Below are 72,089 nucleotides of genomic sequence, written 5' to 3' on the forward strand. Positions count from 1 at the left end.
TGTCTGGAACCCAGAAGGGCACGGTTAAAGCCACTGCCAGAGAATTAGTGTTATAAGCAGTAGTTCCCACATTTTGGCATGCTCTAACCATGTCTGCTATGTCACCATGTCTGCTATAGATAGTAAAGATGAACAGATTTCCCAGTGGAAGTACATAGGTCCCTTCCACACAAATTGACAAATTGACTGCTATGTTTTATAGAAATATAAAAGCAGAGGAATATTTGAAAGACTCAGTGAGAAATACTGCAGTATCATGGTAGAGACTGTGAAAGCCAACAGATGCATTAATGTTACTAAACTATGGATTGCCTTTGGCACTGGAGAGCATAACTGAAAATGTAACAAAGTGAACAAATGAACAAAACGTAACAAAGTGAACAAATGAACAAAGTTTTCTCTGCATCGTCCCGCTGCAGCTTGGCCATGCTTACCTGCTGCCCTGCACACTGATTTGGCTTGCAAATCCTCACAGTTTGTGCTTTTTTTCATTAGCCAGTGTTGCTTTTAGCCATGAGTCCACTTTCCCTGCAGCCTTCCAGGGAGCTGGAAGATGTGGAAAGCTGACAGATGCAGGTGCAAAGAAGTGGTCAGGCCACTGAGCTGGCTGCTGCCCAAATGAGAAAGGTGTCCAAGACAAAAACTCAAGTGTGTAGTAACAAAAGGGCTGCTTGATCATGGTGGTTGAAGGGTGGGAATGAGAGCTGCCAGCAGCCAGTTATCCTATGCAGGCAAAGGAGCCTCCACTGTTCCCCAAGTGCCCATCACAGTGGGGTCTGCTGGTCCCTCAGGTCCACTTCTCACCCTCCCCACTGTGTTCACAATCAGGTCAGTGTCACTGAGGGCTCCCACAAGCAGGAGTGAAAATGTAGACAACAACTGTGTTTTTGGAATTGGCAATGGGAGTCACTGAAGCACAAGTCACAGGGGAGGAAAGCAAGCCAGAAGAAACACAGAAGAGAAAAGAGGCCTGGAGAATGATTTCATAATGATGAAGAAGAGAGAAAGTCAACTAACTAACAAATAAAAAGGGAGATGAGAAGAATGCCTGTGCAAAATACCAGAAATCCCAAAGTGATTTCATGGTTACTTATTTGTGTCCTTGCCTTTCCTGAACAGAAAGGGAAGAAGGACTTTGTGGAAATAATCTTGGATAAGGTAGATATTACAGAAAGTGGGAAAAACGGATCATCCACTCCAGCCTGTAAAGCAGCTCAATCAATAATAATTCATAATAATTTGGAATTATTTTGAAATCATGTGAAAAAAATAGTGGAAAAAACTGTATGTGTTGACAGTCTCCAAGGGCAACCTGAGTCATTGCTTAACTCTTGTTACTTTGTGCCCACAAGGCTATCTTCTATCCCACTGGCACATTAACATAAGCAATAAAATAAATCACTGTAAGCCAGAACCTTCCCTGCTGACTGTGAGCAATTACCAGTATTTATATGCTCGGTGAAATCAAGGAGGTAGCTTATTGGAGTAGCATGGAGGTCCACATCACCATTTAAACACAGATTCTTAGAGTGGATAAGTCACAAATAAGCCAAAAGGGATAACTAAGTTTTTTCAGACTTTACTAGTTTCTAACTGTTGGACAAAAATACATAAACCTTTTCCTGTCCTGGTGTTCAAGGTGACAATGAGGAAACCAATCCCGGAAAACAAAGAATCACTGGTTCCTGGCACAGCCAAGTGTCTCAGGTGACCAAGATGGGCTGGGCAGCAACGGCTGGTGCAGCCCCACAACAGCCTTACAGGCAAACTGCAGGCAGAGTATTCCTCCTTCTCTTAAGCAGCTACAGAGCAAATACACGGGCATGTGTGTGCCTCTCTCCAGAAAAGGGCTCTCTCACTTTGTAAAAAGCTTTTATACTGATGAGTTTTGGTGCTACAAAGATAAAATGTATTTTACCAAGGGAAATAGTGAGGCTGATGCATATATTTGAGGAATCCTAGGATTGGCGCTCTGTACCAAAACATACCAGTGATGCTGCAGGCTTTTCTACTAACAGTCAATTGCAATATTTTGAACTACAAGGATTTCATAAAAATTGCAAAATCATAAACAAGGTTCTGGCCTTGAGTTAGACACTTCCTGAAAATATTTTTTTTTTTAATGGTAGGAATGATGCAATTTTCCAGGAACCAGATAGGAAGGAAAATAGAGTAAGTATTTTTTCTAGCCCAAAGATTGATGGTGATATTCACATTTGAAGGGAGGAATGTGCCTTGACGCATAAGAAATTATCTTTGTTCTTAGGGATTTAAAAACAGCCTTTGTGGAACAAAATAGATAGCCTGAACTACACCTGTGTTTTGAGGAAGGATAACTTTGCCTATTGAAAAGAATAACAAGGTGAAGAAGTATGTTAATGGAATGTGAGGCCATTTTAATTTTTCTTTATAGCTGGCTGCATCAAAGGCAGATGACAGGGGTGAATTATTTTAAAGATCATAGCAACACAGAAATTGCAAGAAAATTTATATTTTGAATCATTAGTTTGGATCATGTTGCTGTTGCCAAATAGTTCGCTTATCTGGAAGACACAAAAATGGATCAATTCTTTGCTTTGAAGAGATTTATATTTTTAACAATGGTGATGTCATGTGATATTGGTACCAGCTGTCACACATTTACCTTCACTTCTTTTAAACCAACCACAAAGTTAATAAGGATTAATTGAGGCACAAACAGAAGGAGAGCTGCAAATCCCTTCCAAAATCCAGTGAAGGTCTTTACTTATCATCTAACCAAATTTTCTACACAGAAGAATGCCTGGAAATTATTGAAACCATCTTCAAACCTGACAGCATCGTTATTACCTTCCTAAGGTTGCTTTTATTGTGGGAACATAAGCAGCTGTGCTCCACGTCCAATGATGCTGCTGGAGGAGAGGAGCAGCACTTGCTCCAGCCTTGCCTGAACCAAAAGGCAAAGCTGGTCTTCCCTGCAAGGTGCCTGGGGCTCTGGGGACAGTAGCTGGAAAGGTCTCACTAACTAATGCTTATTTTAAAGTAGGTTTGGATTCAAGCCTAAAACAAGCTTCTTTTTTTTTTTTTTTTTTTTTTTTCCTCAAGGCCTCCTATACAGAATTAATTTAGAAACTAAAAAAAGAAATTGTAACTCAAACTTTGCACTGAAACAAGCAAGTAACTTTCTCAGACATGTGCTGAGAAAGGTGACAGGGAGAATCGCTGCAGCATGAGAAGAGTTACCCCAGCTCCCGGGCTTGCTGTAGATACCTAATCCTATTACAAACTCTGCTGAATCCTTACCAAAACTGTTCTCATTATATTTTCCTGGCTGACATACCTGCGTGTGTTTTATCAGACATGGCACCATAATAAGAGAGGGTATGGCGTCAGCAGGGCCAGGAAAGCCAAGCATGGTAAAAACAAACTGTGCAACTGGGATGCATTTTCCAGGCATCTGGCCTTTGAACACACCAGGTTTTTCAGCTTAATGGGCTCTTACAAATATTCCCAGACATTCCTTCAGCTGAACCAGTCAAGGAATTTCTCACAGATGTCCTTTCACAGTAAATGTTTCAAGAAACTTCTCAGCTAATGGACCCGAAGGTGTTTCAGGGAAGCCATGGCCACTTTTGGAAGGAGACTCCTCGGCAGGAGAATTAGGCAGATGATGATAGCCGATTCAAGGTGGCTGCTGTGTGAATGCTTTGTTTGCAGGCAGGTGCCACCTTGCCTGTGCTCACGGAGCTGTGGTGGAGCAGAGGGCAGTGGCGATGCTGCGGACGCCGGAGCTTCCCCTGGCCCCTCACGTGGGCCGGCAAAGCCACGGTTATCCGCTGGGCGAAGTCATATGACAGCACACAGAACAATATTGCTGTGTTTCCTTCCCACTGACTACTTAGGGACCGCTACTTCGGAGAAAATTAGGAAAATTCCTGCCTGCTGCTAAGTAGCAAAGTTACAAAAAAGCAACTTTTTTTTTTAAATTCACTTCTCATTCTCCTCTTGTTCCAATTCTTTTTCCCATTCTGATATAATACAAGACCTTTTAACATTATTTTCTGTCTCTTAAGTTTCCTGCATAGGAAGCACCATCCTGATGTATTGTATCAATCCTTAAAGAGGATCAAATGAAAAAAGGTAAAAATACTCAAATTTGGAGGTTATTAGGATACTCTTGAGGATGATTTTCTTGTTTTCCATTTCCTGTCAGAATTTGATTTTGCGAATGAAGCTGACATATGCAAACTCTGATCACATCTTGCTATTAGTTTTATATTTAGATTTATGAGCTTAATTCAGATTTAGCTTGGGATTATCAGAATTTCAGCTGCTCATTTCTTTAACACAGAAAACAGTTCTGCAAGGAAAGCACATCTGAGGATAACAGCATGATAGATCAATAAGAGCATTATATGTAATACCATACTTCGATCAAAGATAAATCACTTCCCACTTGTCTGAAAGGTGCATATCTATCTCCTGGAACAGCAAAACAGAAAAGAGACAGGTCTATATATCCAAAACCAAATACAGGGGGGACAGAAATAAACTGAAGACTGTTCAATTTAGATGTCAAAGAAGTAACATTGACATTTTTCTGTACATTGTAAACAGTACTGTGGAAAAACTGCAGTGTAGCAGAGGAACACATATTCTCAGAAAAGTCCATTTTAAAATCATAGGAATCACAGTTTAATTTTGCAACTTCCCTCCATAAACTTTTTCACAGGAATATATTGTCTCTTTTCTATGATATAGAATGAAAGTTGAGAATATGCTGCTATATATATCAAAATAAGTTGTATTCAATACATATTTGTATCAAAAGATGTAGCATCATTGTAGCCAAAAGGCATAAGAAATAAACAAGACAGGTTTGGTAACTAGGGATTACATCTTTTATTAGATGAATTGGTGAAATTTTAAAAAATTAGAAATAAAAAAAAAGCTGGTACGAACACAAGCTCTTATATAGATCTGAAATAGAAGCAGCAAACTGATGTTTGCTATGAAACTAAGTTTCACTGCACATCACTACTGCTTCTTTCCCATTCTCACATCTGGCAGGTGATACATTACCCCTCCCCACACTTCAAGGGATATACTTATCAATTATCTCCATTTTGCTGAGCGAGTACCAGCTACCTTTTCTGCTGCGTGGCCAAACTTAGATACACCCAATTTGGCTTAGAGCAGCTTCCCTCTACTTCTGCCAAGTTTTGAAGTTTGCTTGTATGTCTTACCCAGAGATGGCCATGTGTGCTCAAAAGTTTGCCTTACTCAGAGTGCAAACCTCTTCTTGCCAGAGTGTGTTAGTGCACCCCATCTCCATGAATCCCCATCTCCTGGTTTTGTTGCTATCTCTCATGATGTGCTAAACAGAATTATCCAGATGAGTAGAAAAACAAGAGCAAGTGTTACTGCAGCAGCATGACAACGACATAAACACTTCAAGCACTAGCGTCACTGGCATAGGAGAAAATAAACACTTTCACAGCAAGAAATAAATTCTTAGAGAAAATTATAGACTCATGAATGAAATATGAGTGAATTCTGCATGACACAGTATTTTTAGACCGGATAAATGCAGGGGGATGGCAGTCACTTTTGTTAGTATATTAATATTTTCCAAGAACACTTCAACACTAGATGTTATTTATATGTATAGACATATAAATAGTTATATATACAAATAAATAACTAACTATACACACACACACACACATATATATATATATATATATATATATACACAAATCATTTAAAAAAATTAATTTAATTCTCCAAATATGCAGTGTGGACTCCAAAACTCTAAGAGCGCACGCAATAAGTATCCATACTCAAACAGCCCCAGATAAACCACCTAGATTTTGCATATTATCACAAAAATGAGGGAAGGTACAGGGTGTGCTTTCTGTCCCTGTGTCCATAGGGCATACTGGGATGAGGTCTGGATCAGCATATGGGGCAATGCAGGTGACCTGGAAGTGTGGTCTTTTAATTAGCAAAGAGATATGGACTGAAGGTATTGAAAAAGGGAAAGTTTTGTCTGTCCCTAATTAATGACATTGGTGCTCCATCTTTCTCATTATGTAATATGACATAATGTTATTTATGGTGCAAGTTAGCCTAAATTAAGGGAGACATGGTAAGGAAAAGGGCAGGGAGAAAAACATAAATTTCAATCCAAAAATTTTCCAACCATGAGATTAAAATGATGAGGAAAAAAATCCCTCCATTTTTAGAAGTCCCAACGCAGCACTGTTGTGTGCAAAAGGCCTGAAGAAGGCAGCCCTTGGTTGTGTTACACTCGTTTTCACATTACACAGGTCATCAACTCTGTTGTTGCAACATTTTCAGGCAATTGATTACCTGGTTAGGAAGCACAACTTAATGAGTCATGAGCAGAAAGGTTTGTTGTGAGTGGCACATGTTTGTTTAATCCACATGAGAAATTACATGTTTGTTTAATCCATGTGAGAAATTACATTAAAAGCATCAATAGCCATTTCAAACTAGATGAACGTCAGAGAAGAGCAAATAATTTTATATTTTTAATACTACACATTAGCATCAAACCCTTCTTCTGACAGAAAACCAAAAGGCAAACAATGAGCCAGTGAGTGCTTGTGCCCATGGAGGCTGTGTGTGTTGCCAGCAACAGCTAGCCGTGAAATTGAAAGCAAATATTTGCTCTGCTTAAAAAATGCTCAGACTGTAATAACTGCGTAATTTTGTAAGCTTTGAGAGTTTCTTGATCATTTATGGACACTGCCTCTCTGCCTGCAGAATATTTACTGAGCACAGGGTGAGGTTCTCAGCAATTGACAATCAGTCACTCCCCTGGTTAAACCCAAAACATTTTCAAACAGAATTATGCATGTGAGTCAAGTTCTGATATACCATATTTTTTTGTTTCCTGGTTCCCTGTAATACAATCTGCTGGTTTTGTTTGTGGCAGTGGGCATGCCCCAAAGTCCAACCCCTCTTTCATTTAAGGTCCTGATTTGGGTCTCTTAAAAAATCGCAGTCAAAATCTTGACATTTCCTATGCCAGGCATGCTCCAAGCACTAGGTGGCTTGGGGGGGCAGTTGTGGGACTGGATTTGTCATGTCTCAACCAAGAAGAGAGGAGAAGATTTTGTGGCTGGGCTTGGCTACTTTTTTCTGTCACAAATCTGCCAACTGGCATCCGGATTTTCCCAATTCTCAACTTTGCACTAAGCCACAGATTTTAATGCAAAAAACAAAAAGTGCAAAACCCAAGGATAATTGCAGAACAGTGCCATTTGGAATGCAGGAATGCAGAAATAAACACAGTTTTATAACCCAGAGAGCTGTGTAGCTTCTGTAGGGCTGTGGTCGCTGCTGCAGGGAGCTTCAGTGAGCTACCATGCTCCCTCCAGGTCAGCATACAGAGCATCCTTTCTGAGTTTTACCCAAGGTTGCCATCACCAGCCTGTTCCCCCATGTGATGAGGCAGCCCTCACCAGGTCTGACAGCACTGTCCCCCTGCTCTGATCCCAAGCACCCCAGTGCTGCTCTGGCCATGGCCCCTGAGGCTGCCTGGGGCCCAGGGAGGGTCCTGCTCTGGGGAAGGGAAACATTAGTGCAGTGCAGACTCTCAAGCACTCAGTCTGGGAAGGGGACAGAAGAGGTGGGATTAAAAATCTCTTGTTCAAACTCTTCCAGTGGGAAGTCAGGTCCCAGACAAGTTGTTGTAGACAGCTCTCATGAGTTAAAAGTGCTAGCTCAAGCTTCAGGGAAGCAAAGCTGCCTGTGCACCACCTGCCCATTTCTGGCTTTGCAATGGCCCTTCTGTGAACAGATCTGAGCTCAAGGCTCGGGACGATGTTGTTACTAACCAGGATGTGTGCCCCAGCCTGGCTGGAAGGAAATGAGATGGCTCTGCAGCCACAGCCTAGCAGGGAGGCATGCTCCTGCATGGACTGCTCCTTGTCCCTGGACCCTTGTAACTTCCGAGAAATTATTTACACCATTACATCCTGGACTTCCCATTATGGGCCAAATTTCAGAAAGTGCTTCAGCACAGCATTTGCTTTATGCATCTCCCTGCCTTCATTATCTTGAGGAAGCTTCTGGCCAGCCCTAACACTAACTGAGATTGCCTAAGAGGCCACTTCTCACAGCCCCCCTGCACATGCATAGAGGGGTGATGGACTCTGCAAAACTGGCACCACGACTCTTTCTGGAAACAGCAGTTTTGGACTACAATCTTCTAGAAAAGCATCCACAACCTGAACCAGGTAGCATTTGTGATGAACATTAATATTTCAGAACACATTTGCAAAATGCAGTTATGCCTTCCTTTCACATCTGCATTAAGCCATGATGGTAATACTAAAAACACATTGGGCTTTGTACATTAGCCCATTACAATATTTCCAATGTGACTTCAGTACCCGAATGCACAAAATTTGCAGGATCAGGCTATGGCTTTCTGCAAAGGCAAGGCTTCAGGAAGACAGCATTTTCAAATGGCCATTTTGGACTAGGTATACTTAGCAAAATACTGTCAAGCTCCTTCATGAAATACAAGTTCTAAACCCATACTCAGGATTTAAAAAATATATATATTTATTATAAGAGCTTTAGTAGCATCAGATAATATGCATTATGCATTAGATATCTTTAAATTTTAGCTATAAAATAATAATGTAAATTTATATATACTACCTATCGTAATAGATCTTTTTTCTTCTGGTTACTCAGAGCTTTATATACCAAATCTACTGGCAAAGCATTTGTTACACTCTGATCTTCTAAGAACTTTTTCTACTATCAGTTTCCTCAGGATACATTTTTTTTAAACCAACATTTAGACTCTTACACGAGTCTTTGAAATTTTATTGCACTTTACCTCTGACACAGTCTTGTTAAAATGTTACTGTCACCTGTTTTCTTCATCTTCTGACTAAGAAACATGAAACAGATGGTGAAACAGGAGGGCCCTGTAGATGAGTGAAAGCAGTGGGAATCAAATCTACTGAATCCCTTTTCCAGTGTGAAGAGCCTCTGCCAAAGCTTGAGTTCTGTACGTTCCATTGATAATGATCATCTTGTTTCTGTAAGAGGGTGTACATTTAGCTGTAAGCATTGCTAAGTGAACAGCATCTTCTGCTAGCACACATTTGTTGGAAGAGGCTGCAGGACATGGCAGGTAGTCTTCACTAAGATGCTGAACTTCTGGTCACACCAACTGTCCCACATAGGACACTGAGGGACGTAAGCCCAGACAGGAGAGGGATTTAAGCCTACAGTGTTGAAATACATTTTAGGTGGGCAAATATACAGCTGCTGAAAGACAATAAAACAGATGCTGGTAAGGAGCAGGTTTGTTGTCCATCTCCAAAGATATCAGGAGCTGGTATGAAGGCAGCCCTTCTGAGAGGTAAATATCAGTAATTAAGGCAGACATGTGAAGTCTTCTGTCTTGTAACACTGTGCTTCTATCATTAATATGACTATATAGAATTGTATGAAGAGTGGGGAACTTTTCTGGGAAATAAAAGTTGCAGGTGCTGTATCTAGCTAGCGACTGTGAGCAGTCTCATTTTGTACCCAAAACCTATAGCAACAGGACCTGCACGGAAGATCCTTTCATCCAAAAGAAATGCAACGAAAGGTCTCTTACATCCTCTCGAGGACATTAAAGAAAAGGGTATCTAGTCTTGAACTAGCTAGTCTTGCTGTAACATTTGATAGGAATCCTAAATGAATAATATATTCTCCTTTTTCCCCCAAGTTTTCAGTTTGCAATGGGACTAATAATACTTGCCTCTTGTAGCAAAATACTAAGTGATTCTGAGATTAAAAACATTGTGTAAGTTCAAAGTACTTAATGTAATCAATAATTCTACAATATGATAGACTCCTCACTTCAATCAAGTGCACTTAAAAAAAAAATTATGTGCTCTAAAGATAATTTCCCAAACACTATCCTCAAAATCAGAGGATTCAGATATAGAGTACTTAACTAGATTGCAGGAGCGCATGCCATTTCTAGTCCTGTAATTAGGCAACAGAGCAGATCTAATCACTTCATTACTGTAATGACAGCTGCTACATGAAGCCCAAAACCAGAGAGAGAAATAGGTTACCACACAGGTACCTCAGAATGTGTTTAAGCATGACTGCTAATAGAGCTGCATACTTTGACATTTTTGTCTGCTATTTGCCTTTTCTCCTCATTTGCAGCTCGAGCTCAATAGCCTGTCTGTGAGGCACAACTGGTGTTGACCAGCTCCCTGCCGCATGGGAGGCTCAGGGGAAGCAGCCACACCAGCAAGGCTTGAAACTTCCCTGTCTTGGGCAGATCAGGAAGTCTTGCTATATTTATAACTATATGCTATATGAAATTCCAGTGTGTTTAATTTTATTAGTTTAATGCTTTTTTTATGGAACTTTACTCCTCTATAAATATGTCATTAAAGACATGCACACTTCATAACCACTGAACACATATGCACATAGCATGGCCTTGGCCTATAGCGCTGTCACAATCTGGGACTTGCATGGAATATGCAATACCCAAAGCCTTGTAAATGATGGAATAAATTCTGCTTTCACTAATTTAACTTACGTTTAATGAATATTGAATTTGTTTGTATTTTACAGAATTGCAAAAGCTAATGTCAATACCAGAAGAAGTATGGGATGGGTCCTGGGTACCACATGAGGCATCTGTCTGGTCTTACAGATGTGTTAACGACATCAGATTTTAAATAAACTGACTACTTCTGTCAGATTCTAGCCATACTTCCTGAAATGCCCTCAGGCATGTCAATAGCTTTATTTTGGTTTGTTCTTTTAAAAAATATTGGCCATCAAGGTGTTAATGGACTTCATTTTAACCTAGTCCTCTACTCTCTGGGCCTGAATTTCTTCTGTGTAAAGCTAAGCTTTATTTGTTGTTTGTTTACTGTGGTGATTTAAAGAATTCATCATTTCCCCACCATCCTGAAAAATCTTACGTCATCTTATTACATGGGAATTCTAAAAAAAAATTCTTTCCTTTTTTCCAAATTCTCCCATTTCATGATGTTTCATGACACCATGAGGTCAGCAGATCACATTATTGCAGGGTTACACTAAGATCACTATGTACAACCTGGATACTTCCAAGTCAGCACCTAATTTCACACTTAGTCAGGTAAACAAGCACTCTGCTTTCTAAAGAAACTGATTTCCCTCAATGCCCATGGGTTTAAGCAGCAGTGAGATATGCTCATCAACTTCAAAAGCTTTTAATTAATGTTATGGATTTAGCTATATAATATTTGGCACCTAAATTCTCAACTAAGTTTTAATTTTTTTTTTCTTTCATTTTTATACATATATCTATATCTATATCTATCTATCTATCTATCTATCTATCTATCTATCTACCTTTTAATCTATCTTCTTTAAAAGAAGAGAATTCAATTACTGGGCTCTGCACTAGCAGGCCAGTCCTAGATTAAACAAATTATATTTAGTATAATTTAATACAATACATAACTAAGTATTTTTAGTATAATTTAATTCACACCAGTTATCAATTATCTCATGTTTCTAGACACATCCCATTCTCAATAGCTATGCTGTATATGCTGAGACTAGGAGTTGTAATTGGCCAGGACAATTTCTGACAACATGAGATCACAGGTATTATCTCTCCAAATGCTAAGCAAGCCCCTGAAGTTACTCTATACAAAAGGAATGTCAAGACCCATTCTTTTCTGAGGAAAAGAAGAGAGGATCTCATCTTTATGCTGTAACACAACTCAGCATCCTCCTCACCACAAAATCTGAATTTACCCATTTCAAAAAGATCAAAGATTTATGGTCTACTCAGACCATATAAATTGGTCTATAGTGCTATAAACTGACGTCAAGAAGCAACACCTTAAAGGTGAATAAATAATAGAGCATTTTGTTACACCTACTTTTAAAATGTGTTTAAATGAAATTTCTGCTATCACTGCAGTCATCTATCATATTGTAAATCTCTTTTATTTTAACCACTGCTATTTCCTTAGCCTCATGCAAGAAGTTTGAAAACTTTGTATTGCAGTTAAACACTTGTTTTGACCAAAAAAAAAAGTTAGAGCAGATGATCAGGAGTTAAGGTGAAAAAGCACAACTACCTGGTTCGTCGTGTGAATTCCTGAATCTGAAGAGGAAGAGCAGAGGACAACTCCTATTAAACCAGGATTACTCATCATCAGTCGTATACCATACTTTGGCCAGGAAACTAACGAACGATAACATCTCATGGTCACAGCATTACAGACATGCATGCAAGATTTCGCAGCCCTGGAAAACTGATTGTCTTGACATGCTGAGTTGGAGGCGGCTCAACACATGTTTAGACACAGTTGATGCTATCAGTGTTCATGAAATCTGTGACAAGTGTGGGCAGCTCTTTTCAGAGTATCACGCAAGACCGGTCATGTACAGATCGTACATTATGCATCACAGTCAATGACATTCTGCCTTGCCCAGCTGCTAGGCAAAATATCCTCCTGTGCTAATGTCATAGACTCAGTGTCAGGACCCTGCTAGCACCAGAAGGCTTTTAACATGGTGATTGATATCCCCTATATTTTTGTTTGCTAGCAAATCCTGGCACAGCAGCACTAGAGAATCCATAGATATTTGTTGAAACATTTAGTTTATTTCCAAGAATAAATTTGTACTGTGAAGTAAATAGCTTGCTGTTCCACCTTGAAAGACTTCACCCACTCAACAAGCCCCATGGTGTGTTTGGGCTTGAATCACACCCAGCCCAAGTAGGTACCAGTATTTTGTTTGTCCTTGCAGCACGTGTCCAAGATTTTTCAAGCACACAGTCTCTGTGAAACTTTGGTGAGAAAATGATCTTCCTGTCTAATTACTTCCTTTAAGAGGACCGGTACTGCCCCCTCCTGTGAGCAGCCCCATGGCTGACACTCTCTTATCAAACCTAAGCTTGTTGGTTCTCTACAGAAAATGGGCACAAATTCCTCTTTCCAAAAAAAAACAAAAAGAGTGAACAAAAAAAAAGCCATGAAATTCTATGCTCATTTTAGTTCAACTTGATTCAGATGTAGTACTCAGGTGCAAAAATAGCCATTGCTTACACCCTTTTCTTCATCACTATTCTTGAACAGCAGTCAGAGACTTTAAAGAGGTTCAAGGTCACTTTCTGGCAGCAAGCACCTTCTCTGAAAAACACAAGATTTTCTCCTTCAGCTGGCTTTACACTTCTGATCTGTTCTCTTTTATTCTCCTCTCTTTCACATAAGCACTAACACATGAGTTCAAGCATGCCAATGACGGATGTACTAAAATAGAGGTGAAGAGAGCTCTGTAAGCACCTCCAGCTCCACCTGTCAGGCTCATCACAAGAGCCATGAATTCCTCTGCCCCAGGCACAGCCACTTCCAACTCCAGCAACTCCATTCCCCTGGGCTGTAGCCATATATTTGCCTGAGGGTAAAATAGTTGAACGGATAATCATACAAAATTAATAACACTCTGTCATCAGCTTTGTTTCAGGTGCAAGAATTGTGTCTGGAATGTCTGGTAGACTTTGCTGCAATTTGGAAGCAAAAGACAACAAAGAAGCCAAACAAGCTCCACTTTCAATGAAATGCACGCCAAATCAAACAGCATTCTGAAACTGCATGAAGAAAATTGCCAAATGTTCACACGTGCAACAATTTACCCAAAGAAGTATTTGGTGTCTTTTGATTTAAGTTCACTTTTATTATGTAGATATATTTTTTGTTGCATACCAGCAGTTTCCATTAGTAAGTATAAGTTAGTCAATAAGCATAAATTTTTGAAGGACATACAGAAGGGAATTTTCCAGACTCTGGAAGAACATTGCACTTCAGAGGGTAGTTCTGAAAAATGAACATGGCTGTTGATTCATTTTAGGCAGGCAAAATATAATCTAAAGGATATTTGGAAGTTGCAAGCCTGAACAAAAGCAGGATGAGAATGGTGATACCACAAACAGAGAAAGGCTCAGGGTTATTTCAGAGGAAAGAAAAGAGGATCCATTTTGACTAGATAAAAATGCATTGAAAGACATCCAAGAAAAGATTTGAGATGGATGCCCATCTCATACCAGTTTAATATGGGCAACAGAAAGAAAAATATTACAGTAAATTCCTGAATCTTTGTGGTATGTCTCTAAACCAGAAATAGGAACAAGATAATGGGTGAAAAGAATAAAGAAAAAGACACAGGAGAAGTGATTAGGGTCAATAAGGAGTGACTGTCATGAAAACCTGTTGGAAAAAAGCTTACAAGAAACCAGAAAACGAGAACTAGAAGATGCTTGCTGCAAGCATCAAAGTTTCACAGCATATCAAGGCAAACAGAACCAACAGTGATAAAAAATCAGAGAGATATTGAGAGAGAGACTGGAGAAATTTGAAATATGAATAATACAAAGTAAAATAGTTCCCATTCCTGAAAAGTACTATTATTTTTTTGGAGCTGGTTAAAATATATTAAAAAGACTTTAAAAAAAAATTCTATGAAAAATAATTACCTCCATTCCAAGAAAGCACATGAAAAGGTAAGAATCAAATAGCCTGCCTTTATAACTACGAAAGGAAAGGAGGTAACAGAACACATCAAATCAACGATCATTCACCTGATAGCCTGATATATGTTTTGTTTTAAAGAAACAAAGTAGTTTCCTCTTATTCCCTACAGTAACACTACCTGGCCTCATCCACTATATAATACACATTTTTATTCAATAAGCTGGGGGAGAGATTGATTTTCAGTTTACCATATGTAAGTCTAATTGAGTCAGAATGAATTGCAAATATCTGCTTCTCTGCTTTCAGGCATGGTACCTTGCACTGAGGGCTGGGTGGAGAGTGAAGCCTCTGGCTTGGAATACAGTCCCATATTGATTTTCTGAGGTTGGGATTGAAGGTACTTGAGATGGTATTTTATATTTGGACTTAGGTGTTTATTATTTCTCCTTAGTGAAATAGTTTTACAATTATGAGTTTGGTAGCTTTTTATTAGTAAGGTATAAAATGGGTAATTAACTTTTGTTAGAAGGTCTTTTAAAACTAAACTATTCAATTAAGAAAGGACACTTAGATTATTTTCTTTCTTTACTTAATAACTGATCTTTTGAAGTTTGTGATGTGGATTTTTTTGTTTAATTATAAAACATCACTTAAAATTATGAAGAAGAAGGAAGAAGAAGGTAAGGAAGCACAACTTGTATTTACCTTAAAACTTCTATTTTGCTTCATATTTATTTCTATATTCTAAAACCCTAAACTCTAAGTTTTCTACTTTGTGATATTACACAGTTCTAACTAACTACATACTCAGTAATCTCAGTATTATCAATCAACGTTTAAAGTCTTCTCTACAGTCTCAGGTCAAATGCAGTGCTCTCTTGTGGGTCTGTGCCTTTCAGCACAGAAAGTCTAAAATTCTCAGCATCTAGGATTCCAACAGTCCCACATCTTTTGTCAATCTTAAATTTCTCTGGAACTGCATATGATTCTGATGTGAGAGGTTTAATCACATGAGTAAGGTTAAAAGATCAGCCCTTGCCTTAATGCCCTTGTTCAGCTAGCCCTTCCTCAGGCTTCACTCTCAATACTGGGATGATATGGCTCTTGTCCTAGCAGGGTGCATTAGGTGTTAATTAAATTACTGTTTGTACAGCACTTCACATTCAGAGAACTCTGGGGTCCTCAGCACAGGAGACACATGAGGCTTTGGAGCAGTAGGGTGATGAACATAGGTATGGAGCACCTCTCCTATGAGAAAAGACTGAAAGAGTTGGTGTTTTTCAGCCTGGGGAAAAGAAGGCTCCAAGGAGACCTTATTGTGGCCTTTCAGTACCTAAAGGGGGCCTATAAGAAAGAAAGTGACAAACTTTTTAGCAGGGCCTGTTGCAATAGGACAAGGGTCTAAACTGAAGGAAGGTCAATTTAGATTAGATATAAGGAAAATGAGGATGGTGAAACACTGGAAGAGGTTGCCCAGAGGGGTGGTGGATCCCTGAAAACATTCAAAATCAAGCTGGATGGGGCTCTGAGCAACTTGATGTAGCTGAGGATGTCCCTCTTCATTGCTGGGGGTTGGACTAGATGACTTTTAAAGGTCCTTCTAACCCAAACTGTTCTATGATTCTGTGAACTGCCCTACTGGAAAAAAAAAAAAAAAGAAAAAAAAAAAAAAAGTGGTGAAAGCACCAAAACAGGAATCCAATTTCTATATGCAAAGTCAGTAATTTGTAAACCACAGTTCTTCATGTGTGTCATCTACCTTTTTGGCCTGACATTTAGGAGACCCAGTAGTGGAAATTCCAGAGCAAGCACCTCAAGAAGCTTCTCAAAGAGCTGCCATGAAAGCTTCCCAGAAGCCATTACCCTCCATGGGTAGCCAGGCAAACTGCACCCAAACCCACAGGCTCCATCATCCTTTCATTCTTTGCCTTGTGATATCCCATGCAAGTCATGTGTTCTGTAGAGTGGGGGGGAGCCAAGGACAGCTGCAATACCATCTTGCTTCAGGTTAGTTCTTGAAAAGTTTTTTCCAAGCCAAAAAGCTCATGCAATGCTTTCTAGATATTAGGATGGAAATAACAAGCTACAGCAAATCATCTGTGCATTGAATTCCCTATTCATTTTGAGGAAAGTGTCTTGCCCCAGCAGGAAATACTCTGACCTCTCGCACAAATGGCAGCATTTTCAGCATATACCTTTTGCATGTCAAAACAGGAAATCGGCTAACACAATAGTGCCAGATCTTCCATAGCCATTTCAAGCCACAAAAATCCAGCCTGCCTGCCAGAAGGGGTTCTCCTGTGGCCAACCGTAGCGCGAAAGAAAATATTGTCTGTTGTAAAAAAAGAGTAAAAAATGACTTGGTTTTTTCTAAAAAGGAAAGGTGCTGAACGTCCATGCGGCCGGAGAGCTGGGCGTGTCGGGGGGCCCGTGGGTCCCCTGCCCGACACGTGTGAGCAGCCGGCCCACGGAGTCTCCGCGCCCCGCAGCACCTGATGGCGCGGCCCCGGCGCCGGCCCCGCGCGGCGCGCGCCCGGCGCGCTCCCGCCAGCCCGCCCACCTCCACAGGCACACACCCGCGGCGGGAGGAGGAAGGGCGTCTTTCTTGCCGTTTTCGTTTCGCCAGTTTCATGCACCCCCCTTCTCGCCCCTTTTTCTTCTCCTTCTTCTTCTTTTAATTACATTTTATTTTATTTTTATCCCTGTAATTATTTGTCGGCGTTCTCCAGTCGGATCCCGACGGAAAAGGTGGATCGCTTCTCAGAGGGTTCCCGCGGCTCCTGGGGAAGGTAGGCAGCAGCAGCTAATGCAATCGGAGGGATGGGGCCGCGGCTCCCCGCGCACCCTTTGTCTCCGCGCCGCGGCCGCGCAGCGCGGGCCGGAGCCCGGAGCCCGCCGCCGCCGCCCGCGCTTTGTCCCCGCCGTGTGCGCAGCCCTCCCCCCATCCCCCGCAAAACGTGTCCGCTCGCCCCCGATGCTGCTCGGTGCAAACCCTAGATATGCAAGCAGCGAGCCGGGCGGGGCTGGGGGAGCCCGGCGGGGTGGAGGGGACGTGCGGACGGGGCGGCCATGTGGCATCTCCCCACGGCTGGGGCGCGCTGCCGCGCCGGAGGCGATGCTGCCCTCGCGGACTGCTGAGGCGGGCATGGAAAAAACCCGCAAACAGACAAACAAAACCCGCAGAAATAAAGCAAAAACCTGGCAGTCTGCGGCTACGGGCTTCCGCTGGCAGCGAAAAAAAATATAGTAATAATAAATGACATTGCCCCTTACGACGGCCGGGTGCCGGGTGCCGCAGCCCCCGCAGGGTGCGCGGCCGCGGTATAACCGTGCCGGGGGAACGTTCCTGCCTTCCCCTTAAAGCCAGCACTGCCATGGGGTCAGTGCAAGTTTTACGGTATTCGGAAAATGCAGGCTGGGCCCACGGCGCGCACGCGTGTCCGTGGTGCCCGTAAATACATAGTAACAGCTGAGGTGGTCGCTTTTGGTGAGCGAAGGCGAGAACAAAAAGAGGCCCGAGTGAATGCCCGGGGGTGCATTGGCTCACGTGTGTGTACGTCCAGCTCGCTCTTGTGGTAGGGGGCTTGTTCCATTGTTTTGCGGAGTTCATAATGCAACCTGTAGCTAGGATGTGTCTGTTTCCTTGTGAGGGAGGAGACGATGAGATGTGTAAAGCCGTGCTTTGTTTATGTGACATTGGAAGGACTGAAATAAACCCTAGATCTGGCAGCTGGTTTTATAGAAGGAGAAGCTATAGCTTCCTTCTGCCACCAGCTGAACTCACCGCATGTCCGTAGGCTATTCAGAGTCCAGACTGCTGTGGGGCATTTCTACCAACCTCTAGTCCAAATTATAAATAGGAACCCGTGCTGTGCTTCATTCACCTTCAGGTTTGTTTGGCTTTTACTTGTGCTTGAAAGGCAAAATAACATAGAACAGACTTCGTTCTAGAAGTAAATTGTAAGAAAAATATACATTTTAGTTGATAAAATATATTACAGGATTAAAAAACAAAACAAAGCAAAAATCCCCTACATTCTGAGACAACCTTCATAGATCTGAAGTAAAAACAGCTGCAGGGGGAGAAAGAAACAGCATCCTCCATCTAAATTTTACTTCATTTCCTACCAAAACACCAGCTCTGTTTAAAAAGCCTCTAAAAGGAAATCCATCTGTTGCTGAAGGATATAGGTATCAATAACTGCCCTTTCCAGGGCAGGAGCCCCTGCCGAAATGGTACTGAAATCCGCTTTGCAAAACCTGCGTGAAATCTCTGAGCTGCCATATTGCTGGTAAGCAGAGGCCTTCTGCTGAGGCTCGGTGGAAATTCACTGACTAAAATGGGATCTGCTTCACTGTCGTACTGAATGACTCCTGTTTGACTTTGCCTTTTCGGAAGGTCGGTTTTTTTTCTTTAAAGAGGCACCATAGAGAGAGCACTTCACTGAAGCACACTGCAGCATCCTCTGTCTTGTCACTTGAGACTATTTATGGTGTAGTTGGATCAACTGGGTTCTCCAGGCTGGGTGAGGATGGGAGACGATTGTTGGCAGTGAGCACCGAGCTGCACATACCCGTGTGAAGAGGATTATCCCCTGAGTTTGACGCTTTCCGCAGACTGCTGTAAAACATGGAGGATCATTTGTCCTTCGTGCCCAAATCCTGCTTTTTACAAGGTTTTTAAAGGATGGAAGGGGAGGCAGTGCTCTCTCTTCCTGCTTGGAGGCTGCTCATCCTGGGTCTCTGTCCTACATTTTGTCTGTGTTTGTTGTTTTGGGAGCTTGTTCTTAGCAGTGTAGGAGTGGTGACCAAGCAGAAAGGGGACTCTCTCCTGTGCTCTTCTCTCTCTTTTTTAGCATCTTGCTAATTTCTGTTGGAATCTGCTTAGCAAGTAACATGATAATAACCATCACTCACAAGTTTGTATTGTGAAGACAAGTGGATGTTGTGGAAATATTTTAATATTTTAAGCCTGAATTCAGTTTTCTTTCTGATGGATACTTACTGCTGTGGCCTTAATCCAATCCAAGAAGTTTGAGCAGCTGCTCTTGGGAAAAATGGCAGCTTTTACATGTTTTGCAGTTAACTCTTAAAATATTTGCCCAAGCTTATCAGGTAAATATTGCTTTGAGTCTATTACAGTCAAGAAAACTGAGGCAGAGAAATTACTTGTAAACTGGGGCAGATGAAAAGTGAGTTACACACGAACTTATACGAAGGATTCTTCCTTCTATAGTACAAAAGTTTATTTAAATGGGAATTTCAGAGCTGCTGTTTAACCCTTAGAAATACATCTGGATAGTGTGTTTTGTTACAGAGACCCATAAAGCCCCACTCATACAGCATTTCCACTTTCTGTGGAAGACAAGAGTGCATTTATTTGTGACAGTGTGTTGTGGGATCTCTTCCGAAAACCAAGACTGTTAAGAAGATTTCACAAAGCAATATAATTAGGAAAAAATGTGACTATATTCCTCTGCCAAATGCCTTTCCTAATTTGACTGGGAAGGGCTCAAAACAAAAATGTACTTAAAACCATTTTCCTTCTTGGCTCATCTTTAAGTGTTTTGCCTAAAGTAATGAATCACTTGGTGAATCAGACTGGGATTTTATGGTTTCTTATTTGCCTGCCTTTGATCAGCTGAGTAGCCTGTCGAAACTTAATTTGGGACTGTCTTCCCTTTCTTCATGGCAGCATGGAAAGGCAGTGTGGAGAGTGATGGGGCAGAGCGGGAGAATTTTCCTGTTGCAGCACAAGGTCGTGCACTACCAAGAGAAAGGCTGACGATCCACATTTGTTCTCATCACTTCTGTTTTATAGCACCCTTTTCTGAGCTTCCTTCCCAAGACTTCTGCCACATGTTTTCCCACCCCCCAACTTATCTTTTAACTGTTTCTATCCTGCATGCCCTGGGGGCTGTGAGAGAGAGGAGCCTGGGGAAGAGAGGTGGTGGCTTGCAGACACCAAGCAAATGGCTGCAGCAGCACCAAGGCCTTGGCCACCACACTGCCCTCATCCTGTCGCCGTTGCTGATGGGCAGGACAGGTGTGTGCCAGCACCTCTCTGTGGTGCCTGGGCCCAGCTGGGACACCACTGGGGTCAGGGAGAAACCGCTTCCTTCCACTGCTCCTGTGGCTGCAGCCTGCGGCAGAGGGGCAGAGCTGAGGAGCTGGAAGCAATGACATTTCAAGCACTGCAGATGTTTGCTCAGTGGATGTGAGTCAGTCTAATTTCCAAGCTCTTTGTTATCTCAGTGGCTCTTTTCTAATCTCTCCATTTTGTCCTTTCTCTAGATGAGGAGTAAGTCTGGAGCTTTATGTCCCTCATGTCAGGTGTCACCAGTGCAGAACAAAAAGGAAATAGTTGCTTCCCTGCCTCCCAGTGTGATACTGTTACGTATAAAGCCTATTCTTGCTTTCTGTCATTTAAGTGAATAGTCTGTACACAGAGTTTCAGTCTCCGTGTTTCATTATTTATATCCATGGTGTCTTACCGGTCATATTGCTCTTCTTTGAAAGAACTTTCAAAAGTATGAGCAAAGAAAGATGTATCACATCTCAGGCTTTGCAGGAGTAAAAACAGCTTGTGTGAAACTCAAGTGCAGGGTTCTGATGACTCGTAACCAACCAAGTTTTTCTTGGCAAAACTCTCTTTGAGAAGAAAGTTGAGCCACATTTTGTCTTTTGAGCAAATTATCTTGAATTCCATAGTTAAAAGTGCTTAGTGTGTCTTGCATATTTACCAGCCCCAAGACCGTTTGACTGCGGGAAGTGCACAGTGAATGAAGTGTCCAGTGAAAGGGCATATTGCAAAAACCGTACCCAGACATGGAGTAGATGTTGTCCAGATTGACCACTTACCCAAATGCCTTTTGCATACTGGGTCAGCTTTTGAGCAGCCATGTGCCTTAAGATGACACTTTCAGAACTGTGTCATTTACAGGATATAAAAAAAAATATGACACATGAATTAAGCTGTTGTGATTACTACCAGGAGTGATGATGTTCTTTTTAGAAACACAGCTTCTGGTGAAGTGTTTTCTGAGATTATACCTCTTCCATGTACAGCCTAGAAAGGATTCATGCATGAACCAGAAGAAATAGATTGTCTGTATTATCATATTTTTTTTTTCAAACATAAAGTTTTTGATCCCATTACTGCTCTTGTGGAATTTTAGCAGTCCAGGAAACTGGAGTTGCAGGGATTTTTTTTTTTTTTTTAATGTTTCACAAGTCAACAGAAAAAATTACTACAATTCTTGGAATATGTTTTAATGGCTTGTGAAGGTCTCGGTGTCCTTGAAAATAATAAACTCATTTTATCTTCTTGTGTCATCTCATAGTCCTCCTGAAGCTGTGACCAGTTGTAATCTTTCTCCCATATTCTGCAAGGAGCACACAACAAATAAATTATCTGTAATGGCTTTTACAAGACATATCATGGGATGGTTAAAGAGAAAGCTAAGCTGCTAGGCCAGAGCAATGCTTTTTCTACTAAATAGAGGAGCTGGATCAGCTACCAAACACAGATCCTTGAGGTTCATTTTGAAGAGTCATTAGCTTTTTGCTGGTTTTCTCTTGGGGTGATGCCTTCTTCAAGAAGGAGTGCTTGCCCATCTGAGTAGAAAATTTTGAAGCAAGAGCAAAATTCTGATTTGTCCTTTATGATTTACTAAGTGTTTGTCTGGAAAGAGAGGTTTGTTGGTGGGTCTCTGGAAGTTTTCCTTTGAGGGGTTTAAGGCTGAGTAGTAAGACAGAGTGGTAAGCACAGTGACTGAGGTGATTGGAATTTCTGTATTCACTATTCATGTGATTATTTACTGTCTTTCAATGTGAATTAGGAATAAAGCTTAGCCTAAGAACTCTTGCCAACATAGCATTTTTATTTGCATTTCTTTTAAGACATTTCTTGAATGAAAAGGCCATAAAAGTACAAATGTTACCCTGCTGCTTCCAGTACAGCTCAGTATCAACATATGGTGAATTTTTATTAGTTGAAGCAATTTTGGGTTTTTTTTCTCACAGCACTAATGGCACGTACACCTGAGGTGGCACCTTGCTCAGCTATCCCAGCGTTGAATCTCCTTTTGGGAGCAAAGCTATTGCAATTGCAGGGAACAGCTCAGCGTGACTGCAGACCCCTCCCATGGGTCAGACAGGTTGTCCAGCAGCAGCACCAGGCTCTGCTGTAAAGGCCAAGTGACAGGCCTGGAGTGGATACTTGATTTGTAAGGAATTAAGCTAGTTGACATAAATGCTAACCTTTTGGGATTTTAGATTTTTTTTAGACTCTGTGATTTGTCACCTGGGTGAACTTGAAGCTTAGAGTAGGTGATTTGGGGATGAAATTCATGTGAGCACCTATACTCCATTGACTGTGGAGAGTGCCCAGAGTAATTAGCAGTGACAAAGTGTTTTCTCTGTATATCTCTAAGATAAAGTTATCATTGCAAAAAATTTGTGATTTGCATAGTGTTTTATTCCAGGTATCACACTTGAATCACCCTTTGTCTCTGAATCTTCAAGCACTTCACAAACTGAGTATTAGTGTCACTATTATCATCTTAATTTTACAGGTGGAGATGCAGAGGACATGTTGGTTTTACTTTGCCAAAGATTTGTGATGAATTCATGCCATGACAATGAAAACTTCAGTTCCCAGCCCCACCACTCTCCTCACCCACTTCATGTTTTGACACTGAGATCAGGTTTTCTCATACTTCGAAGTGCTATGCATTATGTCACTCAAGATTTTTTTGTTTGTTTCAGGATTTTGTTTTGGTGGTTTTTTAGTAATTCACTTATCCTAGCAAGAAACTGACCCATATTCAGAGATGTGCCTGCTGTCATGATGCTTCAGGAGCAACTCATCTGTCTGAAACATGAAATCTGCTGAAATGGTTGTTGGTGCTTCAGCTTACTCTAAGATTTTGCTCTGTCCTATAGAATCATAGAAGGGTTTGGGTTGGAAGAGACCTTCAAGATCATCTTGTTCCAGCCCCTCTGCCATGGGCAAGGACACCTTCCACTACACCAGGTTGTACAAAGCCCTATCCAACCTGACCTTGAACAGCTCCAGAGATGGGGCATTCACAACTTCTCTGGGCAACCTGTTCCAGTGCCTCACCACCCTCACAGTGAAGAATTTCTTCCTAATATCTAACTTAAACCTGCCCTCTTTCAGTTTAAAGCCATTCCCCCTTGTCCTATCACTACATGCCCTTGTGAAGAGTCTTCATTCAATTAGTTTTCTGCAGAAGCAGGGGTTTGATTGAAACAGACAAAGCTTGTCACTTTTGTGCTGCAAAGATTCCTTGGGAATGAAGCAGGGAGCTGTGTTCCTGCCAGTCTGGTGCTGTAGTGTTTCAGTGACAGAGGGGCAGAGGGCGAAGCTGGAGCCACACGTCAGTGAGCTGTGCAGCCAGCTCTCAAGTGTGCTGCTTACCTCACACTGCTGCTAATTTCAGCACCTGCTTTTGAAACGCTTAATGGGGAATTTATTAAGCACAGGCAATGTCAAGGCAGTTCTGAAAATCCTCCTGGACATCAGGATGCAAAACGGTGCCCAAAGGAAAAGCTTCGCTGCTTGAATCTCAGCTGAACCTTTACACAGGTTTTAAAGTGCCAGGGAACACAGATCCTGGTACAGAGGTTGCTGGGTCTCTTAAGAAATTGTTTATTTTAGGAACTCATGGTCACAAGAAACTTCAGAATTTGGTGGGCTTGGTCCTTGCCACCTCAGCAGTCACTGTCTCCTGTGGCTTTATCCTTTTATAAAAAGATTGTGCTTCTCTTCCAAAATAGGTAGACTATTTTATCCCTGCAGCCTCTGGGAAGACTGTTCCAGAATGCTAAAACCACCCTCTGCTTGCCAGTCTGCATTTATTTATCAGCAGCCTAAATCAATTTTTTTTTTTTTTAATATTTTATTGTGCCAACATTTTAATCCCTGAGCAGTTTTCTACTGGTATCTGTAGTGGAAATCTCTTTTGCAGAAGAGTTGAGAAGTACCCAGCTCACACCCCCCAAACTCTACCCTTGCACCAGGCAGTGTTTGCCACTATAATCACAGGCTTAGCTGCTTCTTTCGTTGAAGAGAAGGGATCCTGCCTTTAGCCTCGAGGGTAGCCTTTAGACTTGGCACCTGCACTTTGGACAGGGTGGGCTCTTGAGGAATTGAAAATGGTGTTTCTGAGAAAGTATTTACAGGGAAAAAACTGCTCATTTGCAAAGCTATCTTCTGTGTGGTGGGGATGTGGTATAAAACAGAAGTACTGGCTTCTGTAAACTTAATTTGAAACAGGCAGATGTCATAACTGAACAAGTGAACTACATCCTCCTGTCTCGCCCTGCAAGAGCCTGGGGATACTCATGCTTCTTTGGTTGCATGCAGTTTGATGGCTTTGAGGTAGCACTGAGAATTTAAAAATATCCCCAAATTAATCTGGTATCTTAAGGTTCACCACGTACCCCAGGCTGAATAGTTGTTTGGCAATACTGCAGGAAATTCATTCACAAAATGGGAATTGATAGAGTTGTGGTACAAGAGCTTGTTTGTGAGTAACATACTGTTGCCTCACTACCACACTGGAGTTGTAGCTCAGCTGAGAGTGGTTAGACTCTGGAAAATATTGGTCTTTCAGTTGATTTGCATTGCTGATGAGGAAGTATGTCACTGTAGCAGACTTCTCTGATCTGCCTTTGGTGTTCTTCTTTGTGCTTTTATGGAACACATCTATCAGAGGAGAGATTACCTGGTCTCTAGATAATAACTGCTTGACACAAGGTATACATTGCTCTTTCTTTCTGTGATACATGAGCTTAGGGATTTCGTTTTTTTCTGTTTCTCTCCTTGTTTGTAACAAATTTAACCATCTAAAAACTTAAACAAAGCATCTACTGCACCTGTGCTTTCCCAAAAATCCTTAACAGGTTGGAATACATGTATTAGTAGAACAGAGTACTGGGATAACTCTATCCCTTTTTCTATCCCACTTAGCATCAGCATGGATATGCATTTTATATTTTTAAGTAAGAATAGAGAGCGTACAGGAGACAAACACCAGATATTTAATTGGGACTTGGACAAGCAAATAATTTTCATTCCTTAATTTGAGGTTAATCTTTTTTCCTGAAACAAACAAGCTGGGTTTGCTCACAAGTTTAAAAAAAAATTACTGTTTTCAGCAACTGATTGCAGGACAGGGTAAATTTATAAGGTTAGTGAGGTTGATCTCATTAAGACATACAAGGTTACTACTGTTCTGCAGTGTATTTAGATAATAACCTGTGGTCCATCTAACAGTACAAAATTCGTTGGTATGGATGTCTCTCCTGTGCAGGTTTCACTGGTTTCTCCTGGTGATACTGTCTGCTGTTGGTGATAAACATCTTGGATTTTTCCTTTTGTTTTATTTAGGTTGCCGGCCCTGTGGCTGCAGTTTACTCACGAGATACCAACCAAACACTAGTATTTGAAGAACAACTTGGATAGGCACAGCTCCTCCCCCAGCATGCCTTTCAAAGCTGGATTAGAACTGACTGAATTGCAGAATATGACTGTCCCTGAAGATGATAACATCAGCAATGATTCAAATGATTTCACAGAGGTGGAAAATGGCCAGATAAATAGGTGAGTATTTTTCCACTGACGTTGCCTCTGCTAAGAAACACACTGTTTAAAAACAGCATTCTAATTTTCAGTATATATCTTGAATTATTCATTACCAAGTCATGCTCCATTTGAAGATGTAATTTGAATTTCATACGTAACATCTGTTGGGCATAGGCTGCAATAGCAGATAAAGCAAACAGAGTAGCGATTTATTCATCATTTTGAATCTTTCAAATTAGTCTAATAAAAATCATAAACATATAATGCAGCAAAAAGCCAAAATTCTTAGATGTCTGCTTCCACACAGCAAAGAACTTACAACAATACAATGGTATAATTTTGGGGAAGTCTCTTAGTTGACTTTTAATCTCTGATATGACAATTTTAACTTGTCTGGACACCTCCATGTATCCAAGCTTCTGGGGAGTTACAGCTGGTGTGGTTGGCAGCAATTGTAGTTCCAGTCTGTATTTGCAATTTGACAAGATAAACTGGGCAGTGGTTTGCTCCCTTGAGGCAGAGATGGCAAGAAGATGGTAAAACAGTGTCTTACACCTAACTCAGATCAAGGTTAAAAAAAATGCATCAGTATTGGTGAAAATTATTAGTTACAATTATTATTAATACAATTATTAGACTGCTGGCTTTTTCTATAAGCTTATGGTCATTTCTGAAGAGCTGCCTTTTCTCCAGAGAGCAGTTACCCAGCCCTTCCTGCCAGTCTCCAACAGGTGCTGAGCCATCCACTTTACAGCAAAGATCTGCTGACAGACCCTGTTTGTATTCTGTGAGCTGTAAAATAGGAAGCTCTGTTTTGATCAAACTTCCTGTTCAAACCAAGGTGGAGCACTGGGCCAGTCAGTGCCTGCATAGGAAGCCTGTGCCAGCACATCGTTCTGCTTCCTTCTGTGGGGCTGCCACCACCTATTTTATGATCTTTAAAATCTTTTTCTCTTGCCTTTTCTTCCCACTGGCAGCATCCTCTCAAGCTACGTGAGAAACTCACTTTCTAGTGTTCAAACAAAATTCAGAGCTGTTTTTTCCCAGGTAACGTTAGAGTCAGTTGCGAGACTTGCAACTGCATGGGTGGACAAAGATCTTGGTGACAGGTGTGAGAATAAGCACCCGGCATGGTCCACACCATTCAAGTAGCAAAACCAGCCAGCTGTACGGTGGGACAGAGCAGGGGGCCTGACTGGTGGCGGGGGTGGGGGCAGGAGAATGCCAGCCTGTCCCCGCCGCCAGCCCCAGAAAGTCCTGGGGCTGTCACCAGCAGAGCGGGTGGTGCTGTGACCACAGCGCAGCTGCGCTGATGAAGATTAGAGCTGGTCAGGAATTTTCTGATGCAACTGCTTTAATGGAAAGTGCCAAAATGAAACACAAACCACTTCTGAAAAAAAAAAAAAAAAAGGTAAGAGAAAGACAAAAAGCCCTCCAACTTTGCCAAAACAAAACAGTTCCAGTATGAACCTGCTTGCTTTCCTGCTGGTTCATGTTGCAAGGAGAGAAGCTTAGGGGCTGACAGTGGTAAATTCACTCCCTGGAGGCTGTTGAGGATTTATATCCTTGAGACAAGGAGTGGCTATACCGGGCTAGCTGTGCCTCCCCAGCACTTTGGCTGATGCCATCAGTAACTGTTACGGGGAAAAGCCCTACTGGTGCTTCATTGTCAGTGAATGTTTATGGAGGGTGGGGAAGGAGCGTGCTGTATGTGCCTGGTCCTCTGTGGTCACAGTGTACTCTGTGGAGTTAGGGCATAGTAAGTGTGGCAAGATCTGGATTGGATCCAGACTACCTGCAAAAGGGAGAAGAAAAGTGAAGTGAGGAAACAGGGTCAGAAACTCAGAGGCAGAATTTCTGATTACTGTTCTGGCTCTTAGGGCAGGTTAACATATTTCACAATTTTCTATTCCTTTCTGGAGAACTTGCTTCCTCTGCAGAAGGAAGATCTATCATTAGGCTATAAGATATAGCCTGTTATGGTTCTCTTAGCCCTCTGCCCAGGCACTCATGGGACAGCTACTTGCATCCCATGCATGACTATTTTGCCCTGTAAATCCCAGTTTGTTCATGTCCCCTGCCATGTCCAAACCAAGAGTTTCAAGGCAGCTTGCACTGAGGACAGCTTCCAGTGCAGCAGCACGTTGGCACCAGTGCAGCCCTGACAGCATACCCTGGGGCTGAGGCTGTCACTGAGCCACCCACAGCTGCTGCCCTGTGCAAGCACCTCCATGCCATCCTGTGTGATGAGCAGGCAGGCATATCCTGCTCTGCACTCGTGCATCCTGAAAGGATGTGGTTAGTCCCTTCCTATAACTATTTTGGCAAACACCTTTTTTTCCATGGAGTAAGAGATTAATAGGCATAGTGAACAACACATTTTGTTCTGCCTGGCACGTGATGTGAGGCCTTGTAAAATGCCCAAGTCCATCAAAATCAGTGGGACTTTTTCTGTTGATTTCACTTGAGCCTTAGATTAGATCTGTAATTTTCAACCAACTTAATTTTTTGTTGTTTCAACCTGTTTGATTTTGCACTCTGTATTTAATTAAATTTTTTTTTCTCTCAGGACATAGTTTTTCAAGCTTAATACAGAGCAACTTTTTAAGGGTCTTGTGGAGGTAGTACACCAGGCACAAGCTGATTCCAAAGCTGGCTGTAAACTCCAAATATTTCTTGATCTTGGAAAAGAGTCCTGTATGTTCCTTTAGCTTTCCAGCCTTTTCTGGTCCTAAATATATGTAGGGAGGGGATGTTGATTTGAAGAGGCTGCACTAAGAGGGGTTTTTCTTTGTATGCAGATGTTGAATGGGAATGTCTTCTGAAAATGTCAGTTCAGAGATTTGCATGAAACCCAGACGTGGATTTTGTGACTTTTAACTATGTCTCCTGGCTATAAAACTTTGCCATCTCTGCACATAATTGTAAACCAGTATTTAGATAACTTACTTCTTAACTATAACAATGCTCTCAGGAAACTGATGTCTGAATGCCTGTCTTGGTTTACAGCTGCTAGTAAGTTATCAGCACCCCTTGTTCAATTAACAAGATTGTTAGTAGGTATGCTAAGATCTGGTCCAAGTTTCATAGTGTAAGTCAGATCATGTTTTTCTCTGCGTTTCTTGTTCATGCCTGCCCTGGAAATCTTTGCCACTGCTCAAGTTAGCATGCAGTTTAAGAAGCTGCCCAAGGATAAAGTTCTGTCATCTTGGCAAAACTAGCTTAACCTAACAAATGTTTAAGGCATTGTAAAATACCATTTTAATTCAATTATGTTTAAACGTATCTGAGATGCCTAAATGGTTTTTGGCTAACTCTGCTTAGCCAAAGTGGTTAGCTTGGGGGTATCACCTTAATCAAACGTTTCTCATTGAAGTCCTTAAATAAATTAAATTTGGAAACCATAGTTAAACATCATCCTTTTTAAACCACTTTATCAATAAGGTTAAGTTTCTGCTTTGCACTAAATCAAACCAGGAAAATAATTAGATTAAGATATTCTTTCCAGGCCAGCTGCGAGGCTTCATGTATCACAAGGATGAGCTCATTATATCTTGGCCAGGATATTTCATTAATGTATCTGAAAAGTTTTGTATAGTCTGTTCATACTCAGCTATGATACAGGAAACACAACAGGAAAGCAGAAATATATAAGAACAGATGATGTCTTTCAGTGATGGGTAAAGCATTTGAAATGAGGACAACAATCAGTGCAAATGGATTTCATGCTTGTCAGGGAGTCTCAAGGCTTTGATGGCACAGACAGTCCTACAGTGCATTGCCACAGCACCTCTCACAGTTGGCCTCTGATCCTTACAACATTCTGTGACAATGAATGGCTTGTTTTCTAAGCACATCTATTAAGCAGAGCAGATGCATGTCACAGTTTAACTAGAGACTCCAGTACTCCAACATGTTTCCTTTTATATCCTCTAAGGGAAAAAAAACACCCTGAAATAAAAAAAAATATATGTAAAAAGCAATATCTTGATAAAATTTGTTTCTGCTGAATTAATTGGATTACCTTCCACCCTACCTTTTTTTTTTTTTTTTTTCCCATTTTATTTCATTTAAGATCAAGTATGGTTGCACCAAGCATTGTCCCAAGGCACACCTCTGCTCTGGACTTGCAGGTTAAGTTGCCTGCAACAGCAAATGCAGCACAGGCAGAGCCCACATCCCCCTGCACTGCATTGCTGCTGAGCTGTTTGGGCAAGCTGTCATGGGGCTGGGAGGCAGGGGCTGGGAAGTCCCCCATAGGAAAGCTGGGCTCAGTGCTATGTACCTCATGGTTTGGGGTCCCAGTGCCCTCATTCCCACATCTGACTTTGCCCTCTTGTACACATCACACAGCATAAATGGAGAAAAGTGCAGTGTGATGTGGGAAACAAGCCAACTCCATTTTTACTCTAGAACTAACTCAGAAGAAAGTACTTTGGATCAATTTATCAAATCAGACTAGTTCTCTCAAAGTCGCATCCAGAAAGAAATAACATGTTTGTTGGCTGTGGAAGATACCAGCTTTGCAGAAGCTGTTTATTCTGTCAGAAGTATTCTAATGGAAAGTCTCATGGTCACTTTTATATTCAAGCAATGTTACTCAAGTGTTGTCTTTATTGTGTATTAGTTTTTAAACAATAATTGTCATGGAAGTTTAATACCAGAAGGCAATAATAATAGTGTACACAAATTTGTTATTTTTGTAATTATTAAGGGGGAACTGGCTGCAGGGGGATGAGCAGAACTGGGGGGAGCAGACTAGTGACTTCTATCATAACTCTTGACAAAATCTAAAATGACACATGATCTCCATAAATGACAGAAGAAGGCAAAGTCTGCAGATGTTCCCAGCAGCAGTTACAAATCCAAAAGAGACAAAACTTTTCTCTGTGCTCCTGCCTGTACAAATTGCCTGCAGGGTGTTTCGAGAGAGAGCTGGAATGTCTTTTTCAAGCCGTTCACACTCTGCTGCCTGTGTTCAAGAGATGGGCTTTAAACAGACATGAAAGAGAAAAAGCACATGCTCTGAATCAGGTTGAGATTTTATTCCATAAGGATGAAATACCTACAAGGTGAGCTTTGGAAAGTTAATTTCAGATCAGTCTATCTTAGAAGTGGTTGCTTTTCACTTCATGAAATGGTGGAGGAGGTTCAGCCATCTATTCCAACTGTGTTAGAGCTGGTAAATCTGACATCATGTCTATATTTTGCAGCAAATTAGTTGCTGAAGTTAGTAAAATACAGGAGAAGCCTATATTTCGTTTTTATTGATAAAAAGGAAATCAAAGCAGACCAATGGGCAGGAGTCAAAATTGCAAAAAACCCAGCTAAAATACTACTTACGTTTTGCCATCTATGCTTGGATTTAAGGCATAAACACAAAATGTTAAAGACACAAGGCCCAGTGTGTCAGCTGTGGAAGCCAAGTCATCAGTATTATAGCTGCATGATTTAGGCATAGCCTTAGAAGCTGTGCTAGCATACGTATCACTAGTAATTAGGCCACAAATGGGGCAGTAAGGAAGTTTGCTCAAGCTCCATCTTTACAAGGACATGGATTTATTACCAGCTTGAATATTGCTGGATGTACTGAGATGTTGCAACATTTTGAGTCACAGTTTGAACTATACATGCCTGGCCAGTAGATGTTTCCCACTGTGGGAAAGGACCAGCAGTGCTGCTGTTTGTGTTCAGTGTTGTTTGTCTGCTTCAGTTTAAGAGCCAGCTTAATGTAGCTGCAGCTAAAATGGGCTCTGACACTTGGTCACAGCCCCTGGTTAGGTATGTGATGTGTACCATGGCTGAGGCATTAGCCAGTGCAGACTAAGAACCATCTGTGGATTAGCAAAGATGCCAGGGACTTAATTGTGCATAAACCTTCAAAAGATGAAAAGCTGAAAGAATGCTTTATACAAACTAACATGTTTTCTGAAGAGAAGATCTGTGAGAAAATAACTGCTCATCCAAATCAGAAGTGTTGTAAATCTCAAGGATGCCAACACTGCCACAAGGGGACAGTAAATTCCTAAATGTGGATACATCAAGGACACAGAACAAGTAAAGGGTAAAGAGAAAGAAAAGCTGTTTATTCTATGTTTCCCTGCACAGAAGTGTTTAATTTTGCAGTATGATGAATTCAGCACTGAGTTTTGAAAGACACTTACAGGAAAATCCAGTAGCCCAGAACAGTGTACCAGCACAGCAGGTTGTCTGCTTCAGGATTGTCCAGCCAGCACTGGCATGTGTGTGACATCTTCCTCCTTTAACTCCAGCCATGGCAACCCTATGTGGCAGTGTCCTGGGGTGACTTTATGATGCTTGTATCCCCATTGGTCTGTTTAGCCCAGAAATAAGTTTTGTATCTTTAAGACTGGTTCTGAGAGCGAGGTGGGGGGAGAGAAGGAGCGCGGAGTTTGTTGTGCACTGCACTTGCTCCCCTGCATCCTTCTGGACTGTGTCTGCAGTATGAACAGCGAGAGAGAGCTCTCCTTTGCTTTAAGTTAGTTTTTAGCTAGCTGAGGCAGAGAAGTTCCCTGGGCTGTGATTTTTCTTTTTCTTGGACCTGTTTAAACCTGCTCTGGACTGAACACCCAGAAGAGCACCAGCAGCTCGCACATGTGGCCCATCTGAGCTGAGCCTGGGCTGCAGCATTTCCAGCACCAGAAGGATTGTTAACAGACTGAATGAGTTGGGCTTACAACCCACGAAAAGGACTTTCTGAGTTTGTCATCTCTTTAGATTGGCAAGAGGTTTTATTGTTTAATATTGTTCATTTTCTGTGCTGATGAATGCTTTGTGGATTAAACAAACAGTTTTTTCCACTTTCCTCCAAGGAAATCTTTTCCTGAATCAGTTGAGGGAGGGCCCACTTGAATTTGCTTTCTAGAGGCACCCCTTTGGAGGTTTTCTTCCAAATTTGCCCTAAATCAGGACAGGCAACTTAAGGTTTCAGTAGCAATGTAGGGTTTTGCAGTGCCACCTGACAGTGAGGGGACAGTTGAAATCTTTTAGGGATCCTTGGCAGAATGATGATGGCAGTAATTCATAGTTACAATTAAAGGTTTATTTTTTAGCAGGATGTTATGATTAGTGTAGCACAGAATTTATGATTAGAATGGCACAGGATTTCAACAAGCAGAATCAATGCAGTACGATCTATAAGTAGTATGATACAGAATTTAGAGTACAATTTGACTTACAGTTTCTAGTCAACTGGATCCTCAGCAGATCAGATCAGCTAGGGTCAGATCTTAATCTGTGGTTTGTTGTATCAGTACACAATCATAATCTCAACTCAAAAATCATGTAAAAGAATATAAGCCTTTCCCATAATCCTTGGAGGATGCGGAGGCCAGGGAGTTGTCTCTGGCCAGTGGCAGCTGCAGTCCCAAGTTCCCCACTTGTAACTGCTTGATTTTATACTCAGTGCCCAGGATGCTGTTATGCTTTCCTCTTCTGTGGAGGGGTCATCACCACTGCCTGGTGGGCCCTGTGCCTGGGACCTTCCAGCCTGGCAAGGCAGGAAGGAATTGAGCTGGTGCCCAGGAGTCTTGAGTTTGATAGGGAGGGAAAGAGGAAGTCTGTTTGGTTTCTTGTACTTGCTTCACAGGACCTTGTGTTCATATTTTCTAAGCACCTGCTGGAAATAAATCCTCTGACTTCTTTCAGCAAGTTTATTTCGGATCGAGAAAGCAGAAGAAGTCTCACAAACAGCCACCTCGAGAAGAAGAAATGCGATGAATATGTAAGTCTCTCTCATTGCTCTGTTCTCTGTCAAAATGAGCTGCATGTTGTGTATATGAAAGGCCTTTAGACATTGTCTTCAGAAGTGCTGTGCACACAAAACTATAACTGAGTTCATTTTCCAGTAGGAACTGCCTGGGATCAGCACTTAAATAAAAACCCCAAAACAAAACTCCTAAGCATATTGGTTGGGTTGAGGCAAGGGGAATCCCTCTGGCCTCTGTTGGGCAGGAAGTTGTGGTGGTTCCTTATGGCTTTACTGTATATAAATTACACATCCAGGATGTTTCTCAGGTGTAGTGGAAGATGGGGTTTAAAACTGAAAGTGCAGTATGAGCTGTGTGTTGCCTGTACCATTTAGGTCAGTTTATAAAACCTATTGGGCAGCGAGCAGTGTAGCTGTGACGGAGATCAGCAATGCTTTCTCCTCTTTCAAATAATTTTTATTAAATTGTTTTCATAGCAGTAGTTACTTACATCTGATGCATCACAGAACATGGGGTTTGAAGCAGAAGTGCATGTCCCTGCTCTGTTCCAACCTGTTGCTGACACATCTGTCTTTATTTCTCCAGATCCCAGGAACTACTTCACTGGGAATGTCCGTCTTCAACCTTAGCAATGCAATTATGGGCAGTGGGATTTTGGGTCTTGCTTTTGCCTTGGCCAACACAGGAATTCTCCTTTTTCTGTAAGTATTCATGTGGTGAGCAGCTGATCTCCATGGAATTTCACTGTGTGCACTGCCAGCAAGTGGAGGGATTTACAGTCCATGTGTAATCAAGTACAGCATTCAAGCCTGAAAATATTAGCTACAAGTTTCAGACATGTTTTTTTCAGTCAAATGTTTTTGCGGAAAAAAAACACTACTTGTAGTGCTAGAGAAAATTAAGTCCATGTTATTTACTACAAACCTAGACAGGGATTTTTCCTGTGCTCTGCAAGCTACATAGACATAAAAAATATTCAGTAGTAATAGTTGCAGTGAGTTAGTACCTAGGTCTTACTTCTGTCAATCTCCAGAGCTTTCTTCAAAGCTTGGTGCAATAAACACTTTTTTTAAACCAATAATACTTATTTCCTTTATATGTTACATATAATATTTTCATCTCATTCCCACTGTTTCTTTAATGAGAATCCTTGAAAGCCAATATAAATATAGCCAAGATTTTAGTATAGAAAAGAACTGCGGTGGACTACTTAACTCCAGCAAAAAAGAAAAAAAAAAACAAGTGCTTTTTATAAAAGAGAATTTAATAAATTTAATAATTTAAAATGAAACAGTGCCATTGAATGACTAAGACAGTGTTGTTCTGGATCTCAGTAGGAGATATTTCATTTTGAAAAGTGATTGTTAAGAAATCAGTTGGGAATTGTGTGCAGATTTCAATGATAAATGTTCATTGAGGGAAGAAATACAATAATTTACAATATTTGAGTACAGTTCAACATAGTTATTGAGTTTACAGATTGTTCTAAAGAGATGTCATTTCTTGAATGTCAAATCTAAAAATATAGAACTTTTGTCATTTCTTAGGATTTTGGGAAATACATAATTTGAGCCCTGTATAAAGCAGAGTAGATGGCCAAAATGGTACATATAGCCATCTGCTCTGGAGTTTTGTGCCAGCATAGCTAGATCCATGCTGCTAGCTTAGAGTTTGCTGTGGCTGGGTAAAATCTAGGAGTTATCAAAGGAGTTAATCCATTTACTTTAAGAGCGTAGAACGTCTGTTTATTGTGTTGTCACTAAGCTAGGCTGGACTGTAATTTACATCTTTTGTTAGCAGAGTGACAGAGTTTATTTTATTTTTGCTGGTTTTTTTACCCAGTATTCTAACCTGTATGTAATATTCCACCCATGCTCCATCTCTGAGAGTACAAACTGGTGGTTGCAATAACTGTTGTTGATGCCTTAGGCCTCTGTTTTTAGGTAGTCCTGAAAATACATCACTGTAAGGAAAGAAAAAAAAGTTACATCTTTTCAGTCTTGTCACCTGATACAGGCTGATTAACAGGCTCTCAGCAAAGGAGCAGCCTCAATTTGTCCTTACTGCTTTAGTTTTTTATAATCCCATCCTCTTCTCATTCTTTCAGCAATTTTTATGAGTTAAGTGACATGTGTTTGTTCTAAAGGATGTAAAAATGCAGTTTCTTTTAAGTGACATAGATCAGACAGGTGACCTGAACACCAGAGAAACTTCTAGCAAGGTAGCAAGGTATGTTGGTGACTCGAGTAGCGAGTGGTAGATCTGTACCAACACATTGTACAAAAAACCGCCAAACATGAATGTGGAGATCTCATTCAGTAAATGACAGCATTGTTCTCCATAGAATTAACTGTATGTATTTAAAAGTGGATAATAGTTTTTGTTAGCTTTATGATGCCTTCAGATCTGTTGGTCTTGAGATAGAGCAGCCAGCTGAGATCAAAAGAAGTAAGTTAGCAGGACCAACCTGAGCAGGTTAGTAGAGCTTCCCTCTCTGAAGCCTGGAGATGCAGGATCCTAACACGATGTCTGTAGTTAGGCTTGAAAGTTGAACTGCTTTAAATGTTCTGCTCCCATGCCATAATCTCAGCATTAAACCTAGTCCATTAGTGATGGATTCTTTTCTTACGTGCTAATTCAGTTCATTTTTCCCATAAGTGTATAGTTCTGCTGTCACTGTCACAGGTAGATCATTTCTGCTTTGCACATGATTAGAGTCCTAACAATACTTTCACTGCTTTTTGCACATGAGAAGGATCTTAAATTCACTGCCTTTGCGTAGCACAGTTCTGGAAAGGTTCTAGGTTGCTTTATCCAGTATTGGCATGCACCATTGCTGAAAATCCTGCAGATGCAGAAAAATTAAGGGAGCATTTTCAGCACTAGCAAAGCAGACCCAGCCTGCTTTCCACTCTCACAACTTTTGGGCTCCTTCAGTGTGAAGTGTGTACTGCCATGAACATCTGGATCAATTCAGATATGATATCCTAAGCAAAAGATCTGCAAAATAAACATAGCAATGACACATCTTATTTGTTAACAGTGCCATAACAAAGCATTATACTTTCTAGGCAAAATTACTGGTGGTGGGAACTCAGAGGAACTTAATCCCAGTGTTATTGATAACTACGGCCTAGACTAAAAGAGAACATCATTTCCAGTATGCAAAAGGAGAGAAAACTTTGCTGTAGAAAGATAACAGAAAAATTTTGGAAAGCTAGAGATTAGCTGGACTACCTGGGGATGGCAGGAGCAGTTGTTGCTTGTGATTTCATCCTGGAGAGTCAGGACCAAAGTGATCGGTCATGTTGCAGAGAAATATGGGCTGGCCAAGCACAAGGTTTTTTCAACCTGCATTTAACCCAGCACTACAGCTGAAGTTTCACACTGCAGCCACTTCTGCTGGGTGTGTCTGGAAGGGGCCAGGAAGCCGCAGTGTAACTTCTGCAGTGTTTTAGGGCAGGCTGGCAGACCAGGCTGCAGGGAGGCAGTATGAGAGCAAACCCAGTGCTTTTCCATCCTTTTCAACTTTTGAGGGTTCAGGACTGCTCAGTGAAATAATTCTTGTGACTGCATAAGCTTCACAGGTCTTCTGGCCCCAAAGCCTGGGATTTCACAGAGGGGAGGGACAACACAGGTTTCAGTTTACCTGGTAAATGTGGCATCTGAGAGAAGACAGCAGAAGGCATCAAAGAAGCACTTTGTTCTTCCCAACACTGTATCAGTCCCCTTGCCTAAACCATTTATTCTTTTGGGGGAAGGTAACTTTTGCATCTGCTGTTGGCTTCCATAGCTACCAGCACTTCTTTGAAAGCAGACAAAATAAAAAGTAGAGGAGTGCTTTTGGGACTGCAGTACAAGCTCCCCTGCTTCTGTTTTGAATTTGTGCAAAGCGAGTGGCATGGACATTTTCATTCCTTTCCAAGGGGTGGTTCTGGCACGAATATTCCTGTCCATACCACAGTCCTAGCACAAACAAGTTTTTCATGCAGTGCTAATGAAAATGCCAAGTGTCTGTAGGAACCCTATGGGGAGCTAAGGACAACAGATCAGATAAATACCTGGCTGCTTGGGAGTGTTATTTTTACCACTGCAAAGGCTCCATGAGCTCAGTGCCTGAAAAACAGAAGCTTTTAATATTAAGACAGACTGGATGCTGGCATGCAGAGCTGTAGCCATTTGGGGCTGGGAGTGACTCAGCCCCAGCAGCTGAGCACTGGGGCTGAGCGCCGTGTCTGTAGGCAGACAGGGGCGGAACGGCTCAGCAGGGAACACGGGCAGGAGCAGGGCTTAGCAAATCCATAAAAAATGGACCAGAGTGACCTCAGCTAGTACAGTCTTCCTTTCCTTCTCCACCTTCTCAATGAGAAACACCCTTAGGGCTGTACAAAGAGTGTGTTGTTATTGTCAATTATCATTCTTTGCTGGCAAAAGGACAGTTCCTCCTATCACCTCTTTATGTTTCTCGCTGCTCCTCTGGCCCCAAGAAACTAGTCGGTCATTATTTGGCATGAAAGTAGTTCCAGTCTAAACTAATAAAAAAGTGGGGGGAGGAGGCTTCTCATTCTATTCTTTCCATGTATTCCTGTGAAAAAGATGTGTTGCTGCCTGTCTATGGCAGCAGTTTGTTTTCTCTTGAATTTTAGACTTGTTTTTCTTGGTATCTGGAGGGTTGTTGTCATAATAAAGGGAAGAATTGCCAACAGATTGTCTGAATGCTCTTCGTACACATCATGAAAACATCATCAGGTCTTTGTGTGTCAGAGTGTTGGAGGGGAAGGCACGCATGGTGCTTGGATTAAAGACATTGAGCAATGAGAAAATGTGCTTTTATGCACTTGGCCCCCGGCACTGACTAATTATCATTTGTGCCAGGAAGTTTCCTACACAAACAGTTTGGTCATTACTTCCTGCAATTCTCCTGAGTGAAGTTAAATTATGGATCATGTCAGACCAGGACTGAGAACAGTGAGGGAGCACGAAATCTCTACCTGGACAAAGTAAAAGCCTTTGGTTGCTGCCTTTATTCCCAAGGGAAGCCAGTCAAGCTTTAACTCCCTACATCTTCCTCCTCCTCGGGCACTGTGAGACACATAAAAAGCCATTCGGGCACCCCTTTGGTAGCGTATGAAACATGTCCTGGGAAAAGATGCTTCAATTTGTTATGGAAGTCCTTAAATAAAGGGCTCTCCTTTATATTTTCACTCTGCTTCCAAAAAAAAAACCAAAAAAACCCCAACCTTAGAATGGATTTTGAGTGACATATCTGGCTTGTCTCTGCTCTGATAAATCTTCATTCCTATATGATAAAACATCTTTATTCTTGCTTTTTTCAGTATGGGGAGGTGTAACTCTGCAGCTCTGCTAAGTCTTATTTGATTGTATCCCTCTTCATGCAGAATTTTCTACCTCCATGGTGGAACTGCGAGCAGGACGTAAATCACATGTATTTTAGGGCTTATTTCATTGTCAGGAGGAAAAAAGTTATCTCAGAGTGAATAGGAACATGACCTGACATGAAATATTGCAATGTCAGACCTCATCTCATATGGTAAACTTTATTTTCCATTATTTTTTAGAGTGCTTTTGGTTTCGGTCACGCTGCTGTCTATTTATTCAATACATCTCCTGTTGGTGTGTTCAAAGGAAACAGGTAATTTAATATGTTACCCCTTTCAGTATAATGTAATAATCAAGAGGCGACAAGTGTCCAAATGAGGCCAGGTGCTTTGTGTAAGATGGGGAGTTTCTATCACTTTGCTGACACAGTAGGAAGACCTGACACACTTGGGGTCAGAAGCCTAGAATTAACAAGAATTTGAAGAATTTGTGGCATGGCAATGGAGAACAACATCACTGTAAAGAGAAATATTTATGACAAAGAATGAATTCTGCTGCCCAGAAATGTTATCTTCAGTGAGCTAGAAGGAACAGCTCATATAGTTTCTTTGCATTACAAATCAAATTGCAAATGAAATATAATGAATCTTTGCCTATAGTGAAGCTTACCTGAAAATACAGTTTGTCCTTAGTGGTTAGTGTGACACTCCTGATAATCTTTGTGGTGGAGTTTCCTTAGAATAAAATAAAAGGGAACGGTTTCTTCACAGAGAGAAGTGTAACTGTAACACAGATACACTATCTAAACACAGTAACTAGAAGTTGCCTACAGTATTATGTCAAATGACACTGTGTTCTGAAGTCCAAGAGCCTCTTTCCTTGTTAACAATGTCTAAAGCCATATTTTAAAAATAATCTGTGAATAAGAATATTGTAATATTTAAATATGCAATTTGGACACATGTGATTACTGCATAGTATGTATAATGTCAGCAACTGCCTATTTCAACTAGGTACAGCTTCCTCAATGCGGATACATTTGTGCCCCAGTATTCCCAAAATCTAAGTCCTGTTTTCTATGTTGCTGGTACATTTAAGCTCAAACTTACTTTTTACACAAACTTTAAAGTAGAAATGTCAACTGTAATGTAATATAGAGAAAACCAGATAATGGGATACATTTTAAAAATCATCTGCCCAGTACAACATCTGCAGTATTTCTCTTTCTGTTCCTGTGTATCTCACCATCTTCACAATGCCCACTCTTTTTATAAGCCTACATCACAGCCAAGTAAAAAAAAAGAAACAAACATTTAACATAAACACAAACCAATTAACAGAGGAGTTTGACAAGCTTGACAGATATTTGAAAAGAAATTTTAGTTATCTTTTACACCTTTGCCTGCTTTGCCAAAAACATATGACATTGAAAATTCACAAGATGAGGCTTTGTCATTAGAAGCCATAAATGATCCGCTAAACCAGTGGCTGTCCTCATTTGATCATTCAGTCAAGGCAAGCAGAACTGCAGAATGGCAGTAGTGTGTGTCCAGGCTGCCAGGGCTGACTTGTGGATCCTGCTGTGCTGGGTTTTTCCTGGCGAGGAGCCTTTCTACATTACTCTCATTGCAGGTGCAAAACTTAATATGGTGGGATGAGGATACCAGAACTGAACATGTCACTCAGGATATAGACAGGCTCATTAAAGGTGTGTAATACTCGCATTAAGAGCTTCCATTTGAGAAGTGACTGGTAGCCAACAATAACATTTCTAGAAGTCAGGAAAATATACCTATATAATTTTCAGCCCTAGAAATTACAAGAGAGCTCCCTATTTACTTGCAAATGGCAGGTTTGGCTGCATAGATAGGTGCTTGGCTGAACAGGAATCATAAATGCTTTGACTCAACAGCTTTCAGTAGTGTGTTTGTTACCTTTCTCCTCTTCTTCTCATGCAGGCTGCATGGTGTATGAAAAGCTTGGTGAGCAGATCTTTGGTACCCCAGGGAAAATGATTGTCTTTGGATCTACATCTCTTCAGAATGTTGGAGGTAAAGGAAATAAGGAATATTGGAAAACAAAGCCCAGGAATATCACAATAATGTTACAACTGCAAACAAGTCAGGTTCCTTCTCTCCATGACATCCAGGGACCTTCATGCTCCTCAGTATAGTTGTGGCTATAATTTTGCATGCATCCCTTTAAAAATACTGCATTACTGAGTGATCAGTAATTTACACTCAGTCATAGTTTGCGGTCTTCTATCATCAGACACTGATGTGGGAAGAGGTTAAGGATGCTTCTGGGTACTTGTTCCACAAACTATTTTACCCATTTTCTAAAATTATCTTCTTCTTCCTCCAGCAATGTTGAGCTATCTCTTCATAGTCAAAAATGAGCTGCCTTCTGCCATAAAGTTTCTAATGGGAAAAGAAGAAACATTTTCGTAAGTTGAATTAATTCTGGTGCTTAGACTGTAGAATTTAACATTGTATAGTAAAGTTTAAGCATATGTTTACAAAAGCTCTGAAGTATTGGATACCCTTTAGGTTTGTCAAAGTAGATTTTCACAGGAATATCTCAGGGGGTTAATAAAAGACAAAACAAATTTGGGAAGGAGAAGATGGATAGGAAATGAAACTTTAGTTGCCCTTTTTGCACACCAGCTTTTCATGAAGAATTTTGTTATAATCATAGAATCCAATATTTTACAGTGTTAGGCAACACTTGAAATATTGGGAAAATGCAAGTTAAAGATACTATGTGTTTCCCTGAGTTCTCAAACTCTTACATGATTTTGCCCCTGAAACAATGTCCACAGAGTGAAATTCTTTGCTACTAGCATATAACCACTGCAGAATATTTATGTAAATAAGATTTCTGCCCCTTATCTCTCTTTGGCATTTACTAGCTACTTTAGTAGAGGGGTGGCATTTTTTATACCAGTAAATGCCCCTTGCACTGGATTATATGGTGTGCTGCAGTGTATAAGAAGGTCACAGAAATTACATTCTTAGGTTTTCCTACTATACTGGACCAAGCAATGCAAATAGGTCATACAGAACTTCACTAACACTGCCCCTTCTCCTCCTTCTTTCTTTACAGTAGGATGCAAAGCATTTTGGTAGAGGAGATGCAGACTCGGGCTAGCTAGTGCATGCCAGCCTGCTGGAGCCTGGTTTGCTGCTCCAGTCACGTGCTTGGGTGGTTTGGCAAATGACTTGTGCTGGCCCCCCAGCCCCACTGTGCTCTGTGGCCCATTGCGTGATCTTTCATCGTCGTGGCAGGGTGGCTTGTATCAGGTTACAGAGGTGGTGGTTGTGCCTCTCAGACCCACACACTGATCTCCATGGTAGGGTAATACTTTGGTGTCTCTGGAAGTCTTCCCTACTTGAGTCAGAGCAGTGCCATGGATACCTAATGAGTCTGCAAAGCCAAGATGTGATCCTTTCTCTCCTTTTGTAGGAACTTGTAGGGTAAGGAGACCAGAGATAGTTTCGTAAGTATATCAATCAAAGAGGATGACTGAGTGAGGAAAGCCAGAAAATGTTTAGGACGTGCTCATGGTATGCTTTTTTTTATTGTTTTATACAGGGAATGGTACGTGGATGGGCGGATTCTTGTTGTCACAGTGACATTTTGTATAATCCTCCCTTTATGTCTCCTGAAGAACTTAGGTAAGATGAAAATGCCATTACGAGAATCAAAAAGAGGAACCCAGATATTGTGCCACTGATGGCCAAACTGACAATTCTACTATAATAAGAAAAATATGCTCCCATTGTTATCTAAGCAGCCTCCCTGATCCAGAAATAATCTGTCTTTTGAGCATTTTGAAACAAGTAGGCCTAAATTATCACAGTGATTGAGCTCAATATAAACCAGCTTTATCCGTACAATTGTGGAAATTGATTTTACAAATTATAGTTAAGAGGGTCTTCATTTTATAAGGTAATTCAATTTTATGTGCAGCCCATAAAAACAAGTTCACAAATGGTGAAATTACAAAAAATGTTACTTTTCTATCTGCATGAAAATTTTTACTGATGAGGCTAATTGGAAGCATTGGACTTTGAAATAAGATATGTACAGAGAATTGCATTTTCAGATGTGTTTTAATTCAATTGCAATGCCAGTAGGTACACAGTGTATTTTTTTAAAACCATGCTGGTAACAACATTTGGCACCAAAGTCCATTTGGGATCTTCCTTTTTGAGATAAAAACCCAAACTCAGCTGACATGACTCAGGGAACCTGGGTCACATTCAGATTGCAATTGCACATTTTCAGTTTTTTTTCAATTATCACAGCCTCTTTTAAAAGTAAAGTTAGTTAAACTGTGGTAAAGGTGATCCTGAGGAAGTCACAACAGTTCGGAGCAAGGCTTAGGCTTGCCCAAAAGCTAGGAGACTTGAAAGATTTTGGGAGACTGCCACACCAGCAGGACATGCTTTTGTCCTGCCCTGAAGTTCACAATACATATTAAATGTTTAATACATTTGAACTTTTCATGCAGAAGCAAAAAGCAGTAAAAACCAAGATAAGACTAATAAAACTATTGTGTATGAGACTGCCTCTTAATTTCTTTCAGGATACCTTGGCTATACCAGTGGATTTTCATTAAGCTGCATGGTATTTTTCCTGGTAGTGGTAAGTTCAGCTTGCTTTCTTTGTTGGATGAATCACCTGGAATCAGAATTGTTAAGGTGTCGGCGATGAAGAGACTGGAAAAGCCCAGCTGTCAGCCAAGCACCTTGTTTACCATTAAACTATGTCCTCAAATGAAACATCCACTTTTGTGTTTTTGAACACTTTTAGGGATAGTGACTCCACCAATTCCCTGGGCAGTCTTTCCAATGCTTTACAACAGTTTCCATTAAAAAAAAAAATTCCTAATGTCCAATTTGAATGCCCCTCGGTGCAACTTAAGGTCATTTCCTCTCATCCTGTCACTTGTTACCTGGAAGAAGAGGCTGAGCTCCACCTGGCTACAGCCTCCTATCAGGCAGTTGTAGAGAGTGATAAGGTCCCTGCTCAGCCTCTTTTTCTCCAGGCTGAACATCTCCAGCTTCCTCAGCAGCTCCTCCTATGACTCACTCTAGGCCCTTCACCAGCTGTGTTCCCCTTCTCTGGATATGCTGCAGCACCTCAATGTCCTTGTTGTAGTGAGGGGCCCAGAACTGGAAACAGCACTCAAGGGAAAGCCTCACCAGTGCTGAGTACAGGGTAATGATCACTTCCCTAGTCCTGCTGGCCACACTATTGCTGATACAGGCCAGGATGCCCACAATTCCACTGATATTTTAATTCTAATTTGCTTTTCATTATTATTTTAGCAATTAGCTATCTTTTGCTTTTATTCTAGGTTATTTACAAGAAGTTTCAAATTCCCTGTGATGGACAAGGGCTAAATGCAACATCATCTATACTATCAAATAGCTCAGAACATACGTGTAAGCCAAAGTATGTTATCTTTAATTCCAAGGTATGTTTATTTTTATAATACTTACTTTTAATTCACATAATATATGCACCTACACTCCATATTCTTATTCTGATCAGCACCACAAAGGGCCTGATTCTCCATGGTTCCACTTGTGATCCAGTGGTTAATGCACACTGGTCTTACAGAGATGCCATGGTGAATGTGTCTCCTTGCAGTGTAGTCCTGCCCTGGTAGTAGATGTGTTAAGGCTATGAGTCCAAGCTATCACTGGACAATAATTGCTCTCTTCAGGAGATTTTTCCTTTCCAATGCTGCTTACTATCCATGCTGCAAGTGTGCCTTTAGGCTGTTGCTCAGTAGAGGCTGAGTAGGCCACATCTGCATCCAAAGCCCATAACCTCTGTCTTTCTGCACACAAACCACTTCTTTGTAACAGGGTACATGTTTCTGTAGCCATGGGGTGAATTGGACTGTGAAAAGGATATGGTTGAAAGATAATCCAGCAAAAATATGGTTGCCTTTCAGCTGGATGCTTCCCTCCATCACCACACAGCTGCAGAAAAAGTTGGTCTAAGAGAATGTGAGAGGGCAGCTGTCTCTAACTGAGAGCAGGAGGATGGCTTCTGTCAGCTGTGCTGGCATGCAGTGCTCCCAGTGAAGCAGCACCTTATACATCAGGACGTGGTCCTCAGGGCCTTAGTCACTTTCATTGGGAATGCACATTTGTAACAGCAGTTGAAGAAGCCAAGTGAAGCACTTTTCTTTGGCTGCGGCTAGCCATCACCCCAGATCCATCATGAAGGACCAAGAATTAGTTAATTTGTTGTGACATGGCAGCTTAGGTGTAGGTATATTTCAGAAAGCATTGAAAGGTAGTCTTCTTCTGCAGTGAGTGTCAGCATTTGCCTCAGATCCAGTGGAGGCACCTTGGAAGGATTGGTCCATATGAATTAGGCACACCGGAGCTGAACTCCAGAGGCTTGCCCTCAGGGCCAACAATTTGCCAATCATTTTAGCAACTTCAGTGTTTGAGAGGAGAGACAGGACAGTTTCACAGAAGGATATCCAAGGTTGGCAGAGACCTGGAGGTCACCTGGTCAAACCCTGTGCTGAGGCAGGGCCACCCAGCACTGTGTTGAGGCAACTTCTAAATATCCCTACAGATGGAGACACCACAATAGTACTGTGCTGTGAGTGAGGGAGAGGTGGCAAAGGCCTGAGCAAGGAAGGACCTCCAGAGAGCAACCAGCACATTTACTGAACCTGTCAGGCCTGGGGTGCACCATAGGATGTCTTGTGTGGGAAGGGGATGCCTGTGACCAGCACAAACAGATCTCAGAGGGCAGCACAGAGCTGCATGTAGAATAGACTCATGTTGTCCTTAGGGGAGGATCTGTAATTTCCTGTGACCTCTGCTCATACCTGTTCCCTCAGGAGAATGGAAGTGCCTGAGCACTGATACCATTTTTGAAGTTTGGCTGAGGACTGAAACCCACCCGAGTTCTTAGTGGAGAAGGGGCTGAGGTCCCACTTGGAGGCCTCCTGCGCTTTCTGGTGACATAATGGTCTTTCTCTTTCCCCAAGAAAAAGCATGCTCCCTCCACAGCCCTCCTAGTCCTTTTGTTGGCCTGGGAAATTAAGGGATTCAGTCTGGTACCTTGAAATATCCATTTCTTTGTAAGTTCTGCATTCCTGTTCTCTTTTCTTACAGTCTGGATACGGGCTTCCTCTTCAGGACTTCAGCCTTAGCACCATGGGTGCGCACCCCTCTCCATGCCAAGGCAGGGTAGCGTAGCGGTGACCCATCATACATCCCTTTCACGCGTGACACCGTGCTAGTAACGGTGGCAGTAGCTGGGCAGGCAAACCCATCCCAGGGGGCAAAGCCAGCAGCAGCGTGGCATCCAGCTCTGTGCTCTGCGAGCACAGTCAGTGCTGTGCTTAGCCACCAACGCAAGACTTTGTCCTCCCGTTGAAAGCGCGCTGGTTTCCACATATCATTAAACACATGCTAATTGACAGGTCTTCTGCCTTCTCAGAAAGGCTCTCAATATTCGGTTGAAGAGTCCAGCGAGCTTGGAGCTGAGGTAGTTGCACATGGAACATTTCTTCAGACCACTGGGGGCAATACTTCTTCTTAACTTATTTTCTGAAATTCTCTCTGAACAGACCGTGTACGCTTTGCCCACCATTGCTTTTGCGTTTGTGTGCCACCCATCAGTCCTCCCGATTTACAGCGAACTTAAAGAGTAAGCCCTTCTTTTTTTTTTTTTTTTCAATAGTTTATTGTTTTGAACCGTTTTACATGGAAAGTGTTAGCACAGAGGTGTTCTGAATCATTTGTGCCACTCAGAGGCACGCCTTCATAACACCCAACAAGCGTGGCTGTCAGCTAGGAAATCTGGCCTCCCAGGCGTGCTGTGCCTCTGGGGCAGGGGCAAGGGAGGGGGAGAATAATGCAACTTGGGAGTTTTCCCTGGAAGTACACAGCAGCCTGGGGAGAGCCAAGTTCTGCCGGTTGATATTTGGCATAGGAGAGGCGTGTGTTCTGCTAACAGTGTTTGTTCCACAGCATTAGTGCAACTAAAAGTCTGTTGCAGTACCAGGAAAGTAAAAGTGCTTTCAGCCTTACTGGTACTAAAAGAACTTTGTTGGTACTGCTGTCTCACTGACACCTCCAGCTGGACTGCCCTCAGACACTTGCAGGGTCCTTTAAATTTTAAGTGACTTGAGCAGGTTCCCACGTACCTATTAGGGCAACCTTTTGTGGATTTAAAAGTCTGAGTTTAGGTACTGGAGTGTGAGTATTTCAGAATAAATATCAAAAGATTAAATGGTTACACTTAACCTATTTTACAGGTCAGCATAAATCCAGTATTTTCTACCCATGGGGACTGAAATATTTCTCTGCAGTCATTCAGAACATTTTGGAGGTTTTTTTCTCTCTGTATAATTTTATGCTTCCTTCATTTTGACCTTTTAATTTAATTACCAAAGTGTTTCAGGGTCATCCTCTCTCCACATGGCTTCACTGTTTAAGCAGGTACAGACATAGAGCAGACTCACAGGTCACACCCACTATTTTTTCACTTAAGCCCCAAGAAGGGTCCTTTTCCCTAGTCCTTTTCTTCTTTGTGCAGCTGTCAGTGAGTTTCTGTTTTAAATGAAAATGCATTCATGAGTCTCCCCAGAATTACTATGCTTATGCAAACACCTAATACATTTTGAAACAGCTATGGAAAAATCCAGCCCAACCATTCTTATGTGTTCTTTTCTTGTTCTTTCTCCAGCCGTTCACAGAAAAAAATGCAGTTGGTTTCAAATATCTCATTTTTTGCCATGTTTCTGATGTACTTTATGACTGCCATATTTGGCTATTTGACTTTCTACGGTAAGTATGCGGTTCTTTACTGATCAGAGTAGAAAGGGGATACATGTAAAATCAATAGTGTATCCCAGCTGGAAAGTCCCATCCACTTATATTAAAATACTTTTCCAAATACTTTTCCTTGTAGTTCTCATATTGAAGGTATAAATCCTTTCCTCCTTTTCCCCTGTGGATGAAAAGCACAAGTGAAAGTATTATTTGCAAAAGGCATTTTCGAAGTATGAGGGAGAGATTTGTTTTACAGAATTGGGGATTAGCTGGGCCCCACTAAGATTTTATTCCAAGGTCCTCACCTGAATGATGTGTGCATTGGTAATGGCTGAAGCATGCATATTTGCAAAAACTGAGACAGATTTGAGAGCAGGTCCTAGGAAATGAGTAACAAATTGGCCATCACAGCTTTTTCACTTTCTTAGTAACACTTTCGTCATAGAGGCAACAGACCAAATGTTTTCCCTGTGTCCCTAGAGCTGACCTCTTTAGGTCTTGGTTTAACAAACTGGCAGTGAAGGTGGGGAAGCTTTGAGTGTTGTCCCAGCTCAGCCACCAAAAGATGATTATCTCAGTGCTTGAGACTCCCACCCTGTCTCTTTGCATGCATATCAATTCCGTTAACAAACAAATTATGTTGTATCACTAAAGGATACAATATGTATACCCTAAAGGCGCAATTGTTAAGTAAAGTAGGATAAAATATGAATCAAAAAAATGAAAAATATTCCCGGGAATGTTGCCCATGGAACTGCCATATTCCAGTATCATGAGAATGTTGAAAAGTAGTGTCTTTTTCCATGGACTGTTAAGGGGTTACAAGACAGGTGACAAAGCTGATGTTTGCCTTTTACCTCAGAGTCACCCATCAGTCTTCACCACCCTATTCTAAGTGGCATTTTTGTTACAACCTCCTCATTCATGATAATGTCCCTTGTGAGCCACCAATTACAAGAGAAAAAGAAAAGTAAATATGAAATGTGGGTTTTTTTTTTTCTAAAGCTGTACCTATCTCATATTTGCTTTCTCAAACTCTCATTCTGATTATGAGGCCTTGAGTATACATGTGTTGAAGTAACTTGAGGTCATCTGTTCTAATTTTCCCAATAAACCCACAAATAGGCTGCAAGTGACAACAGCATCAGCCGTTCTCATCCAGCTGCTCCCATCTAACACATTTTCGTAGTGATGCATCAAATTAGCAGCCCCAGGGAGCAAGTGGGTGTAAATCAGCATGGACCCCTTCGCTTTGGCAGGGAGGAGATTCTGATGTGATTGCCCCAGGGATCTGAGGAGGCAGATCTGTGGCGCTCCTCTCTGGGAATCTCCCACATCCCTCAAGGACGAGGGTCTGGAGTCCATGGAGGAGGTAGGGGCTGCGTCCTTCTGGCCCTCCTGAGGGGGAATGGCGGAAGAATCCCTGGGGTGTCTTTTGTGCCTCCCCCCACATTAGGCATCCCTGCTCTCCAGCACTGACAGCCCACAGGTGGAAGCTGTGGAGAGCTCTGCTTGGGCTCTGCAGTGTCAGTGCAGTGACAGGCTGCAAAAAAGACACTGAGGGAATATAGAATTCCTCCATAAAATTCCTTCATGCTTCCCCTTGAGACCCTAAAGACCTTACCTTTCATATGTTCACTTACAGTGTTCTAACCCTCTTCTCTACCCTTACCTGGGTAAGAACAGTATTTTTATTGTGACCATTTCTTCTTTACACCAATAGTACTTGTCTGTTTGCTGTGTTCTCAAAAGTGTTGCAGTGATGACTATATTTACATTGCAGAATTACAGAAAAGAGGTGTTTTTCTTCCCCTAAAAGGTCACAGTGTGGTTGGGCTCTGTGGTGTATCTAGCTGAAAGGAAAACAGACCTTCAACTGTAAGCCTTGCCCTTCACTTCCTACCTGGCTGCAGCCCGTGAGCGGTACAGAAGTTGCAGTCTGTGCTTGCAGGAGCAGAGTAAGCTCTGTGTTGCAGAAGCTGTGCATGTGCCCGGCTTGAAAACCCCACTCCTGATCTGCAGGGAGGTGGGAGAGCGTTTTCTTTCTCCTGGTGGGGATTCAGGCACTGTGTAGGTGGTGTTGACCTGTGGTCTCTACCAGAAGGGTGCCCTGGGGGGAGTGTAGGCATTTTGCCAGAGGATAGATCCCTCTGCCTCCAGGAATACATAAGGTTTTCCCGAGTGACAAAGATGGTAAATTAGACGTGGCCACTGAGTTCCCTTTAACAGCTGTTATATTTTACCACCAGCTTTCTAAGATTAGCAGGCAGAAACAAAACATGGGCCTAAAAAGGGGCAGCAAGTGTGTTTGTGGTGGCATGCTTAACAGCCACCCCTTTAGGTTATTGCTCTTGGATATTTAAAAATTACAAAGCAAATATGTAGGTCCCTCAGCAACTTGGTTTTCCTGCTGGTTAGTACATGCAGACCTGCTCTGCACTATTTATCACAGCTTCAAGGAAACATTTTGGCAGGAGGTTGTATTAAAATATTGCCAGCACCTCCCTGTTAAGCACCCTCTGTGATTTGTCTTGGCTGCTGGGGCTGCTGGCCAGCGTGGAGCTGAGCTGCAGGCTCTGCTGGCAGCCCTCAGAGGAGCTGCTGAAGGATTTGAGTGCAAATGTCAGAGTGTCCTGCTGAGAGATGACCCAAGATAGGCTTTGTTCTCAGTTGAGAACACGGGCACTGCTTTTTGCTGGAAGTCTATTTGCTGTTTAGACTAATTTAGCTCAAGACCTTGCAGTTTATATTAAGTTCAGCCATTGCAGTGCATGTGTTTATTTTTATATCATTTGGAACTTCAAAAAAAGTCCACAGAACCAATTAAAAATAGCTGATTTCACTTTACCTATTTTTATATAAATGTATATATGTAACCAAGCTTTCCTGTATGTCTCACTGTTGTCTTTTCTACAGTGAAAATTACCTTAGACTTAGGCATGTGCTGTCATGAATTAAGATGCATTCCTAAATCAGGCCGCCAAAGGATTAAACTGGAATAATGGGATCATTGAGATTTTGTTCAAAGTGCTGTTTTAACTCAAGGATGTTTCATTCCATACTGTTTTGTTTACAGATAAATCACTTGTTGTTCAAGAAGGCTGTTGTTAAGCAATGATTTTTGTGGACTAATTGCCTTTTTGCCAGAACACTTACCTTACTGTGTTCCCCATAGAGAATGTGCAATCAGATCTGCTTCACAAATACCAGAGCAAAGATGACATCCTCATCCTGACCGTGCGCTTGGCTGTGATCGTGGCAGTGATTCTCACCGTGCCGGTGCTGTTTTTCACTGTAAGTAAAAAGACCTGCATGGTTTGGAAGTTGGTAACAGCTGTGCACAGCACATTTCTTCAAACCACAATCCAGTGATGGCTGGGACTACAATGTTACAGCTACGAAAAGAGCTTGAGCTTGGATTAGTCTTTTCTCATGCCAGATGCCCACTAACTTCTAGAGAAGTTCTCTATGCAGTAAATAAATAAATCACTTTTGGTCTTAATCTGTTTTGAATTGAATCCACACGTGTCCTCTCTTACATCACATCACTTTACTGGAGCAGGCTCAGAGGTGAAGTTCCTTTTAAAGTGCAGAAGGATTCAAAAAGGCATGTTAGAAAGAGAGGAATATCCTACTGCACATGCACATGTACCTACAGTTCTGAAATAGCAAATTAATTTTAAGGAGTATTTCAAAGGACATTACTTCAGGCAACCCAAAATTTCTGACAGATCTATGCAGCACTTGTCACATGAAGAACCAATTAAAATAAACATGGGAAGCTTTGAATTGGCTCATAGACTATTCTTGACAGAAAACTTCCTCTCTTTCTCTCTCTCTCTCTCTCTCCCCCTACAGGTGCGTTCATCATTATTCGAGATGGCCAGAAAAACAAAATTTGACTTATGCCGTCATGTTTTGGTTACTTTTGTTCTTTTGGTTATCATCAACCTGTTAGTCATTTTTATCCCATCCATGAAGGATATTTTTGGAGTTGTAGGTAGAGTATCCTGGTTTTGTACTACTAATATAAAAACAGTTGCTAATGAGCAACGCAATAATTAGCTGTTGCTGACAGTTAACAAAACTCTTTATTTTGAATTTTGCAGGGGTCACTTCTGCCAATATGCTGATCTTCATTCTTCCTTCGTCATTGTATTTAAAAATTACACAGCAGGATGGATCAAAGTTGACTCAGAGGATTTGGGTATGCATTCCGGTTCCCATCAATGCAACACTTCCATCTTGTCATTCTCTTTAATGTGCTAGGTGCAAAGCAGAACTAATCTGAACATATGTGTGAGCTCCTTTACATTACATTCCCTCTGTACTTCAGTCAGTTGTCAGTTGGCAGCTGTCTTTGCCCTTCTCCTTTGCTTACCGTGGGAGTCCCCTGGTGGAGGGGCCATGCATGCACAGCATCTTGTGTTATGGGGAGGCCCTTCATTGTGGGATGAGGTACTTTCCTGGCTGGCAAGAAGCAGCAGCTGTCAGCACGGTGCAAAAAGCCCTCCAGCCCACTTCAACAAGCCTTTCAGCACAGCAAGCTCTCTCTGCTTCTGTGTGTTGATCCAGAAAGCATGCAAAGTGCTCCATTTGCAGTATTCCTCATGGTTTTAACAAACCCGAGTCAGACATAGGGCGGTTGCACACGAAGCAGCCAGCTGAAGTGTAATGTTAGCCATTTGGCATATGTGAGCAAATAGGAATGGACCTTGGAAAGATTTCCTGTGAGTCCTAGAGAGTGCTGCATCTGAAAAGATGCAACACTTCTGTGTATTCCCAGTCTAATGGGGCATGCACTGGAAGCATTGTACAGTCAGACCTTTCTTCTCTGACCAGGCAGGTAGAAAACATGTTTCACTTTGGTTGCATCCACAGATCCCATGACAAAAGGGCTGAACTTAGATGAACACATATCTGATGGGAAGAATATACTGATTTCTGTGAGGCTTTGGAAAGAGCACAACTGATCAATCCTAAAAACAGACTCACTTAATCTTTAGAGGTGATCAGTGTTTAAGAAGTGAATTGAAAGGAGAAAAAAAATTAGTTTGGTGTTCAGCAAGTAATTATTAATGACGCTAATCTGTTTAATTATCTGTTGGTCTTGTCTTTACCAGACATGCTAGCTCGTTTTAGCTGATAACTTTAATACATCACCTTGTACATCTCCTTAAGAGAAGTTAACATAGTTGAATTAATTGTCTTTTCTTTTTATTCGTTAATCTTCTTTCCTTTTTTTTTTTTTTTTTTTTTGTTTCAGGCTTCTCTTTTTTTGGCACTGGGGGTATTGTTTTCCCTAGTGAGCATTCCCTTGGTCATCTATGACTGGGTACAATCAGGAGGCAGGGCCGAAGGCCACTGAAGTTCACCTTCTTCTCAAAAGAAGATACCCCTATTTGCTACACACCAAAACTGCAACCATCCATTCTGTTGTCTATTCCACCTTTTGTGAGTGTACTCAAATCAAATACAAATATTGGTTATCCAGTACTGAAAATACTGTCATGGGAGTATTTTCTTGCAGCAAACACCCATTCTTCCAACAGGCATATCACTCTCTGATCAGCAAAAAGTGTGTGTTAATTGTCCATGAGATTATATAGAGCATCACTTACAGAAATTCATCACAATTAGTTTCCCCTCCTCCACCCATGAATTGCATTGTTCCATTATTTTCCTTAGCCCTCCAGCCACAAGCTCTGCTCCTTTACAGCAGCAGCGCCTGTTGCTATCAATTCCAACTGGAGTGTTGTCCGTTCGCATCCTTCCCCCCTCTTTTAGCCAAAACTCTGCTCTCTAATTGTATGCATTTGGTTTGTTGGTTTGTTTGTTTGTTCTGTTGCTGTTCCAGGCACCATTTGCCTCACTGGGTTAAGTGTAGCATTCTGGACACAGGCATGGAAAGCACCACAAGAGCATAGCTGAGCACTGTGTAAGCATAGGTCCTAAATCCAGTGCTTCTCTCTGATGTTTTGGGGGGTAAACCAGGCCCAGGGCTTGGCCCATTCATGCCTCTGGGGAACAGACTGTGTGTGTCTGTGTGTGCGTGTCTTTGTGATGCGGAGCAGGGAGCAGGAGGACAGCCACCACCATCAGCCATTATTTCTCTGGCACACTTGAGTTGGAGGTTGACCAGAACTTGACCCCAAACCATGAGTACTTAAGTCTGAAAAGAAGCAGACATTTGAAGATTTCCATAAGAAGTCTGCATTTTCTTCAGCATTTAACTGTTTAGTAATGCCCCATTGCTCTCAGAAAAAAAAATACCAAGCTCCAGTTTTATCAAAACTTATGCATTTAATCATACCTCATGCCTTTTCCATACCTTGTAGGGACTGGCTCCTCTCTTGTGTCTTACCCTCCTCCCACTGAAGTCAGTGGGGTCTTTGACAGCAGTGGGAGCAGGATTTGACTCACTCTGCCAAACTACTAGATTCCTAATGGAAATTGAAATCTGCAATTTTCTTTAAACAAACAGAAATACTTTTTATATTTAAAAGATTTCATTTACATTTTTCATTAGTTCTGCATAATAATTAGAAGATATTCTACTAGCAGAAACACTGTAACTTGCAACAGTTGTCCACAGAATAAGCATTTGCCTAATGCCTTACAGCTGGTGTAGAGAAGCACATGTAGAGACTCAAAAGTGAAGCAGGTGATCACTCACCGTCCTGAGCAGGCATCTTCTATTAGTGCACTGCCAGCAGCATAAACTTGTTCACTTTATGTCATTCACCATGTGAGCTAAAGAGTGTCTCAGAATATGAACGTGTCTCCCACTGAAAGAACGGATGGCTATAGGGAGCCCCGCTTCATGCCCAAGGGCTGTGATGCCCTTGGTATGCTAGAGCCATACCTGTCAGTATGCAGTGACCCTCTTGTTCTCAGTAGCTGGTTCATTGACAACTCCCTTTTTAACTGTGGAAGCAGACTGTCATCAGCTGTGAGGAACCTGTCATTGCAACTTACTCTTTTTAAGGTTAGCGATAGAATATTTGGGATCTTGGGATTTCTGTGAGCCACTGAATTGCCTCAGTTGCCATTACCTTGTAATGTAACACCTTATCACGGCTTGAAGTCACTGAGAGTTGAGATCACAGAACACATCTCAGGACCCTGAAAGTTGGTTTCTAAAGATAACATCCAGAGAGGTTGGTTTGGGGCCTTCCTAGAAATTTGGGAATTGAGATGCAGATTGTTCATGCTGCAGAAACTAAGCCTACTAAGCCCAGACTGCCAGATCTGTACCTTAGCATAGGCAGTGAGGTGCTTGCCTCTGATAATACTTCACTGTGATCCAGAAATAAGGCAGAGTGGATTCCACAGGCTGCCAAAGTACTTGGAGTAGTCCAACAGCAAGAACAAAACTGGGAACCTCCCAGCAAGGTCTCTGGTGCATCATCCTTTCTTCCAAGCACCCCCAGCCTTTAACATACAAACTGCTGAGCTACCTGGTACCCTTCACTAAGGTCCCATGTACTTTCCTGTGGCTGGTCTCAGACCCTTGTCTGTGATGGTGCAGGTTCTTTCTGTTTCTTTTTGTTCTGTTCCCTTATGGGACTGATCCCTGCCCTTATTCACAGAGAGCCTACAAGACCAGGTGTTAGGCAAGCTCTGGGGACAAGAGCCTGTGCTTTGTTCCTATCTCTTTGCACCACATTCCAGGCATCTTCTCAGCTTGGGATGTAAATTTGTGGTTTTCCTTTTGCAGGCACCCAACCCTCAGTGGTCACTGCAGCAGAAGCCCAGCATCTCACTCCATTCTCTGACTCAGCTTGCATTTCAGCTTTTGAGGTGCCTTATAATCTCTCTGGATCTTATCCTAAAAACTTAACTCAGACCTGAGAATGCTGTGCAGTGTTATCCTTAAGATGCTACCAAGCTCTCCTGCTTCCCCCCCCCACCCCCTTTATCTTTCTTCTACTACTGATTAATGAACAGCACAGCGCTGTGCATTGGGGGGTTGTGAGAGACGAGATCCTGGGAATGATTTTCAAGTATACAGGTATGAGCTAGAGGATTCCAGCAAGGTCACATATGTGACATCTCCCTCCTCCTTCCTCCCCTGCCACTGCAAATAGTCTGTAGTCTGTTATTTGAAATATGAACCATTGAGTTTTGGCACCCAACTTCGACTTGAAGGGCTGCTGGGTCACTGATTGTTCATCTTCCTAAATCTCCTCCATCATTATTCCTCTCTCTCTCTCCTCTTTGCTGTTCTGCCTTCTCCTTTTCCCCAGTTTATTTGTATACTGGAGTTTTATTGAATAAATAGGAAGAATGAGCTGAGTGTGCATAGAAGTGAAATTACCCAAGGTACTGAACCACCAAAGCATGTCTTATATACTGAAAAATAGATACCCAAAATATTAAGTCTTTAAACAGACTTTGTTTCTGGGTCTCATTAAAAAAAAAAAAAAAGAAAAAAAAAAGAAAAATAAAAAGAAAGAGGGAATTTTGCTTAGACTGATTTACTGGCATCATATTTATAGATATTTATGGAAAGGAATCATGTGTTTTTTGATGTCTGTGATAATGAACGTGAAATAACGTGCTTTTTGTTTTCTCATCAGGTTTATACATTCTTAACAGAATGCAATAGACCCTGCTGTAACTGTCAACATCAGTGATGGATGACAATATTTGTATGAGGTTATCTGTAAAATATACTGCTGTTATTCAGTTCATTTGGAATAGTGAACCTGTAACCACGATTGTACGAGTCCCACATTTTAGTTAGGATTTTAAGAGCACAGTGAAATGCTGTAGGAGTTTCTCTGTTGTAAAATTAATAGGATCCAGAGTACCATATCTACTTAGTAGGTGATAGCATGCTTTCTTTTCATGGAGAGTTTATCACTATTGTAAGCACTGCAAGTGTCACAGACTGGATGCAAAATTGCTCCTAATAACTGCAACAAAAAACTTTAAAATTCTTATTTGTGTAGTAGCAACAATCGAGTGGTGAGGAACAAGGAAGGACTAATTAGAAGCAGGGATTACTAATAAGATTGTAAGAGCTAATCCTACACTTAAAAGACAGCCTTGCTGCCTCTCCTAGTCCACAGCACATTGCAAAGAAAATAGTTACAGGCTTACAGCAAACGTAATACAACTGCCCTTCTCTGTCCAATGGCAAACATGCCTAGGTAGTAAAACACAGTAAATTGTTATTTGGGAACAGTATCTTGGGGCAGTGACCTCTCTGGGTGATGCGTGCTCCTGGTCAGAGGGCCAATGCCAAATCTGTGCACCAGCACAGACCTTTTGTAGAGCTGACACGGACCAAGTGGTGCCTGGCACATGTGCAAGCCGAGGGCACAAGAGCTGCTGTCATCCTGCGAGGTCAGGGATGGGGATGCTCATCCACTCCGAGGGCTGCTCTTCTGAGCCACATGTGAACCCGAAGCCTGTGCTCCACCTGTAATAGGTCACACATGCAAGTGTGGGTTTTGTCTGTACATCTGCCTTACAATGCATAAGCGCAACACAGCTCTCTGATATTGAGTATTAAACAGTAACAATTAATGGTATGTCTAGTTTAAATTTATGCATTTCTTTGCTTGAACCTTACATTAAGGCTAAAGAGCACCTTGGTCAAAACAAAACTTTTCATGTGGTGGTGTCCCACCTCCAGTCCTACTGCCCCACCCCAGTGCCTGTAGGAGAAAGGCACCACAGAATGTACTCAGCTCCATCAGCAGCTCCATGGGATGGCTTTATCAGCTGGCACCACGGTGCTTTCATAAACAAATCCCCAGAGCCCTTGGCATCAGAAAATCCTTATTTCCTGTAACGTACAGCAAAGAATGTTTTATTTGTATCTAATGTAAGGATTTCTGTAACAAACTGTGAAAAAAAAAGATAATTAATTAATAAAAGGTACAGGGCTGGAAAGTCTAGAATTCACAAATTGTACACATACCTGTGTTTCTGAAGACAAATCTATGCAGTTGTGTTGTATTGTAGGAAATTTCATTTTTATGTACATATATATTGTAAATAAATAGGATGCTGTATATTTTTGCAGTTGGTTATCCCCTATGAATAGAAGTGTTGAGATAGGCTCTGCATATTAAGAATAATTTTAATAGAATTACAAATATTTTAGCTTCTTAGCAAAATGTATATCCTTTTCTTTCTCCCAAGAGTTCACAAATTAAATCCTAAACTTGAAATTATAATTACATCTCTAAAGTAAAAAGAGAAATAAAAGTTCCAGTTAAATTGCTAGGATTAATTCCAGTGCATGAATCCCTGTTTTCTCAACAGCAAGTCTGCCAGTCTTCCTGCTGGGTAAAATATCTCCCTTGTTAAAGTGCCCCTTTGGTACCCAGATACCTCTTACCTTCTCAGCTGGGGTCAGTTGGGAGTAAAGTGCTGAAAAGGCTTTATGGAAGAAACCATGGCAAACTGCAGCCATCAATTTGACTTAGTATTACGCCGTGTTGTATCCAGGCGTGTATTTACCCAACTAGTACAAACAGAAGTCAGGGCAGAGCTTCTGCATTTCCATTTTCAGGCATCAGAAATGCCAGTAGTTCTGAAAAAAAAAACAAAACAAAACAAAAAAAAAACCAGTATGACAAGTCAGGGATCAGCAGCAACCAGAGCAATTGGTGCCATTTCCAGCCCCTTCCCTTCCTGCAGAGTCCTGCGGCTGCTCTGCCTCAGACCCTGCTGCTCTCATGAGACCAAAACGCTGGCACCTGAGGCTGCCAAGAGCTTCCCTCGCCAGGGACTGCTTGCACATTCCACTCTGTGAACAAGCAGAGGTCATTAGATAGCTGTGTGTCCAGGGGTGAGGGCTGGGTATGTCCTGAGAGTGCATCCATCAGACGCCTTGCATAGACTTTCTCACTGGTAAAGCATGGAAATGTTGTTTCAGGACTGCTGAAAAATGGAGGTTAAGAAATGCATCTAAAAATAATTGTGGGGTTTTTTTCCATGTTTACTTTATGAGCTTGGATGAGAATGAAACTTGAAATAACATTTGCTTTTATCATGAGCACAAATTTGAGGGGAAAACCCTATATACAGTCAGTTTTACAGAGCTCTTCAAAGTAATACCAGTGTATGTTTTGTTTTCAGTGTTATAGCCAACAAAATAGAAACTGAAAAGGTATTTTTCCATTTGACTTGAACTTTACATTGTTTATAGAAACCTGGTTTTAGTGTCCCAACATATGCTAAGGCTCACACAGATCTAGTATAAACAATGTTGTTTGAATGATGTATGCTTGATACAAGCTCATCTCTAATAGATTGTTGAAGTGAGTCATCAGTAATATTTTGCTCCTTTTAACATGACCTGTTAACTTTGTGCTGCTCATATCCAAATAAACAACACAGTTTTCAGTTTCTATGTGTAAATAAAATGTATCAAGTTCTATGATCTCTCTGTTACCTCTTAGTTTTTAAACATTAAAATTGGGATCTGAATTAATGTTGGGGCCATACTCATTCTTCCAAAGGGATGACGATGTATCATTTTAATGGCTTGAACAGCAAATGCTCTCTTGCCCTATCCACGTATTTTCACTGAATTTAGGGCATGCAGCTCTTGCAAAGCCAACTACATTAGATTTGGTGCAGTATATAGAGCAAAGCATCAACAAAAGGCTATGGAACATTAAAGTGAAGTTTCTGATACAGTTTTAGAGGGACCTGAAGCTGGGGCAGATGGTTACCACAGCCTGTGGTTGCTGAAGATGACAGCATTCCTTACGGCCAGTACTTGTTTCTGTCTGCTCTTAGAAGACTGAGTGACTGCTTGCCAGTCTGTTTCAAGGTCAAATCAGGTAATTTAACTTAAAGGGCTGCTGTTAACTTGGGTTTGAGTTAAGATGTTAAACTGGTGCCTGAAGTGACCAAACCCCTGCCAGACTCTTCTCAGCTGTGGAAGCAGAAGCTATTAGCAGATGTATGAGGAGGATACCCAAAGACAGTAATGTCTTAGGCAGCTGTTTCTGCCAAAGTACCTCTGTCAAAGCTTTAAAGGGTCTGGAAAGTGCTCCCTTTTTTGCCTTTGACCACTGATTTTACTAGTGTTCAGATTATAGTGACCACCTACAAAAAGGCCTCTTGGCTAGAGTCCAGTCAACTGAAGAGCATACCTGACTGCACAGGATAAGTACAGCTCCCCAAGCTCCTCTGCAGGAGAAGTGATGAGACCATTTGGGTATCAGAGGATCCTTGGAAGCCATTGTCTGGTCCCCAAGCCCAGGGATGTATCTTAAAGCCATAAACCTGGGAGCACAGAGGAACAAGCTTCTGCACTGGACTGGTCTAATAGTCTCTTCTGTTTGGCATACATTTGCACACACTTCTCTACCCAGCCAAACTTAATCCTCTCATAGCCATATCTTAAGACATAGCAACATAATTTAGGGAGCAAAGGAAAAAAGAGAAACTACAGTTCTTTTTTCTCCTTGCTTGCAGAGACTACGACAAATACCTGTTCGCCTTCTGCAGTGCAGTCTGACAGCTTCACCTGAAGTTCACCTAAAACCACACAGCCAAAGTTAAAAACACCAATCTCCCTTCCAGCCACATGCTTCTAGTTTTGGCTTGTATCCCCAAAGTCAGCCAGATCTGTTGAGTACATCTGACTAGTCCCTGTCCGTGAGTGGGGAAAAAAAAATTACTATTTTCTAGGGCAAGCAATGCTCTTATCTGAAGGAAGACATTCCTCCATATGGTTCAACTGGGGTCTTAGTTTGACTTAAATTCATGTGAAATTGCATTTAGTCTTCAAGCTGAAGCCCAAATTCAAGCCACTGTTAAGATGTCTCATTCTCCGTTCTACTAAGAGCTGGGAGTAAGAACTCACGCCAACTTAAGGAAGTGCGGAGAAAGTGGAGATGGTAGGAACAGGCACAAGTGGTAAGTCCACTTCTAAGACTTTCTGACCACAAACTGAATATGGGCTTTGTTTCCTGTGAGGAAGCTTCCTTCCCTGTTCTCAGCCCCATGCAGTAGAGCAGCACCCTTTTTTTGCAGTCAGTTGTGTTAAGGATCTGTGGCTGAAATACTGACTTCCTAACACAGATCCCAGAGTGGTTAGACAGAAGTTTTCAAACAACCCAGCATCTGCATTTTTCAAATATTAAGTGGCATGCACTTCTCTTTCAGCTTACAGTTATGGCAAATGGAGACTCTTAAAGTAATCAGTGTTACTAAATATCATGGCACTGCCAAGGGACAGTGCTGCTAACATGCTTAGTGTGCCTCAACCTTGTCATGGCTCACTGCCTGAAAAATGCAAGGTTATTGGTATTAGAAAATGGTGTTGATCAGCCAAGTGTTAGACAATATGGCTGGGAAAGTAAACCATGATGGCTGGGGTGGCACAGGCCAGCCCTGTCTGAGAGTTGATCTGCAGATAAAGCCACATTGGGAATTCCCTGAGCTATGAAAGCTGCTGTCCTGGAAAAATGGAGTAAAGTGTATAATCAACATGAGTTAGAATGTACCCCAAGAACCACGTCCTCTCCTTAAAAATGCTATCTGGCTTAAAATGTCAGGTCCTTTTCCCAGAGGTAGCCAGATCCCCTTCCTCCTGCCTGCCACATTTTCTTGGTTTAAGACAATTTAAAGAAGTGGACACTCTAAAATTAGTTACCTCCCCTTAGTTCCAACCAATCCCTTTCCACCAATAAAGAACTAATACCAGTAGATAAAAGTGGAAAAAATAAGTTTACTAAGAAGTGAAACAGCAACAGGCAAAAAATAGTGAATAACTCAATAAAAAATTACTAAATCTCACAAACTCCACAGGAACAAAGAGACACCCGAATTGGCAGGGTACTGCCCCCTTCCAAGATAGCAGCCCCCACTGCCAACTGCAAATAGGGAGACAAAGGGAAAATGGTCTCAGACCCAAACCTTTTAAAGGGATTCATGCCTCCTGACCATCCCACAGTTGCGGTTCTGGCTGTGCTGCTGGGCTGTAAACAGACAGTAATGATTCTTTGGACACAGATGGATATGGAATAGAATAGTATTTTGGGTTACCTAGGACACATGTACCTTTGGGAGAATGTTTGCCCACTGAGCAGCAAACCTGAAGCACTGTCCTCTTGCCAGTTATGAAAAGCTAGAGAAATTTTGGTGGAGATCATCACCTCAGACTAAACTCCTTAAACGTACTAAGTACTGACCATGCCCTTGACATGCTCCCATGTGGTCTTCCTTCCTGGACACTTTTTAGGACTCATGCTGGGGTAAGTTCCCAAAAATTATTCTTTCCAAACCCCACTGTTTTCCCAGCAGTGCTTACTTTAAGCTTTGCAACAGCTGGACCATCCTTGTTACTGCCCACTATAGACCTGTCCCACAGCTCAGGCAAACCTGCCAGCTCCCCTCACCTTGCTTAGGAGGAGTTTGCTTAACCATTCCCCTTGCACAACACTGAATGGCAACAACCCTTGCACAGAGTAATTTGACAGTGATTACAGGGGTGAAAACCAAGTATCAGACATGGGAGCATCTGCAGCTGCCATTTCTCCTCCTCAGGCTCATGTCATGAGCTCATCCTGGTAAGCAGCTGATGAGGATGAGAGAGGAGGGTCTGTTGCCCAGATGTCTCCCCGGCCAACGGTTCCAGCCCATCAGAGCTGGATGTGCAGTCTGTTACAGAGATGGGGTGAGAATGGTGCTCAGGAGCACCACTGCAGGAGCCAAGTGCATTGAGGATAAAAAAAACTTGTTCTACCCCAGGTAATTATAAGGGAACATAGCAGAGTCAGGCGTCAAGGTATTGGAAAGTGTTAGGATAACAAAGAAACTCATGAAGAGGGTGGAGAAATTTTTACGATGTGGGATCAGATTAATGACCTGTACAACAGATGCAGTAAAAACAGCAGCATACAGATGCTAAAACATTTGTAGAACACATTTCTTCAAACCATAACCAAAGCCTGTAATTTACTAGGATGTTAAAAAAAAAAAAAAAAAAAAAGAGGAAGAAAATTATATGTTCACCGACTCACTGACACAGCCAGTTCTTGCAGTCTCTGAAGTCTTCTTTGGCTTAGTGCAGGCAGCAGTTCCCTGTAGTACTTCTTATATAATAGCTAGATTTCCTATTAATTTTCAGATACTGTTTGTAGATAATCAGAGAAGTACCAGATGCTGGAGAAACAACTTCCCTGACATAACAAGGAATTATATATCTCTTGCAATTAGATCATCGCAAAATGAAAGGAAAGCAGGCATCAGTCTGCCATTCCTGCATCCAGTGGCACTTAAACAATGAGCACACTTTCTGTTACTATTGCTGGCAGCCCTCCAGCAGCACTTTGAAAAGGCAGTGTGGCCTCCCTGTAAACTGATAAACAATCTTGTAAAGCAACAAGCACAGGAACATTCAAGTCTTTGTTGAATTTTTACTTGAGTAGAGAACTAATTGGCATCTTTCTGTGCAGAACAAGCAGGGTCAACTTCTCCATTTCCAGAGGCAGATTATTTTAACCAGAATCCACAATCCCTGTAGTTAATGGAAGAAACCCTAGGAATGCAGGTACTAGGAGATGCAGAAATTGTTTTCTCAAAGAGCTCTGGTTGTGAAACAATTAAACTCAGTTGACAAAAAAAGACAAAATAAATGAGTCCTAGCTGTGTTGATGGCTTCAAAACATTCATTATCACTACAAAAGCAGACGTGTCATCCTCACATGGGATGCTGATGTCCTAAAGTAACACTGGCTGTACCATTCAGACCAGTCTCACCCAGAGAGGGGATGGTATTCTCACCCCTGCTCTGGGCCAAAGAATAAAAACCGGCCTGAAATCTTTTGTACAAAGCTGCCAGTGCCCACCAAGATGCAGAGTGCTCTCTAAGGAGTGGGAAATGTGCTCAGATAAATGCATGCCACCTAATTATTGTCCTTCATGTAGTGTTCTGGCATGTCCCTGCCTGCAACAAATTACACCAGGGCAAGTTCAGCTCTTGGTAGGACTCATCCTCTGGACAACTGGGAGGAAAAAGCTTGTCCCTGTGGATGACCAGAGTATGAGTTTAGATATATCATGGTGTACCAGAGCAAATGTACCCCGTGCAGTCTGCAAACCCCACACAGGCAGCTAAAGCACTGAGCAAGTGAGGCTCCACCTCAGCACTTCAGGCAAGCACATCACCAACACCTTAACCTCTCTGGGGACAATTTCACTATCCTAAAAGAGAGCACAGTAATAAATCAGTTCATTCAAGCACGAACATTTCTATATTTACATTATAACCCTCTGTCAAGCACAAGAGACCACTAGTTCTGTTTACCACAGAAATAAGCGATACTTCCTCTCAGGCAACTGAATACCACTCTGAGGGCTCAAAACAGTTGTCTAAAATTGGAAAGCATCTTTTTGGGGGTATTTTTTATTTTACTCACATTTGGACAAACAGTCCAGATAACAATAAATAAAATAGGTCAAAACTAATAGCTAGAAAAGAAGTCTTGTAACACACTCTTTACCTACCCACTTACCCTTGAGGAAACAATGTGGTTAGCACAGTGGAGACAGGAAAACAACACCCACAAAGAGCAGGATTCATTAAAGCCAGCTCTGAGAGGTACTTTTCATAATGGGACAGACAGGAAGAGGGCATTTACCCACAAGTAAATGGGTGTTTCCAACACCCATGCCTTTATAGGTGCTGCATCAGTGGACCTCCAGCAAAGGCAGCATTGTCCCAACACACAGCTGGTAACACCTCTGCTGCCTTGCTGGGGAAGTACCTACTTTGGGATGTTCCATGGCTCAAAGCCACAAAAGAGATTTCATGTATCCTTGCTATGGACCACCTCAGCAAATTTTCAATCCCAGAGGCCTTCCAGGAAGATCTGGATGAGTCCAAGACAGAAAGCCCACACCCTAGTTACAAGAGGCCAGGTTAACTATATAGTACCCATATACAAATGCTGTGCATTTTTTAAAGAATTAATTAATGCCTCACAAAAATTTCAAGTGCCAAGTTTATGAGCAAAGAAATCTAGCCACAAACATCTTGAGCTGGTACAGAGCTTATTTCACAAAGGGTACTAGCAAGCACTACTAAGTGGAAGGCACACCAGACTAATCTGCTAATTAGATACACAGAGCTATTTCCAGGCACTATTTCCACAGACTTTCCAAGGTTCACACCCTGCTGTGAAATGGTTGAGGTCCACTGTGATCAATGGAATCAGTTTTACATTTATATAACCTGATAAAATGTCTTAGACTTCTGAAGAACCGCCTTAATGGATTCCTACTAATTTATATATGAATTGCTTTGAGGAGTTGGAGTAGATAAGAGAAATGCTATATAAGCTTCAAGCCTTTGTATCTTTTACTGCTGACAAAGGATTTATATTTTATTTGTTTCAACCTTGGTAAGAAATGAAAAAGTATCTAAACTGACTCTGTAAATGATGCAGAGGGTCAATAAAAACCCAGGTAAACAGACAGCACTACTAAGGAAAATATCTTTAGGAATGAAAATTCACTGGAGTTGAATGAACTCCAGGTCTCTTAGGACAATATTACTTCAAATCTCTACTGAGAATAAAAAAAAAAAATTAAAGGTAAGTGCAAGCATGGTAATAGAGCTCAGTGAAACCATCTAATGCACAAGGCCCAAGCTGTGAGGAGGTAGTCAACATGGCTAGTGATGGATACTGAGAATTGCATAACTAGGCACCAAAATCCTCTCTGTTCTTGTGGTAAACATTATTTTGCATACACACTTACAAGTCTGTCCGTAGCTATTGATGCTATTTTTCCTCGTCTCCACAGTCAGCAGAGCAAAACCATCACTGCCTATAGGATTTGTCATTGCAGGCTACACATGAAGACTAATCCCCAACACAAATTTGTCATTCTTATCCAAGTCAGGAGGCAAAACAGCACAGATACCAGCAGTTTAGCATTTCACCACTTTGCAGCAATACTTCATGCTATAGAAAATACATCTATCTGTTCTCAGCTCCAGGGAAACTGGGTCATCAAAAGTATTTCCTCCTTCACCATTGTTTTACATCTGAACACACAGAAACTGTAGTGCATGTGTAAATTCCAGTGTCCAAGTTTCTGATGACCCATAAAACAAATCCACCTCACCCAACCAAGTTAATGAAGGGCAAACACAAGCCTCACTGGGAATAATTTTTCAAACCATTAGGGCTGGGATAAGACAGTCACATGTTTTGCTTCAACAGCTGAAAAAAAAACAGCCATACCACTGCACTGATATGTGCATGTCATTTAGCAGCCCAGTTGATGTTGCTTGTGACAGCCTTAACTTCTCTGCAGGACACTGTATGTCTACTGCTTTTTCTGTTTCAAGTCAGAAGATAGGACTTTTAGAAGGACTATGTTTTTTAGAAGGACTGACTTACAGCTAAAGAAGTTTGGTAAACTCTGTAAAGAGATGCTCCAGCAAGCTGCACCTCACCTGAGAAACCTAGAAGGGGAGTAAGAAGACAAGGTCGCACATACATAATTTTACTATTGGCTGAAGTAAGGAAAGATTGACAGAGGGCCAGAAAACTTTGTGTGGAAATGTAGGTCTGTAGATGAGCCATGCTTTCATTTTTAGTAATGTGCTGCTCTCTCATCTCAGCATTTTATGCTGTTGGTTCTCATGAGAGAGTCTCCAACTGCCCCCCAATACACAGTCAAGATGGTGAAGTCTCTGTTCAATGCACTCTGAAGAGAGGCACAAAACACACTGCAAAGGAAGAAAGTGCCCCCAAGAGACTCAACATCTCCTCAGAGTTGGCCAGGCAAGGAGATGTTGGCCTGAAAACTTTTTTGACTGTGGTCCTGTGTTGACAGCCTTGAGGAGGACTGGGGAAGAGAATAAGGCAAATCAGTTTATTTATAATTCCCTTCTTAATGTTTCTGTCCTTTTCTGTCTGACTCAGTCTCTGCCCCATAGACGGAATTCCCATGTCAAAACACAAGCCATTTGAATGAACTTTAGTAATATTGATCCTGATATTATTCACAATATTGCTACATTATTAGGATAACTATAATAATTCAGAAATTGCACATTGTTTGTATTTAAATGTTCATTCCATTTGCCTTTTTAAAGAAAATTATATTTTTTCTTGCATTTTTATAAAGATCCTAAGTATTTTCAGGTGTCTCTCCTCTCCCACTTGCCCAGGCAGTGTAGCCACAGTTGGATTTTCATGGGGGCAGTTCAGACCTGAGACTTCCTTTCCTCCTGCACAGAGGTGATCCTCAGTCTCTGCCTGCCTGCTCTCAGAGGCTGGGAAGGAAGGGCAGAGACAGCTTCTTGGCCCCTAGATAAGTTCACAAAGCATGGCAGAGCAAAAGTAACTCACTGCACGTGCCAGATAGACTCACTGAACTGTTCCCAAACTCATGGGGTCAGTACTAGGACTGCTGTCCTGCCTGTCATTCTTTTCTTTCCATAATAAACCCTTAGTTTTCAGTCACTGCCCTTGTGCTTTCAAGGGACTGCCAGCAGCCTAGTTCCTGTAACACTGAATGGAGCAAAGCATGGGACAACATGCTCACACTGACAACGAATGACGCTGCTCTTGTGCTGGTACTGAGCCACCCTCTCCCTGCAGAGCCAGCAACCCATTTAAGGGTTTACATTGCTGCACCGTAACCCAAGTGACATCAACAATGCTCCCGTTTGGCACCTGTACTTATGGTATCTCAACATTATGATAGCAGTGACATAAACCAGATCTCCGCAGCTTTCACAGCTCCTTTGTAATAACTGAGACCTAACGCAAACTCTGACCATCCAAGCAAAGTCATAGTAAGTTTTGGAACTTTATGGAAAATATTTTAATAAATGAGGTCTACATCAGTTTTCTTACTGTTTTACAGAAATAACCTTGTTCAAAACATTTTAATTTTAGTACAGTCGATTAGTGATACCCAATGTGTTTCACAGATTTAGCAAAAAAAAGAGCAATTTAAATCAAATTGAGGTGTGTTCACTGGGTAGGCATATGCAAGAGAAACCACAGAGGGTTGTTAGTCCCAGGCATGTAGAAGGTAGCCAATATAGCTTTCCTGGTATATTGCTGGAGCAAATGACAACACAAAATTGATGTTAGGTAGAAGACCAGCAGATCTGCAAACATCAAGAAGGAGTTGGCTCTCTACAGTTGTCTTAACTGTGCCTCCTGCATTTTGTCATAACATCACTCGCCCATGGAAGCAGATGGTTTCCTACATATCAATTTACTATGCCTCTCTTTTACTGATTTTTTTCAGCTCCGTCTGTGCATTTTTATTCAAAAGGGGACCATATGGTCCCTCTGAGGTAGTTTATAAATAATTGTATATTTACAGTAGCAATTGAAACCAGAGTCACGTGCTTGCCTTCAGGAAAGCAGCTGAAAGTAGCTGGGTAGTATAGGATTTGGAATTATTTTCTCAGTACAGCATAGAAATATGCAATGAATAATTCAATAAAAATTGATTTCACATGGCCTTCCTGATTGTGTTTGTTCTGCTACTGCTGCAAAACACAAGGCTTCTAATCAGAACTGGTCGAAGAGAGATGGGTCATGTGCGCTCTGACAGCATTGCTTCCATCCATCATTTGCAGGCTGGACTGATGATCCCATGTTCCTGTTTTGTCAGGGCTGGATTCAGCTTTCAGTGAAAGAGGGCCTAGGAAAGATGGTGCTGTGTCCCTAGGAGACCCTACTTTACTTCATCATTGAGGCCTGCAGGGGCTGCTTTGAACACCTAGTTCAGCCCTTCCCCAGCAGGGTAGCTTTCCAGCTGCAGATTGTTGGAGGACAGCCAATATTTAGCTAGCACCAATCCTCATACACTCGAGGATTAAAGGCTCCTTGAATGACTGCCACCCTAGTGCTTCTTCTGCTCACCCTTCCCTTTCTTCCCTGTGGGCCTGTTTGGCCATATCCTACTTCAATCTCAGCAAATTACTCTAAGAAAAAAGCCCAACTGTTTGAAGAAACAAGACCAAAGTTACTCATATAACTTGGTGACTGAAGTGACTGAATTAGGGGCAGCTTTGCCTCCCCCTCCCCTCCTGCCCCACATATTTTCAGCACTGTCCCTGTTTTTACACAAAAGAATGAAAGACAAACCTGCACCTCCCCAGTACCAAGGGAGGCTGTACAAGGTCAGATTGCTCAGATACTCTTTCTTCCCCCTGGGAATAAATTGTCAGAAGAGCTCATCTCCTGCTTAGATCAATAAATAAGAGCATATTTTTAAGTGCTTCACATTGATATTATTGGCCAAGATATGGAAGTGAGAGTGCTATTCTGGAAGGTTCAATATCCCTTTGTAAATTCTGCCTACTTACTTGAGGACTTAACTGGGGACACTGAAATAAGCATGGCCCTTGACCCACTAATCCCACACCTTCAGCCTGAAATCTGGGCTCCTCTAAAATGGAAAATCCTGTACTCCAATTCCTACCTCATTTACCACCCCCCTGGCACAGTGCATTTGTGTGTCTGAGAACTAATACTTGATAAAAATTAAGATAAAACTGATTCCACTGAGGCGGCAACATTATAGTTCTCTTTACTTTCCATTTTCTGTGTCTTACACTGCTGATGGCTAATGAGATTTGCTTTTCATCATGATCCTCTGGGTTAATGACTAAGAAAAGCACCGCAAGCTGTGATTTACCAAGCTAGGAGGTAGGATTAGGTGGGTTATGTAAGCAAGACAGCAAAATCAATCATGAATGAAATCTAGACTCATTCTAGTGCTGTGCTGAACCCTACCTTCTTGTCTTCAGCTTGAGGAGAAAAATTGCAGAGATCTGTACAATGATTTGAGAAGTGACTTTGAAGCACTGTCCCTTCTACTCTTTTGCATCTTGGCTGTTCATACGGCCAGATGCTGCCAGCATCTTCTGCCTTGGTTATCCAGCATATTCACCAGTACCACATGCTACTGCATGTGCTGATATGTGCTGACGTGTTTCTCTCAAGCAAGTATGAAAGAAAAGTAGTATAACATATACTAGCAGCCCCACCTGATTAAGTCTGCTCCCCATTCAGTTATCAGTAAATATGGTCATGAGTAAGGTGATGGTTTGCCCGCCAAGAACATGGTGACCATGGGGACAAGAACTGCGAGCCCTAAGCTTCCCCAGGTGATAGAATGGGGATGGCATGTGATGGGCAGTGGAGCAGACTGGGTTTGCAGGGCTACAGAACATCTCCTTCAGAGACATCAGGTCTCTGTGGTACTTCAGTTCTTTGCCTTAAGAAAGCTACAAGATGCATTGCCTGGAATTGATGCTTTTTTGCCACCTTGTGGTTCTTTCACTGAAAGGGTCAGGAGGGCTGCCCACCCATATACCTATTGCAGCTGCCAAGTGTCCTGTCCATCCCTGCACCTTGGGTAGGTTACCCTGCAAAAGCATCTGCAGGAGCATGAGCTTCTAAGTGGAAAGCCACTCGCCTGCTGTTATCTTCCTTATTGCTGGATGGAACATTTTAGCCCTCTTTCCTTATTTTAAGAGCCAAAAAGAAGTTTTAGTTTTCACTGTTTTTCTTTCTAAGCTTGACAACCAGACTGTTCACAGTAACGGAGTAAGGTACACATTCATGTGTTTCCATTAGCAGGACCTCTGACTCCACAAAGTTATTTAGGCTCCTAATAATAAACACAAGCACCAGGCTTGCCCTGTATTTCCAAACTGAAATACCTCTGAAGATCTGAATTTAAGTGGCCATATCAGCAAATCCATGAAACTAATTTTACACAGACAGCTAGCAAATCCACAGACTAATCAGCTAAAATATGGAGATTGCTTTTTGCTAAAGGCTTTAATTAATAATTATTCTGCTGTTATTGGTAATAGTTTAAACTCTTTTTCTCCTGATAGGATCCCCTTAAAAGTCCCAATGCAATGCTTGATACAAATACAGTGTACCAATTCTGTGCTTCTGCAAAAGCTCTAGATGGCAAAACTGATGTAAAAATGAGAAATATAATTTTTCCTCTAACCTAGTTCACTGTGATGAAAGGAGTAAGCAAAATACCTAAGAAACCTGAATTTTTAAGATGTTATTGTTTCTTACACTGTTATTGATTTAGCAATCCTACCTTTAAAGGTATAGACCTATTCTAAATATACTAGACCAGATAATACACTGATGCAAATAATTATTTCATTGATTTAATTGAAGCAGATTTAACTTTTGTTAAGTGACAACCAGATCCAATAGTATCTGTACTCTACTTATAGCTTTACTCCAGAACTCCACATTGTCCCTGACATAGTAAAATGACACCTTCCACAAAGGCAAGAAATCCACTGACTTCATATTCTAAACAAACCATTGTTAAAATAAATGGAAGTCTCTTAACTCTTAACAATAGTGAGTCAGATGGATCTGACCTCTGTGGGTGGGACTTTAATTATGCCCACTATGTTTAAGATAGTACAGTATTGTAATGATATTATTCATTGCATTCCAAGAGTTCCATCAAAGGCTTGACAATCCCAGGAAATGATGTACATCCTCACTTACAGTACTGCAAAATTGCTAAATATATAAATCCGGTCATATAAAATGTGATCCTGTGAAGTTTTGGCATTGCCACTTAATAGGAACTAATAATATCTTTAGTTGTCCCTTTCCCTAAGTGAGTCATTATGCTCAATCACAGATTGTAGCTCTCTCTAAAAAAGGATAACCAGAATAAAGCTCCAGCAAAACCAAGTGGTATCAGTGCTGTACAATGAAGTGTTTGTGATGGGTGGAAGGAAGAGGGTGAATAAGTGGCTATCTGGCGGGCAAAGCCAGGGATGGGTAATGTCTAGAAGCCAGGAGGACTGCTGTAGGGAGGAAGATTGCAATGTGACATAAAAGTGGTGTCTCCACTGAGTCTGTGGTTTCTGTTCACCAGCTCAGTTATGAGTCAGAGTTATCAGTCCAGCACCGGACTGCCCTCCCGCAGAGTGCCATGGTGCCACCTACAGCTTCTTCTGCCTGGCTGCTGGGAAACTCCATCAGGAGAGAGAAACTCCGTATCTCCTTCAAATGGTGTGGTTAACTGATACTTA

The 72,089-nt window shown here is 41.7% G+C and overlaps 1 protein-coding gene across 2 annotated transcripts; it reads left to right on the forward strand.

Moving 5' to 3' along the window:
- The first annotated feature begins 17,121 nt into the window (after positions 1-17,121).
- Positions 17,122-59,489, forward strand: SLC38A1 (solute carrier family 38 member 1). Of its 2 annotated transcripts, XR_008430951.1 has the most exons (17): positions 17,122-17,317; positions 25,948-26,160; positions 33,811-33,886; positions 34,458-34,573; positions 39,452-39,525; positions 41,171-41,263; positions 41,577-41,658; positions 42,807-42,889; positions 43,804-43,862; positions 44,578-44,697; positions 46,828-46,907; positions 47,949-48,049; positions 51,210-51,328; positions 51,893-52,034; positions 52,144-52,241; positions 53,301-53,488; positions 56,617-59,489. XR_008430951.1 is itself a non-coding variant. In XM_053942796.1 (16 exons), the coding sequence occupies exons 2-16, from the start codon at positions 26,042-26,044 to the stop codon at positions 53,400-53,402; spliced, it is 1,464 nt and encodes a 487-aa protein (XP_053798771.1). In that variant the 5' UTR covers positions 17,122-17,317; positions 25,948-26,041; the 3' UTR covers positions 53,403-59,489. The 2 variants fall into 2 exon arrangements, 1 of the variants encoding a protein (XP_053798771.1); XM_053942796.1 differs by having other exon boundaries at positions 53,301-59,489.
- The last annotated feature ends 12,600 nt before the right edge of the window (positions 59,490-72,089 follow it).

The sequence above is a fragment of the Vidua chalybeata genome, chromosome 5, assembly GCF_026979565.1.
Source record: "Vidua chalybeata isolate OUT-0048 chromosome 5, bVidCha1 merged haplotype, whole genome shotgun sequence".
Lineage (NCBI taxonomy): Eukaryota > Metazoa > Chordata > Aves > Passeriformes > Viduidae > Vidua > Vidua chalybeata.

Excerpts from the sequence above, each read along its gene's own strand:
- SLC38A1 (XM_053942796.1), top strand. The coding sequence starts at position 26,042 with ATGCCTTTCAAAGCTGGATTAGAACTGACTGAATTGCAGAATATGACT. Across the intron at positions 26,161-33,810 it reads GAAAATGGCCAGATAAATAG|CAAGTTTATTTCGGATCGAG; the intron begins GTGAGTATTTTT and ends GACTTCTTTCAG. Across the intron at positions 33,887-34,457 it reads AGAAGAAATGCGATGAATAT|ATCCCAGGAACTACTTCACT; the intron begins GTAAGTCTCTCT and ends TTATTTCTCCAG.